At 49.7% G+C, this 70,360-nt stretch overlaps 2 protein-coding genes across 3 annotated transcripts; one reads left to right on the forward strand and one right to left on the reverse strand.

Annotated features, from left to right (window-relative positions):
* The first annotated feature begins 1,600 nt into the window (after window positions 1-1,600).
* On the forward strand, window positions 1,601-12,612 carry SMIM29 (small integral membrane protein 29). 2 transcript variants are annotated; one of them, XM_065403570.1, is made up of 6 exons: window positions 1,601-1,630; window positions 2,445-2,562; window positions 5,131-5,319; window positions 6,726-6,751; window positions 7,589-7,694; window positions 11,520-12,612. In XM_065403570.1, exons 3-6 carry the CDS (start codon window positions 5,209-5,211, stop codon window positions 11,580-11,582), a joined length of 306 nt encoding a protein of 101 aa, XP_065259642.1. In that variant the 5' UTR covers window positions 1,601-1,630; window positions 2,445-2,562; window positions 5,131-5,208; the 3' UTR covers window positions 11,583-12,612. The 2 variants fall into 2 exon arrangements, with proteins under 2 accessions (XP_065259642.1, XP_065259643.1); XM_065403571.1 differs by having other exon boundaries at window positions 1,629-1,670.
* A 2,555-nt stretch (window positions 12,613-15,167) lies between these two features.
* Window positions 15,168-26,317, reverse strand: HMGA1 (high mobility group AT-hook 1). Its single transcript, XM_065403168.1, has 4 exons — window positions 26,216-26,317; window positions 23,474-23,557; window positions 21,908-21,958; window positions 15,168-17,872 (listed from the first exon to the last, which is right to left on the reverse strand). Exons 1-4 carry the CDS (start codon window positions 26,315-26,317, stop codon window positions 17,816-17,818), a joined length of 294 nt encoding a protein of 97 aa, XP_065259240.1. The 3' UTR covers window positions 15,168-17,815.
* Window positions 26,318-70,360: the final 44,043 nt, after the last annotated feature.

Genomic DNA, 70,360 nt, shown 5'->3' on the forward strand with positions numbered 1-70,360 from the left:
AAGGTGCATAGAGCCCTCTACCTGCATTAACTTCAGCGAGAGTTATGGGCACTCAGCTTTTTGAAAAAATGAGCCCAAAATTGGCTCTGCCCCCAAGCTCTCAGGAGGAGGCGATGGCAGACTTAGCTCTGGGCCATTGAAGGCTCCTGGATCTGTGCTGTGAGCATCTCTCATGTTACAGGATCTGGTGATAACACGATAGTCACCTGATGTAGTTAAAGCAGGGTATAGAAGGGACCGAACAAGGTGTTCACAGGGTCCACGATTAAGGGACCATGGATGCTACACGGCCAAACCATGTGTTAATTGGGCTGGACACAACTGTGTTGCAGCTGGATCTGAGGATGCGGTACTAGTTTCTGTAGCGAGGAGGCTTAGAGGTGGGCACAGAGCACTGAGGTGATATGTGCTACGGGGCTTTGGAGACATGATATGGAACCTCATGGACTATTGGGCTGTATGTGGCACTGGGCCTTGGAGACCATTTTTTAGGACACAGGATGTGACCTCAGAGCCTGCTGGGGGTACCCTGCTGCCCTATGGCCTTTGCCAGTTGGCTGAGAACGGGGTGGAAGAGCTGCAGTTGAGGGACATTTAAAGCTTCTCCATTATGTCTGCCCTGAAGTCTTTGTTGGATTCTACCCATCCTTCCCCAAAATAGGAAAGTTCAGCTCCTCCCAGGAGATCCCTGGTTTTCTCCTCCTTGTGGCCATGGAGGTATCTCAGATGCCTTCCAGCTATTGTGGGGTGAGTTATCTCCCCTCATCCCTCCCATGGAGCAGTCTCAGGATGTTGACCCGAGCTGGGTGGTAGTGGGGCGCCAGTGGACCCGCAACAGTATCTGAGCCTGAGTGCAGAAGCAAGGGTGTGGGAGCAAGATCCATCGATGTCTGCAGTGCAGCCATCAGTGCCGGTGCCTACAGAATGCCCGTGGCCCTGGGACGCCTACCATGCCCTCATGGCACTGAGTTCATGAGGTGGTGGATGGGACCTTTAACCCGGGCTAGGCAGCAGCAGCCCCAGCGGAACGAGGGGCCCTGCCCCGGAGAAGCCTGCATGGCATGGTGCGCCGAATGGCACCCTCAATGCCCCCTGCCGCGGCGGCAGGGCCAGCTGGCTGCTGCCAGGGCCCTGGGCAGACAGTGCCTGTGCGGCTGCTATAGCCACATGCTGCCCCTTCTCCCCATGGCAAGACCCCCCCGCACCCCCAAAGATGCAGCTGGCCTGGGGGAGGGCAGCACCCTGGCAGATGGGGCGCTCCCAGCTGGTGTGAACCTGACAGCACCTCCAGGGGGGGCTGCCCCACTGCAAACCCTTCCCATCCCCTGCAGGGCTACTGGGGCAACAGCCCCTCACCCGGGCCTTCATCCCTTCCCTCCTCCTCCTCCTCCTCCCTGCCCCAGATCCCTCCGCCCTAGCTGGCCGGCTCGCCCCTGGCCGGGATGCGAGCAGCTGCTGCCCCCTGCCGCCTCTCCGCTGCACCAGCCGCCTCTGTCTGCCCGGCCCCGGCTCCGCCCCCTGCCCGGGCCCGGCTGAGGCCCCGCCCCGCCGCGGCCGGCTGTCAGTCACGCGCCTCTGGGCCCTTCCGGATGGGTGGGGCGAGGAGGGGGTGCGCGGGGCCGGGCGGCAGGTAAGGGGCTGGCGCTGCCCGGAGCTCGTGGCAAGCAAAGGTGGGGACGGGAGGGGAGTAGCAAAGGGAGGGGGGGCAACAAGCCGGGGAGATGTAGCAGGGCAAAGAGAGGGGGCTGAGGGGGAAGCAAACGGAGAGCCGGCAGGTTTGGGGAGGGGGGATGCAGCAGGGCAAAGGAAGGGTCTGGGGGTGGCGGCAAAGGGAGAGGGGTGGGGTGCAGCAGGGTAAAGGGGGGGGACAGTGGGGTAAAGGGAGAGGGGGTGGATGGTGCAGCGGGGTAAAGGGAGAGGGGTGGGGTGCCGTGGGGTAAAGGGAGAGGGGGTGCAGCGGGGTAAAGGGAGGGAGGTGGGGGTGCAGCAGGGTAAAGGGAAGGGGTGGAGTGGGGTAAAGGGAGAGGGGGTAGGGGGGATGCAGGAGGGCAAAGGGAGAGGGGTGGGGGATGGCAGCAAAGGGAGGGGAGGGGAGTGGGGGGGTGCAGCAGGGTAAAGCGAGGGTGGGTGCTGTGCAGCGGGGTAAAGGGAAAGGGGGCGGGGGTGCAGCAGGGTAAAGGGAGAGGGGCGGGGGGTGCAGCGGGGTAAAGGAAGAGGGGGCAGGGGTGCAGCGGGGTAAAGAAGAAGTGGAAGCTGGCAGGCGAGGTACTGGAAAGCGAAGGGTGGCCAGACTAGGGGAAGGCAGGAGTCTCTCTGGGGCCTGCAGCAGGATGGGTTAGGGGAAAGCGTAGCAAGCAAAGCACAGCAAGCTGCAGGGATTGTACACGAGCCCGCAGGGTTTTCTTGCAGGGCTTTAGTTTGAGCCTGTGCTTGTCCTTCCTCAGGACCTAGCTGTAGGGCTTCGAAGAGCCTCCCGAGAGGGTGATGAACACGTCTCGGGAGTGACGCCTCGCCAGCAGCAGCCGTTGCACACACTGCCCAAGCGCTGTGGAGTTTTTGGTGGTGAGCAGGGCCATGCACTAACGGGGGGAGACCTGGGAGGGGGCGTTATATGTACGGGGATGGAGAACACTGCGGGTAAAGGGGGACACTGCCACTAGGTTAAAAACGATAAAGCCCCCTAGCTTAGTACCAATAACCCTATAGATAACGAAGTGCTAATTTCTCACTATGCGTGCAGGCCCTGATCTTGCAATGGGCTCCCTGCCAGCAGATCCCTGCTATAGGGGGTCAATAGGCTGATACTTGTGCTGAGCCTGTTGCAGGATTTTAGAGCCTTATTCATTGCATTTCTTTTCTGCTTGGACAATGCAGGCTGACTCCTATGAGTCTGGTGTGTACATAAGATAGATGTTACAATTCTAAATTTTTTTTTTTGCTTGGAGACTCCATGCCTGTCTGCTATGGTGTCCGTTCCAGATAGGCTTTAAGGGCGAGTCTGAGTGCTGTCCCTCATGCAGACTTTACATTTGTTCTTTCTTTGTTGGGCTTTCCCCCCTGAATCTGAAATAAGCCTTCAAGGTTTGTAAGCCATCTGTGCTCTGTCTGGGGGATAGAGAGCCACAGAAATGTAGGGATGGAAAGGACCTCAAGAGGCCACCTGTTCCATCCCCCCAGGCTGGGGCAGGGATAAGTAAATCATGGATACCAGGATTAATGATGCCATGGCCTAGACTAGTACTGTGGGGTTTGGGCTGCCGGTGGGGAATGTTTGCATCCAAGCACAACGATATTTCTTAGGACCATTCTGCCTCCTTTCCCCCAAACCTGGCCCTCGACTGGCTGCCAGCATCCCTACAAAGGAGGAGAGATCTGATGGTGGATTGGAAGCTCTTTGGGGCGCGTACCATTTTTGTTGATGAATAACACCTAACACAATGGGCTCGTGGGCCATCATGAGGTGCGACAGTAATACAAACAATAAACAGTGGTGGGGCCTGGGATGAGTCCTGCACAGGACGCTATCAAGCTGCTCCCTGTGGCTGTGGGTCTTTGGGTAATTCCCTGTAGCGGATAAAGGCCCATTGTGCTCATCTGAGATGCAGCCTCATGGCTAAGGGCTTCCAGGGCGTTTCCTGACTCCAGAATGCTCGGGGGTCTGCTCCCAAGCCAAGATCTGGCCTTTGCTGTCGATTTCAATGTGTGTCTTTATCCATCTCAAGAGAGTTTTTGTATGTGCTGCGTATTGCAAACTCGTGCTCTGAGATACTTGTCTACGGCAGAGATTCTTTCATGGATTAAGCTGCTGGGGGAGGTCTCTGCACCAGCGTCACAGAGGAGAGATTTGAGACAGAGCTGGGCTGTTTTTTCTTACATCCCCAAATGGCGCATTGTTAATTATTATTTGTGTTACCGCTGCACCCAGGGCTCATTGTGCTAGGGGCTGTGAGCTGTCTCTGAAGCGACGTCCTCATCTGGGCGTTTCTGTGGGAGCAGTGAGGCCGTGAAGATGTGTTGGCATTTCCTTGAGCCTAGCGCTCTTATTGGTGTCAGGCTAATGCCTAGGGTTCCAGGTGAGATCAGGGCCCCGGTGTGCTAGGAGCTGTACGTGCATGTAGTGAGGAACGGTGCTTACGATCTAAATCAGTGAGACAAAGGGGAGGAGAAACAAAGCATTACCATCCCCATCTTATAGGTGGAGAACGGAGGCACAAAGAGGGTGACTTGCCCAAGGTCATACAGGAGTCAGTGGCATAACAGGGAACTGAATCCAGGTCCCGAAGGCCAGTGCCTAAACCACAGGCCCGTCCTCTCTCTCTAGTAGATGCAACAGCACGACAAGGCAGTGGTGAGGTGTGTGGGCTCCAATTCCTGCCCAGGTTGCAGGCAGGTATTACCTAGCACTGCAGGGGGCTGTGTCCTTCTCTGGCACCTTTTGTCTCAGCGCCTCACAAACATGACCAAGATGTCTGCCTCACGCCCGGGGACTTAGGAGGGTGAAGGGAGGCGCATCGTCCCTGTTTTAACAGATGGGGAAACTGAGAGAGGGGACTGGCCCACATTTGCACCAGGGCCGTGACTCTGTCTTGGGCAAATCGCTTCTCCCTTTTTTTGTGCCTCCATTTTTCCCCATCTGGCAAAAATGGGGGTGAAGTTATTGATGCAGGGTGCTTTGGGCTCTGTGGCTGGGCTGTGCTCTCTGAGCGCAGCGAAGCGTTGGAAAGCAGATGCTCAGCGAGTGCCCAATAGATGTGCGCAGGCTTGTTTTTAAATGTGCCATTTCCCTATGCAGCATGGGTAGCTTTTTAAAGCATCCCCCTCCTGAGTGCGTTTAAACGCTAAGGATCCGATCCCTTACCTGTTACGCCTTCCCTTGACCCTAATGGGCATTGGGTGGGGCCTGAAGCAGCCCGCTAGGCTACATACCAATGGCTTGAATATGTTTCCTCTGCTGGAATCGGATGTCACGGTCAGTCTCATGACTCGTTATACGCCGTGGTACCAATTTGGGGGCTTCACATCCTTCCCCCCCACCCCCAGCTGGAATTTGGCAGCTGAATGGGAGAAACTGATTTGAATCTTAAACTTAAATCTACGATCTTGTTCTGATTGTTTGTTTATGGACGAGAGGGTTAGCCAAGAGGTTGTCTTCCTGATGAAGATCGGAGCCACCCCTCTGTCTCCCCTCGAGCAGCTGCTTCCGATGCAATGAGTAACACGACCACTCCCACCTCCGCCGGCACCTCCAGCGACTCCTTGGTAGGGTACGTCCTGGTGCCCTTCTTCCTCATCACCGTCATCGGCATCGTTGTGGTGGTGGTAAGAGACTTGTTTTTGTTTGGGAGTCCCCATGGTGCGATCCTCTAGGTCGCTAGTTCAAATCCAGGCATTGACCAAAAGTTGTAACCGCCTCGGTGGCTGCTGGTCCCAGTGCGGATCACGTTGGGAGCTCTGGCAGAGACCAAGGGTTGAATGGGCCCCATGGAGACCGCACTCCTCTCTCACCCCTAGACGCAGTCTCTCCAGGTTGGGGCTGACCTATGCCGGTGTGTGGTGAGCTTGAGTGGCCGCTGCCTGGGCTGTCCCTGCTCTGTGGCTAGAGGATGTCAGTCCACCCGAGGGGTGGCCGTGTGAGGCCTTTCCCCAGCACTGATGTCCCCAAAGAGTTGGGGAGAGCGCGATCCAGGAGGGCGCGGTTCTCTGCTGGCCTGGCAGAATCTGCACTGTTGGTACAGTGCCGGGTGGCTTCTTGTCTCTGACCTTTGGCTGATTGCACTCCTGCTGGGAGGGCACTGGGCATTTAAATGCAAACACAGAAGTGCCTCGACTCTCTTTCTCGGTTGCTAGTGGCCTCCACAAATATCTGGCTCCTGAGAGCCGGGCTGGCCCAGGCAGTTCGCTCAGTCAAAGAGCTCAGATCTAAAACCAAAACCCGAGAGACCCTCGCGCCCCAAACAGTTTTGTTCGAATCGAGGAGGGGAGACCTGCGGAGGGGTTGCATGTAAAGGGAGGATTCATTGTAAGTGGGCAATGATGGGCCAAAGCCCATCCCCAGGGTGGTGTCTTGTAGACTATAAATGGGGTGAGGGGATTGGATGGCCTTTTTAAATTTTTTAAAGGGAGTGTGTTCTAGCTTGACCACAAGGCATGGACTCAATGCAGGACTCATTGGGTGAGGTTCTCTGTCCTGTCCTGTGCAGGAGGTCCTAGAGAGCAGATGGTTCTAATGGTCCTTCCTGGCCTATGGTGATGGGGTACAGAGCCTTTCGTCTCTGCCAGCTGGATGGGTACTGCTTGCAGGCCACCCAGCAGCTGTCTGTGAAATGAGCGGATTTATCCGCTTCCTGCTGAATGTGTGTCCGGATCACAAGTCCGATGACAACGCTGGCAGCTTGATGGCAGTGTCATGGATTGAGCTTCTTTGGAACAGTCTCTTCCTAGGTGGCCAACTCCTCGCTAACACCTAGGGCCAGCGTCTCCAAAGCGCTCAGCCTCCAGCGTGTGGAGCTGTCCTGAAAATCCGGCCTCAGGTGCCTGGAGATCTCTGGCCAGGCCCATTGACAGGGGATGCTATGGGGGGGAAGATAGTGCTGCCGCCATCCAAATGGAGGTCTCCAGGGCTGGCCAGCCCCTTTCATTAGCGCCAAACTCACTTTAAATATGTTAACGCCAACCTATGGGCTGTGTGGTTGCTCACTACATGCTTTCCCCCCCCCCCATTGCAGATGATGTACATTCAGAAGAAGAGGAGGTAAGTGGCTGAGTCTGGGGGCTGCTGGTATGTTAGGGAGGGGAAGACTGTTTTTGCTTTGGCTGGAGAAGGGGGTGGTCATACAGCATCTGCAGCACTGGCCTAGCTGGAGATGATAGAATAGATCCAGACTCACTCGGGGGAGCACGGGGGCCTTTGTGTGTCTGGGAGAGAACTCACTGGCTGTAGTCACTCGGTGCCTTTAGATTTAGGGCCTTCCCCCTAGATTAAGAATGGTGCTAAGGGAAGGGAGGGTGTGCAGTGAGAATTAACCTCTGTCCCCTTGGTCTGTCCATGTCCACCTTCTGGGGCAATGAATATCTTCCACCTGACTTGGATCCTGGGCTCTGTGATGCCAGATCCTTTGTGTGCGGCTATGACCTGTGGTGGCAATAGCTGTTGGCTCAAATGCTGCAGTCCTTGCACGGGCCAAACTCCCATTGACTCATCGTTGTGCTCGGTCCCAGTGTGCTAGGCGCTCCGCTGCCCCGAGGAGCTTAGACCCGAGCGTAAGAGGAGACAGCGGGTGGATTGAACAAAGAGATGGGGGAGGAGTGTGAGGTAACAGCGAGATGGTAGCTTTGAATGAGGAAGGAGTGCTGGCTTTGGCCCATGGGCTCAAGACCTGGGGTGAGATTTTCAAAGCTGTTTAGATGTTCAAATTAAGGCAAGGAACGTGTCTACATCCCCTAGGCGGCTCTGGAAATCTCAGCCCCCGTGACTGTCCCTTCCCCTCTGCTGGCCGTGTGATCCTATTGTCAGCGTCACCCTGGGGTCCATGGCGGGGCTGTGGGTTCACAGAGCAGCCTCGCAGTCCCCTGTCTCTGCGCGTGTCAGGTTTGACAGGTTACGTCACCACCTGTTACCGATGTACAGCTACGACCCCGCAGAGGACCTGCACGAGACTGAACAGGAGCTGCTGGGGGATCCAGACGACACCAAGGTGAGCTGCTCGGGTCCAGAGGCCACGCGCGAGAGCGGCTGTGGGCGGGTGGCATGAGTGGGTGTGATGCCACTTGGAGCTGGTCGTCCCCGGCGCCGGTCACGTTTGCTTTTGGGGTAACGTGCTTGTGAGTCAGGAGGGTTGCCGGAGGAGAACGTGAGGAGGCACTTTACCGAGCATCCAGACTGCTCCGGCCAATGTTCCTCATCCTAAATCATCTGTTGTAGAAGATCTGCCCAGGAGAGCACTGTGCATTCAGCAGTCTTGTACAAGAGACACGGGGGATGGGGTCTGAGCACAGGACCTGGATCAGTGCTTGAGTGGCTAGTTATGTGGGCAAGTAACAACCTTTTGGTGCCACTGTTGGCCTGTAATCACAGAGTGATTCAGGTTTCTGTGTAGTCTCCCAGGGAGTTTGCTCCTGGAGGTGAAGTCCTAAGGGCTGTTGTAAATGCTAACTTTAAAAGGGTCACTGTCAACTTGGCAAACCGCATTTTTGGTCTGGAAACTTTGTATCTAGTATTGTTAATGGTAACAGCGGAGATCACTATCACCAGCATGTTACAGCAAAAGTTCGGGGTTGAGGTGGAGAATCAGCTCGACATGAGTGACGCTGTGGCCAAAAGGGTGAATGCGATCTTGGGATGCAGAAATGGGAATTTTGAGTAGGAGCAGAGAAGTGGTTTCACCTCTGCATTTGGCACTGGTGCGACCGCCGCTGGAATCCTGTGTCCAGCTCCAGTGCCCACAATTCAAGAAGGATGTTGATCAATTGGAGAGGCTACAGACAGGAGCCATGAGAATGATCAAAGGATCAGAAAACCTGCCTTCTAGTCCTAGACTCAAGAAGCTCAGTCTATTTAGCTTAACAAAGAGAAGGTCAAGGAATCACTGACTTGATTACAGTCTATAAGTACCTACAGGAGGAACAAATATTTAACAATGAGCTCTTCACTCCAGCAGAGAAAGGTTTAACACAATCCAAGGGCTGGAAGCTGAAGCTAGACAAATTCAGACTGGAAATAAGGTGTAAATTTTTAACAGTGAGAGTAATTAACCATTGGAACAATTTCCCAAGGGTTGTGGGGGATTCTCCAGCACTGATCATTTTTCAGTGAAGACGGGATGTTTTTCTACAAGATCTGCTCTAGGAATTATTCTGGGGAAGTTCTCTGGTCTGTGTTACACAGGAGGTGATAATCACAATGGCCTTTTTTTGCATTGGAACCTATGAATATATGAAATGAATAGTCCTTTCTCTGGCAGCTCATTCTGTGTAGTCAGTTCAAAGGATTTCCTCAGTATTGTCAGGCCCCAACCTTGCAACCGTTTTACCATGTAACTCATTGGGTCTGTTCCTGGGTATAAAGTTACCTTTGTGTTTGCAGCATTCCTCTGCTGAAAAGAGCCCTAAACTCTAACAAGAGAGCAGAAAAACCTTGTCATTTGCTTTTCAAAGGATTTTAACAAGATACTCCTTTTAAAGGGGCTCTGTCAGAAACAGGATATTTTTTCCCACTTGGTCCATTTAAAAAAAAAAAAGAGAAATTCACGTTGACTGTGTTCCTTTAAATATCACTGCTGTTACTCAACGGGAACCAATGAATAGAAATGGAGGAATATTTAAAAAAAATCTGGCTTCAGAAAAAAATACTAAGAAATACCCACTTGCCTCTTAAAAACATGGTTTTGAAAATTCCTTCATCTGCTGTAACTAGAGCTTTGACCCGCAGTACTTCAGTTACCAGGATCAGTAAAAATCTGTACAAGATTTCCCCCTTCCTCATATTGATCATCCTGTCCTTTAAAATACACCTGTGGAGACAGTGACCCCTGGGTGAAAGGAGGCTGCACAGCCGAGGGAATAAGGCATTGAATTGTGGGTCAGGAAAGCTGAGTTCTGTTCTCAGCTCTGTAACTGACCTGTCCGGGTGTCCTTCGCTTCTCTCTGACTGTTTTCCCATCTGTGAAATGGGGATAATATCAGGCTTTGTAATGTGCTTTGAGATCTATAGTTTAAAAACCCTATACAAGAATCAAGCATTTATTATTATTATTATTATTTTATTATGCACTTGAAATATGTAGAACAAATCCATAACTATTTAATGTAAAGCTCTCCAGAATAAAGTGGGCATATACCATTAACAATCACATCTTTAAATAAATGAATTAATAATACTGTAGATTACTAAAACTGTACAAAAGTCCAGATCTGATTTTCCACCATTTATACTGCTTTGCATTTCATTCCACTTGGATGATGAAAACAGGTCAGTTTCCCATTGTAGTTCTCACGTGCTATCCCAAGGCTGCAGTGTTTGGGCTGCAAATACAGCAGGGGAATTTTTAACTTAATTATATTGAATTTTTAAAAAAAACCCGGCTTTCACAAAACCTAAATGTGGGGCCGCAAGCTCTAATTTAAAGGGTGTGATGGACAGGGAGTTGAGAAGAGGCCAAGTGCTGTAGATAAACAACATCGGCCGTGTGGAAATTAGGTCAGTGACTCAGGGTGTGTGGGGCATGGCTGATTGCTGGGGATGTGTTAGCACTGAGATGATCACCAACAAAGCTGCGTGATCTTGTTCAGGCCAGTTGTCCTAGGCATGAGCCTAATGCACTAGATCAGAACTAGAGGGAAATTTAGATCAAAAGGGTTTAATCCTTGCCTGTTTCTACTGTGCCTTCTTAGTAAGGCCAGGTCTACACTAAAACATTGTCAAGCCAGCTACGTCGCTAAGGGGTGTGGCAAATCCACACGCTGGGTGACATGGTTAAGCCTATCTATCTCCCGGTGTACGCAGCACTAGGTTGACTGAAGGATTCTACACTGGGGTTTAGGTTGGCTTAACTATGCTCACACCTCTGAGTGACGTAACTAGATTGACCTAACTTCATAATGTAAACCAGCCCATAGCACCTTTCTGAGCTAGATTGCTGATGCAAATCCTGCCTGGATCAGCAGCAAGCTGTGCATTTACTCTCTGGAAGCGCTATGGTGCCCCCCGGTGAAATGAAGTGGTTTAGACTAAGTTCCATTCCGAGTGGGCTAGTGTACACGCTGCACAAACTTGTGCTGCAAGTGGTGCTAATTTGGGGCCCCTTTTGCAGGCAGACTCCGCGGAGGCCATGATTTGACTGGCTCAGAGAGACTGAATCCTTTGGCCAGGGGAAGGTGCTGGGGACATTTCCCCTGTGCTTGCCCACGTTCTGCCTGTTCTGTGCACAAACCGAAGGCTTGGGTCTGCAGGATTGTGTAGATTTTACAGGGTGGTGGAAACGAATTCATGAAAATAACTGGTTTGGGCAGGCAATGGGGCCTGTGATATTGGGCTTCAACTGAACTTTAACGCATGTTCCATGAGAGAAACTGACCACTCCAGCTGATCTGGCTTCTCCAGCATCTCAAGAGCTGCCTCTTATTACATGCAGTTGAGGAATGTTGTTTGCCGCTATCTCCTTGCTAGCCAGACAGCATCCAGAGTTTCTCCTCTGTGGCTGTGGACTGATGTATGGGATTTCCAGTGCATCAGCTGATTTTTCAGGTCATGACACGTGGAGCGGGGAAGGAAAACCAGCCCCTCATGATGCAGACTGCGTTTGTTTCTTTTCACTGCCTCAGTGGACACTGGGAATTCCCGAGTTCTAATCCCGATGCCTTCCACGCCTCTGGCAAGTTGCTTAATCTCCGTGCCTTGGTTTCCTTATCTGACCGAGAGGTTAACCCTGACCTTGCTTTTGTGCCCACGGGAGCTTGGGGGGGGGGGGGGGGGGGGATGCCTGGCACTTTGAAGGCAAATAAGCATGTATTGTTTGTTGCAGGTGATGCGAGGCTGGGGTGGATATCAGCCCCATCGGACTCCGCTCCTGGACATGAAAGCGTAACGCAGCTCAGAGACCAGTGCCCAGGCGATGTACTAATCACCTCCACCCCTCTCCCTTCTTGTCGATTTCTGTGCTAACGTCAAGTCCTCCCACATGGAGTTAATTGTTTAAAGCTCCACCCTCCGTTTTGCTCGACTTCTGCCCCCCTCTCCCCGTTCTGCCCTTTACAAGGTACTGCGGGTGGGCGTAGTCCCTGCCGGCTTTAGCTTCCGAGTGCTGTCAGACGGTGCTGCCCCTGAGCGTTCCCGCCGGCGAAGCACTGGAGGCATGGGCTGAGTCTTGGGTTTGCACGTTTTGACCAGGAACAGCTCTTTCCTCCTCTTGGTTACGGATATAAAACCCTCTGAGCCTTTTCACACGGGCCCAGAAGAGAGGCTGTCGATCCTGAGAGTGTGTTGGTGAAACTCCATCGCTGGGTGGCTCAAAGACTCCGCCCCAATAAACCCAGTTATCGCAGCCTCCCCTTCAGTATAAGCCATTTAAAACCAACGCAGTTGTAGTATTGCAGATGCATCTGCTGACTGCACAGAGAACAAACCTCCTGCCATGCTGCCTATCTATCGATGCACATACTGGGCGTGTTACTTTGCATGGGGCAGTCCCATGCACAAATCTGATTATTGTATCTCTTGCTCGCTCTGTATGGGGACCTAGTTTAATGGAGCCTTTGCTGCGATCTTGAAATAGCTGACAGCAAGCATGTTTCCTTCAGCCCTGCAAAAGGCCATTCAGACGGGTGCATTTGAAACAGTCCTTTGATTCCAGTCACCCCAGGGCAGGGATGGGTACAGTTTGGCTATGCAGTAAAAACAGGGTGAGTTTAGCAGAGCAAAACTGTCTGTCTTTGCATTCAGCCAAGAGGCCTTATGTATTTGCCAAGGAGGAGAAGTCTTCCTGGCACAAAAGCTACTGGATAGTAAAACAACCGAACTTTGTAATAGTTCAACATGGTGGATCTTTCTATGTGGATGATTTTTGTATTCAATAGTAGCTCATCTCTATATTTTGTAAATAAAAAGGCACCGTGAATGTGAGCATCTCTGGCAAGATCTCATCTTTTTTTTTTTTTTTTTTTTTTTGTAATCTGCAGTTCCTGTCTTTCCGCTTAGAGCAGTCAAAACCCATGTGAAGTGCAGCTTGTGTTGTGTTAACCCTTTGTCAACTGCAGAGCTGGGCCTGGGACATCATGACTGAAAAGGTACTGTGTCCTCTGAGCAGAACAGAAACCTCACCACCACCTGCCCTGAAGTCAGGTCCACTGATCTCTCCAGACATGGCATGGAGTGTGTGTGTGTGTGGGGGGGGGGGAAGGCTGGTCCTTGGCTCAGTCCTGTCTGCTTGCTCTTTAGAGAATCCCTTATGTCCAGGACTCTCCTCACACTCCACTATCCCTGCACTGAATGCAGTAGAGACGGGTGCTGATGCTGAGTGCTTCATGCAAGCAGGTTGCATGTGGCTGTGACCCAGTGAGAAATCATCTTCTGCACCAGGAGCTCCTGGAGTAAAAAGGCTGTTTTTGTTTGCCTCCTTCAAACTGGGTGACGGGGAGCTTAGAAAAAAAAATAGATCTACATGGCATAGCTCTTGACAGCTAAAACCAATCGTGGTTACAAAGATGCTGAAGTTACAGGCGTACATTAGTAATTCAAATGCATGGTAACCATTCCAGAACATTAATTTAAAAAAATCCCTCAAATGTTAGAAACCCAGAAAATGCAGATTTAGGGCTGCACACTCAACTAAGGTGCCTATATCACCTTAACTCTGACCCTTTAGATGCCTCCTCACCATCTTCTTTTGTTTGAAAACAGGCCTTGCAGTTTGTTACATTAGATAGGTGCGTCTGAATATGCTGCCTCGTCCCTACAGTAGCCTTTGCTGTTTTCATGGGAGTTCTCTGTCGTGATTAGTGCCTGTGAGGCCTGTCTGGAGACATGATAGCAACAGGGGTGCCATATGGAATTGTAGTGCTCAATCCTGTGAAAGTCCTGAGCACCTGGGAGGAGCCTTCAGCCCCTGGCAGGATCAGGCTCTCATGGAGGAGTGGGGAATGATCACGTAGCAAAATCAGTTTAATAGGGAATGTGTAACACGAGTGTGTGCGCTTTGGGTGACCATAACAAAATGTGGACAGCAACCCATGAGCTACGCAGTTGAGATGAGCACACAGCATTTGTGGCCATTGACCAAATGAAACTTGTAATGGGCAGCAAGTTTCTAACCTTCTATGCAGCTCTGTGCGTGCAGACTTGCAGTTCTTTACTCACTGAGGTGCTTGCGCTGTGTTGATGGGCACAAGTGAAAATCTAGATGATGGGTGTGGTTTTGGGTGCCTTCTTGGAGAAGGGCAGCCTTTACTCGGCAGTGTCTGGGTTTCTAGCCTGGGAATTCAGTTGGCTGGGCTGGGTCGGCTTGTCTTTTCTTTTACCTTGGGATAAACTGCCTCCAAATCGACTTTGACTTGAAGGTCCCACTGCTTCCATCGGGTGTATTTCTGGAATCCCAAGGTCAGTGCACAGAACCTGCCCTGTGTGGAGCTGTACGTGCCCTGCAACCTTAGCCAAAAACTATACCGAGGATCCGTTTGCTGCCAGAAATCCTATTATGCTTGCACCATTGTTGCCTGAGCCAACAGACGAGGGGAAGTGTCAGAAGTTCTCCCTGCTCCCAGGAGAGGTCTGTAAGGAATATCCCTAGGTGCTGGGGATATAGCTAGGGGCGCTCTTTAGCTCAGGAGTGAACCATTATTGTAGAGTGCTGCTCTCACCTGTCGTATATGTTTACACTCCTGTCCCCCTTGTGGCTCCGGGTTAGAAGAGGGACCTTGTGTCCGGTGCTGTTCTCACCCAAGTTCTCTGAGGTTTCGGTGGAAGGTGAGTGACCACCAGCAGCCCTCTGTTGTGTGCTGTGTCTGTATGTAGATTGAAAGGCAGAGGTCTGCCTGCCAGGGAGAGAGTTGGTTGTTCTGTGGCAGGGGCTGGGTGCTGCTCTAAAACCAACCCACCAGGTGGGAGAGACAGGGAGGCTGGAAACATCCGTAAAATGTTTTATTCAAGTAACTGCAAATAGGAAACCAGAAGGTCTTTAACAATGGGCCAAAAAAACTCCACTTCTTACCAACTGTCAGCCACCTGCCTGCTTTCTCCAGCCGTGGCTTATGCTCACATGGTCCCTCCCGGCCCTGCTGGACAGGTGACTTGAACACCCAGTAAAAACTCTCAATGTAAAACCCAAAACTGCTTTCACCCCCTTGGCCTTCCCCATAGTAATAACCTCCAGCTCCGCTGCAGTTGGTCGTAGCTAAGGGATGGAGTGTGGTGTGGCGAAGGGATCTCCCGGCCTGTAGGTCATTGGAGGCAGATGCTCACGCTGTGTACTTTCCTGCTGAGTCTAATCCCCCAGCCTGAGGCATGGAGCATGAGAAGAGTACCTGGTGTGGATTAATGAGCAAACAATATCTCGCCCCTGCCCCTCCTTTGCCTGCCGCAAGCAGCGCTGTTGTGCTGAGGCGCCTTCCCGCGAGCTTGCTGCCTCACCTCACGGACATCGTCCCCTCCGGGAAACGGACGCCGGGGCTGACTCTGCTGTTGTTCAGGCCCAGTCCAGCGGCCGACCCGGGCTGCTTCTCTCTCTAGAGAGCAACATCTCCAGTTCAGTGACATCAAGCAGCCGGGGAATGTTTCCAGGCCACGGCCGTAGAGAGCTAATCCCAAGGGGGCAGAGGGACAGGGAGGGGTGTTGTCCCCACCTGTGAGCGCTAAGGGCTGGTGGGGAATAGGTCATGGGTTGCTGCTTTACCATTTTCTCTCATTTTACTAACATTGGCTGGAAAGCCTGGGGGAGAGGGTTGATGGGATGCCGTCACCACACCCCTTTGAAAGGCTCTGTCCCTTTCGATAGTAGAACAGCCTAATGCTTTAAAATACCCCCCACAATCCAACCGACTTTGGCTCTCTACCGTAAATGAATCGTTCCCAGAGGAGGGGGGAGGGAGGAATAAAAACCAGAAAGACCATGTTGGAATAATAAATGTTGTAACCAGTACAGCAGCAGTAACAGCAGCAGCATATCTATGGTTAAGAGAATGGAACTTAAATTATCCAGAGGTAGTTGTGAATGAAGGAGGAAAAAACAAACCAACAAAAATAAACCTTAAAAAAAAAAAAATCCACTCAAATCTGGCCTGGAAGTACAAGCGTCACTAAAAAGCCCACTCGGCTATTCCTGATGGAGAACTCCGCAGAGCTGATGGGAAAGAGAAAGAATCAGCAACGCTGCCTGTGAAAGGCGAATTCCCCTTTAAATGGCAGACACCCCTCTGGGGCTGATCCCACAGTCCTCCTACAATCAGAGGGCTGGGGTGGCCTTGTGAGCCTTACACACGGGGTGGGGGGAATCTGAAGCGAAAAGGCAGCTAATGGTGCAGTGTTATGTCTATTGTGCGTTGCGGGGGGGGTCTCGGTCTTCTGCCGAGAGGGAAGTCTGCTGTTGTAAGCTGGAAGGAGGGATGCAAAAAGCATTAGTGCTTCCTTAATAAGAGAGCAAGGGATGGCTGGACTTTGTAACTTAAAACAAAAGGGCAATTGTTCTTGAGCACTGAGTCTTAAAGGTTCTCTCAAGATGGCAGCAGGTCAGTTTTAATCTCTGCCCCAGAGTAATGCAGACAAATCTGGCTGTGCCCTGGTTCCAGGCTTGCGATTGTGCACTGGTCACCTGTGGGGGCGGGGGTGGATCTGATTGCCAGCTGGTCCCTGTACCTTGTGTCTGCTCTGTGCTCCAGCATCAAGCCCCAGCTATGCCACCCTTCTGACGGCAAGGAGGTGACTGCTCTATCACCAGTAGGATGCGCTGTAGGCATGTCTAAGGGTCCTTCAAAATGCATGTGATGGTAACACTTAGCTCTTGCCTACCACTTTTCATCTGTAGCTCTTCCAGCACTTTACAAAGGCAGTTGGTATCATTCTCCCCCTTTTACAGATGGGGAAAACTGAGGCACACAGGTGATGTGACTTGCCGTGGGTCAGCCAGCAGGCCAGCGGCAGAGTCCGGAATAGAACTCACGTCTCCTGAATCCCTGGCCATTGCTCTAGAGCCCTATCTCGTGGCATATTCTCACAGCGGGACTCTGCGTGCTGGGTGTGATCACACATCAGTCCCAACAGAACATGCCTTGGCTGAACTGAAACAAACCGTTAACATGTAGCTGCGGCTCAGAGTCCCTCGTGCAGCCAGCCATGGAAGCGGTACAGTTGGGCTACCCCCAAAGTGATTTTAATGCATAGTTCAGCTCTGCTGCTGGGCCCAAAGGGGAAAACGACAAGGGTGATGGTTCCCCTAGGCCAGCACGGGGCTTTGGGGAGCTCGGCCGGAGCTGGATCAGAACAGGAGAGGGAGCTCCCTTCAAGCTCTGTCAATTAGGGGATCTAAGAGCAGGAAGGGCAGCCTCGAGGCCTCCACCTTCAAATCTTCCCCGCAGGGCCAGCAGCTGAGGAGGGTGGGCCAGAACATCAGAGCTGAGGGAAATGGGAGGAAGCGTCAGGCAGTTCTGCGGCTGTGAGTGACGAGGGAGTTTGAGATGATCGGGGGGAGTGGTGCTCAGCCAGCTCTCTCAGACTAACCCCCCTCCTGGACCTTGGCTCCCCTCTCAGGGCTGCAGGAAGAGGCTCCTCTCAATTGCATGCTGGCGGCAGCTTCTGTGCAAAGTGGAGATGAGGGGTGCAGCAGGGAAAATGTGTGTGTGTGGGCTTTGACAGATCTGTCCCCAACTACTGTAGTTTAAAAAAGAAAACTAAAATATAGACAGCCATAAGCAGCCCCCTCCCCTCCTTTCCCTACCAAGAAGTGTGTTGGGGAAAAAAAAAAAATCACAAAACAATAAAGCAACTGTTCTACAGGAGCCTTCCCTCAGTGAATTTCACTAGGAACAAAAGAAACTACATAAACCAGTAGGCTAAATTTTAACCCTGTCCACTAAGAAAGAGAAACAACAGAGCCCGTTCTCCCCCTTCGAGTTAACAGCGTCCGTCAGCGAGCGTGACGGCCGCTCCGTCGGTTTGATCTGTACTCCGGTGCTGCTGCTGTTTGAGTGTGAGAAAGTTGTGCAGGGGGGCGGAGGAGAAAAAAAAAACCCACCAAGGATTTTTGTTTTGTTTTGTTTCGTTCCTTCCTCAGTCCAAGAGCTTGACGAGAAATTGGTAAGTTGAATGATGAGGTAGTGCCGGGTTCAAGCGTTTTCACTGCTCCTCTTCGGATGACTCCTGCGAAACGTTCACCTCCTCTTCGTCCTTCTGCTGTAAGAGAAGGGAGGAGTGAGGTAGCACCCGGCCAGCCTGGCTCCAGGTCAGCGTAGGAGCATACGCCATGTCTAGTGCACCATTAAAGATACAGCCCTCTTTAGATATGCCCCTTTGATGACTCTGTATGTTTAAAATACTCACACTCAAAGGTCTTTGAGTGGAGCCCTAACCAGATTTAACTTCAAATCAAGCTCCCAAGCGCTGCCAGGCCCAGCCAGGCACTTGGAACTGGCTCCACTCCAAGGCACAGATCCGAACTAGTCCCAGTATTGCCACGGTGACTTTGGGGAAGTCACTCCGCCTCTTCGCCCCGGTTTCTGGACCTGGGAAATGGGGATAAGGACACTTGCCCGTCTTTGGAAAGTGCTTTGAGAGCTACAGATTAAAAAGTGAGTGAGCGACAGAGTCACGTAACCAAGGTTGTGTCATACTTGGCGGTGGCTAGCAACTGAGCATGGAAGAATCCTGACGTTCGGCCCCTTGCTCTTAGCATTGGACCATAGCGCCTCTGCCAAGGAGACACCCCAACTTCTGTGCCTCCAACGGGCCCCTGTACTGGATTCTGGTGACCGTCCTCGGGGAGAAGCACCTGCACTGGCTGATGGGGGCAGGGCCAGTCTCAGGTATTAATGTGGTGGTGTGCACCCTGGGGCCCTGGTCCTGAATAGGTCTTTAGCCTCGGCCATAGCAGAAATACTCAACACCAGTAACTTTCATGGACGTGAATAGCCCAACAAAAAACATATCCAGCGGCTAGATGCAATGCTTCCCAGAGGCCACAAGAGGGGACCCCAGCAGCAGCTGGAATCTCAACATGCCTGTTAAGACCAACTGTGCTCGTCCTCCCCCCTTTTGCAATGGACCTCTGTTCGCCCACTCGGAGAGCAGCACCCTCCCTTGCTCACCCCACCTCCCAAACTTGCAAGGCAGGGGGCACGCATCAGCACTGCTGGCAGGAACCCCTGGGCTAAGTGCCACAGCGATGGCATGAACCGGAGCGAAGGCATTCCTTGAAACGCACTCCTCCGCCTGGCTCTCTTTAAAGAGACACGCACGCTCTCAAAACAGTCTGAGTCACCCTCACACTCAGCCGTGAGTCAGCAACCTCCACTTCCTCGCGTTTCATTCATAAAAAAAATAAACCATTGAAGCCGGCACGGAAAGCGGCTGCCAATTCCATACAAAGTGTTCCAGTGACACAGACCTTCTCACTTAGCGAAGGAAGGAAGTGAGGGATGGGCCCTGGTTAACCCTTCTCCGCTCCTGGGAAGCGGATCGTGGTTAACCAGCATGCCAGGGCAATCCAGAATAGAAAAAAGGGGTTTGGCAGCCCCACCTGGGGAGCGAGGAAGCCGGCTAGAAAATCCTGCAGCTGTATGAAGCCAAGGCCCTGCTCGCAGACTGAGCTGTTTTCAGTGTAGACATTGGTTTCGCTTGGAGAATTTCAGGTGTTTAGGTAACAGCTCCCCAGGGGAGCCTGCAAAGGAATTTGCAGATTTCAGAGCCAAAGACACTGTAAAAATAATTTGAGGTGAGCTTGGTGGATCACTTGATGATTACCTGTTCTGTTCCTTCCCTCTGAAGCACCTGGCAGTGGAAAACAGAATCCTGGACTAGACGGCCCTTGGGTCTGACCCAGTGTGGCCGTTCTTATGTTTGTTCTAGAACACTAGTGAGTCAGGGATTGGGCAAGTTCCAGTGATGCAGCTTTGCATTAGACTCCTGCAGTGCCAGCCCAGCCCCCAGCTGCTCTTGCTAGGGCAAAGCCCCCCAATCCCCTCCCTTCACCACACAGGAATGCTGGGGACGCTCGTGTAGTCTGCGTTGTGCAGGAGACCAGACTCTATCATAACAGTCCCCTGCGGTTTTATGAATGCACCTCAATCTAGATCTGAAGCCCACCCTTTGCTGTTCCCATCTCGGGCCTCATTCAGCCAGGGATGGTTCTAGAATTTGGCAAGACAGGCATTTTTCTACCAGACAGGCCTAGAACAAGTCTTCCCCTCTTGCTACCCAAGCTGGGATTTGAACCTATGTCTTGAAGAGCGAGCGGCCAAGTGCACTGGGCACCATGTATGTTGTTATCCCTTGTCTGAGTTTCCAGACAAACTCCCTTCAAAGCTGCATTTAGGAGACCCCTCCAAATCTGGTGGCAAGCGGCAGCATCTCGCAGCATTGGTGCAGGATATTGGAAACCAACTATCCAGGCTTCCTCCCCTTCTCTGGATGTGGGGGTCACTACAGCCAACCAGCAGCGGGTGAGCATGGCACGTTTAGCAAGGATGCTTCTGCCAAGGGCTGAGGTTGCAACTTGCTGAGCCTGAGGTGGGTGGGTAGGGATCTGCTATGCAATGTGACCTTGACAGCAGCCTAATGCTTTGCTTGAATGGAGTTACACCAGGGAGGAATTTACGGGGTGTACAAAGAAAGGGAAAACTCAAGGTGGTGGCTGGAGACAGCAAAGACCGAAATCCTCAGGGGGCTGGTGGGATGCAGGGGAACCCGTAGGGCAGTTAGGGGAAGGTGGGAGGAATCCAAGTACTGTTTACAGGGTGCCCCAAATTGCCAGGCTATCCAAGCTGGCTGTACAAGGGGATCCAGCGGAAGAGGCAGGCAGTGCCGCCTTAACCTGGAGAGAAGCAAGAAAACCATGGTTCTGCAGAGCTCCTGAAACCAGCAGAGTGCTCCCTAGGGCAGCAGATAGCAGTTTACAGCAGGGGAAGGGTGGGGCTGCTGCAGTAGCTTATCGCTGCTGGGGTGGGGCGGGGTGCTGCTGGGGGAAGCTCAGACTGCCAGGCACTGCAGGAGCGTCTGTGACAGCCAGAGAACCTCGGTGGCTGGGAAAGGGAAGAAAGAGGAGCAACATATGGGGGCAGAGGGAATTTGCTGCACACTCACTCTGCAGGAATGCCACCCTGGTAACACACCACAAAGCCTTGGGCAGGCCTGTGCCAGCTAGCTGAAGAGAACAAGCCACTTCCTGTTAGTCACTCTGGGGAGCAGGGAAAGAACACTGAGCTAATTACAGCCATTTAGAGTTGTCATGGACCACGGAGAGGTGGATTACCACCTACTGTATTACAGTTTACCTCCCAGGAACCCTGTGGCACGGAGACACTCATCCCCTCGCTGTACTCCCCCGGGCGTCATCCGGCACCAGGATGTGACTGTCCCCTCGACTACAGTACATTGCATCACACCCCTAAGGTGTATCACAGCGCGGCTTCCAAGGACATCTGGCACGGACGCAGGACTGCGACCCTTCTGCTAATTCAATGCTGCAGCCCTAGGAACTTCCAGCCCCGAGATTCGGTTGTATCCCCCCTGCTATATTTTAGCACAGGTCCTGAGCAGCTTCCAGTATCAAGACACAACCACATGCCCTCTGCTCGGTTAGAGCACGGCCTGTGCTGCCAATGTCCAGCACAGAGATGCAGCTCCTTGCATCTCAGCCCCTTCCACTCTCTGTGGTGCTGCTGTGGTTGCAAAGTAGTCGAATGAGCGTGGGACCACGTCGAACCGCATGGTTCTCATGGAAATTCACAACGACAGAAGAGACAGATCTCAGGCCCAGCTTTCGGTGCAAAAGGAGAATTCCTATCAGCAGTACAACGGCTATGGCATGGAGTGCAGCAGTTTGCGAGCACTGATATCCATGCAGACTAGCCAGGGTCAGTACATGCATTAGCCCACCACCACCTGGAAAGCCCCAACAATAGAGACCAGCTCTTCTTACAGCGCAGAGGTGAAGCCATCCAGCTGCAGTGTGGAATACCCAGACTGCAGTCGCTGTGATTCCTCCAGAGTACAAGAGGCTCAGCTGAGTTTCCTGCTACTCCTCTTGATCCCACCCCCCTCGAGACTGGCTTCCTCCCTGCAAGAAGCAGGCCTCTTTCCCCACCTTGCATCTGTGCAAGGGCCTGATCCTGTGGGGCGCTGCATGCTCTCCATTCACTGGGAGCAGAGAGGGCTCAGCACCTGGCAGAATCGGGCCTCGGAGAACTATTAGGATAGGAAGGTTCCACTTACCGATTTTTTGGGCCGGCCTCGAGGTTTCCTCCCAGGTGTTACTGCAGCTTTCTAAACACAGAGAGAACTTTTAAATCCACAGAGGGGACCGAACAAACACCCCCTCGTCGCCTCCTTCCCTGGAAATCTTTGATTTCTATTGTCTTCTAGGTCAGGTGTCTTCTAGCTCACCTTGTCAAACTCACACGAGTGGCAGTTCCCAGACTGCCCTTTGGCTGCTGGACACAAAGATGGCCCCACGGGGCTAGATTCCCCCCCCCCCCCCCATCAGAGTTATTTTCCAGCATGCAATGGCCAGGCCAGCCCCATGACTCAGAGAAATTTGCAGGATATGAGTCGCGTGTTTTCAAAACAGCTTTAAAACACAAACACACACACATATCACACAAACCTTCTGTATATCTCTACCCCTCCCTTCCCAGCGATGTCTCATACTCTGTCATTTATACAGTCTGTCCTCAAAGACTTCCTGGGGGGCCGGGTGGGGGCCTGAAGGGAGCTGGTAACCTCATCCCCCTCCCTAACACACACGCGACCCTGGGAGAACCAGCACGCTGCTGCTAGGTCACTGCTGCCACAGATTCCTCCCTAAGTATCATCTTAGCTATAAGACTTTGTCCTTCTATGAAGCAAGGATCTCAAAACCTTCCACCCACCTCCTGCCAGTCCTTTCTGATGGGTATCCTTATTCCCATCTTACAGGTGGGCAAATTGAGGCACAGGAGAAAGTGACTTGTCCAAGGTCCTACACAGCAGAGTCTGGGTCTGGATGGATGTGCTCAGAAAGGAGCCTCCTCCTATCCTCTGCCCCACACAATTCCTTTGGGGCCTGTCCACCGTTTGCAGCTGGCTAGAATAATGGTGGGATGCTCAAGGCTGCCGTTAAACAGAAGATGGGGTGTGACGTGAGCCCTCGCCTCGTTCAACTGATCGCAGCCCAGAGTCTATAGTAAGATTTCCCTGCTCCACCCCCACTTTCCTCCCTGCAGAAGGTCCTGATCTTTCCCTGCCCAGCCTTGGCCATGCAAACCCCAGCTGCCTCGATGCTGCTCCTGCCGACACTGAGAAACAAAATGTCACCAGCTGTCCCACTTGGATGCAAACGGCTTCACGTGACGAGTCCAAGGGACCCTCGTGTTCCTCCACCCGCCATCTCTCCACACAAGCATCAGTGATCATTAACTTCCTTGAATGAGGAGTTCACGGGGTCTGTATTGGTGATGGCAGGGGCGGGGGGGGGGGGGGGGGTAGGGAGCACCTAGGTTCCTCCCTGCAAAAATCTGGGTGCCCATCTGTCTGGTCCAAACCCTGTCTGTCTGCACAGCTGGGCTAGAAATCTCACCACTGAGCCCAGTGCGTGTGTGTGGGAAGTTCCGTCACCTCCAGCTTCCCAGAACAGAAATCCTGTGGATGCCAAGAAATCCAAGGGAGAGGGACATCTTGTGACCAGACACCCCCAGGCTCCCAGTGCCCAAATGCCAAGGAGTCACTTCAATCTTAAATGGCCATTAAGAAGCAGTGGATGGGGAAGGTCATGTGGTTTTCCCCCTCCCACCCCATACCTACCCTGCCTTTAGAAGTGGCCTTATTTTTGCTCCCCTTTGGTCTGCCACGTGGTCTCTTGGGGGTTGGTGCCTCGCTGGGTTCCTGCTGGAGACAAAGGACAGGACTTGTCAGCAGATACCCAGATCTGCAGTGATCAGTGCTGAGAGGCAGGGCTGGGACAAGCACAGCCCGTTCACAGCCCACTTGCCCATCCAAGTGGGATCTCACTGCACCCAAGAGCAGGAAGGAATCCCAGCAAAACAAAATAAATCGGAGTCCTGGCATGCATGCCATAGGGCCTGTGTTATGGAAATGCCCACAGCACAGCACTGCACCCACCCCCCTCAATCTTAATACACAGATGCCAACCAAAACACCTGGCTAGTGTTTGCATTGCAGCAGAGGCAGATCAAGAAGGAACAATGCATGCTGGGACCTGTAGTTTCCAAGGGCTGTGGGAATTCAAAGCGAACAGATGGCGACAGAGGGCCTGCACTTAGACTAGCTCTGCTTTCAGTGACGCACTCTGCTGTGGACAGAATGCACCTGTCACGCTGCGCCCAGGAGGGATGTGGGACAAAGCATACGGGGGCTACCTGGACTTCTGATGGAACGGGCCATTGGTGAAGGGGGGAGGAAAGGCATGAACCTTCTGAGAAGAGGCTGCTTTTCCTCCCAGATTTGGAGACGCAAGAGAGAACGCCATGGGACTGATTTTTGGAGCGGGCACTGGGATGTCTCCCTTTAACAATAAAACAGTTAACCCAAGAGCCCATAGCCCAGGAAAGAGCACCCTGAAATTTCAACACCTGGAGACTCATACAAAAAACAATCGTGTGAATTATGCATTATTCTGGTGTCACCGCTACAGTTTCTAATACCCAGGCACTTTCCGTTTATAGCTGCAGCTATTAGCAAACCAGTAATCCAACACCCGCAGCCCTGCCCCCACCTCCACCGAGTGACTGCCTCCCCTCACCAATCCGAGCCCTGCTAGGCAGATATTCCACCAGCCGGAAGAGGAAGGAGGTGGGATCAGCTGGCTCAGGGCAGTTAAAAGATTGATACCAAGGGCCAGTTGCTGATCTTGGTTAGGCTGGTGTCAATGTGGAGAAACTGCAATGGCTGAGAGCAGAGTTAAGCTCCCAAATGAGATGTGCTCACGATTTCTTGTGCCTCCCCAGCTCCCTGGGTTTATGCTTAAGGTAATAATACAACAATAAAGGGAACAGAGGAATGACACTCTCCAGTGGTTAGAACACTAAGTGGGAATTGGGACACCTGGATTCCCTTCCTAGCTTTGCCACTGACTTGCTGTATGCCCTGTGGTTGCCACTGTAACATGCCTGCTTAGCAAAATGCTTTGAGAGCCTCATCTGTGCAGGCACTAGACCATCCTCAGCTGAACCCAATTGGTCCTAAAGTTTGAGGGGATTATTAGTTGCTAGTTAACTGCTGCAGTTCCAGGTGATGGGTAGGGGAATTCTCCCTTCCCTGCAGGTTTAGCCAGTCATGTTTCAGGTTCTGCTATAAGAGTTATAAATAGTTGGCTAACTAATTGTGTTGGCTGCATGACAGTGAGCAGAGAAATCAGAGTTAGTGCCTGGGCCTTACGTGAGAGAAACTTACACAAACAAAATTCCCACTGGTTCAGCAGGACTGACTAGCGCAGACAAGGCAGCTCAGGTGTTTTTTAATCAGTGTTAGTTAATGAAACCTGCTTTTCAGCAGGTTTAACTACCATGATCATAAAACTTGGTTCAGCTGCAGAAGTCTTGTCTCTATTATGACTCCCCTCAGTTCAACTAAACCAGAGGTAGAACTGGTGGGATTCTCTTTGTAAGTTTCCCTACTGTAGCTAAAGCCTTTAAGGTCATCTTGTTACCATAGCCTTTACTTAGCTGGAGTTTCCTGAGGTCCTTTGGGCATAGCAAGGAGAAGAACATGATGTTTATATAACTCCAAGTGACTCAAAAACTATACACCTACAGAAATGCAGCCACCACTGGGGCAGAGGAGAGCAGCTGAGAGGGAGGATATTTTGGCAGAGAACATATCCTACCAAACTCACACTCTGTAAGAAGTTCCAGGGGGTCCCTGCTGTCCACATGTAGCAAAGAGTCAGGGTTTATAAGTTTGTATCAGGAGACAAGCTATGCATGTGTTTGCTTCCATGGTGGTGAGCCCAATGTCTAGAAACTGGATGTATGGCATGATTCCCAATGCCAGGAAGTACCTTATGTGGAACCCCATTTGTTTTGTTCTGTTCATCCCTAGGGTAAATGTTACTCTTCAATGAAAGTTCCTTCTGTTTATGCCTTCCTGCTGCCTTTTCGCCTTGCCTTCTAAGTCCTTCTGGAGAGGGCCATTTGGCCCCAGCTTGGAAGCCAGAATTTAATCTTACCCGGCAATAGAGGCTATTGCTTTGCCCCATGCTAGATCTTGGGATGAAATCTCAATAAGCATCGATTCAGCCCTCTCCGATGTCGGGAGTAGCCTCATTTTGCAGATCACAAGTTAAGAAACTTGCCCAAGGCTACCACACGTTGTAAGGCAGTGGCGGAGCTGAGGAGAGAACCCAGGATCCCTGACTCCCAGTCCTTTGCTGTAACCACCAGAGGGTGCTAGATGGGTGATGCCTCCCAGGTGGCAAGTCAGTCATGGAGATGCCTCATTTTTTTCCCTTTCCTCCCCACAGACCTCCTGTCTGCATGCCTCATAGAACCCCTCTCTAGAAACATTGAAGAAAGCAATTCTCCATACCTGAGGCTTCTTCCTGGGTCGTCCCCGTCCTCTCTTCTCAGACACGTCCTCCTCCTGTTTGGAAGCCAAGGGCTGGCTGGATTTTGCACTAGATTCACTCATCGTCTTTCTTCCAGAGGACAAAAGAAGAAGAAAAAAGGGTAAGTACAGAACACTTGTGTAGATGACCCCTGTTCTATAGGTCACAATCATCCCCATAATACTGATGGGGAAATGGGGGCACAAAGAAGGGAAGGGTCATGTGCATGGTTGATTTAGTTGGTGTTGGTCCTGCTTTGAGCAGGGGATTGGACTAGATGACCTCCTGAAGTCTCTTCCAACCCTAATATTCTATGGTGTCCTAGGGAAAGTCACCCAGGTCCTGGCATTCAGAATTACAAACTGGGGGGGGGGGTGTGGTGTGTCACTGGCCAGTGCATCTGCTGTGTCCCATCAGAATCTTGCACTCCCCTCCCACTCTCCGCCAGTTCTGACCCTTCTTTCCCCACAATGACCTGTGTTGGATCTGTCAGCAATAAGTTTCTTGGGGAGCAGCAGTGCAAGGAGTCTTGGTGTTTCCTTCAGAACATGAAGGTTTTTGTGCCTCGCTCTTTGCCCACCTCTCTGCAAGTACCCAAAATCGGAGGCCCCCTTTGAAAGTCTGGGCCCTGCCATTGCACGTAGTTGTCCACACACCCCACAGCTTAGGTCAGGGTGGGGCGGAACGGCAGGGGTGTCAGGAGTTCAGTGAAGGAGGGAGTGAATTATATAGTCACCTCCTGCTATGCCTGGTGCTAACCAGCAACCCTTCACTGCATGCACCCTCTAGTTATTTACACAGATAGAGGAGTGTAAATGCACACTTGGACAGAACTACCAGGAAAAGAGCAAGATGCATGAAGGCTATGGAATAGTCTCCCCATGGAAAGTGGCAGGAGCCCCATTGCTTAGGGAACTTTTAAGTAGGCTGCACAGAGTACCCCACCAGGGAATAATCCTACCTTGATAGGGAGATGGTCAAGGTAGGACCTCAAAGGGCTTTTCCAGCTACCAATTCTGTCTTTCAGGCTGATCCTCTGCCTATCGGGTTTTTAATCCATGTTCCGTACAGTGCTTCCCTTTCTTGTCTTGGGAACACTTCCCTAAGGCTCCTGGAGAAGATACTCCAGTGGGCATTTATGCTTCTGTTGTTTGTATTGCTGAGCTCAGGGTCCCCACTGTCCTAGGTGTTGTACATGTGCAATAGTAAGAGGGAGTCCCTGCCCTGAATTGCGTACAGCCTAAGACAAGATGGAGAAAAGGAGGATTATTTGCCCCTACTCTGCAGATGGGCAATTGAGGTGTAGAGAGATGAAGAAACTTGCCCTGGATTGCACACTGAGTAGTCAAGGATCAAATCTTCTAAATCCCAGCCCAGTGCCTTTGCTATAAGACCCACCTTTAGCTCCGCTGTATCTCATGCTGATCCCAAGAATACCCCACCCCAAATGTGGACAGGATCCACACCTTGACCCAGTCAGAGTGCCTGGCTCTTCTGATGCTATCCCGCAGCTCTGTACTGTCCCTCTCAAAGTCACAGGCAGATCTTAAGGCATACAGAGCAAAATGCATCCTGCACTAGCCGTTGTCATCCTGCCAGGCTGAGAAATGGATGGAAGGGGGAGTAAGTTCCAACCTGACATGGTGCTAGGTGCTGTACAGAGACCGTCCCTACTCCAAAATATTTAGTCTGAATCAATTCCCTGCAGCATTGGAGCCAAATTGTACCCTCTGTGGCGGAGCTGTGGGTGGGAGAAGTGGTGCAAAGGTCACCTTGGGGCAGTTGTTAAAGCCAGTCAGAAGGAAGTGCCCCTGGGCAGCCCCAGCTGGCTCCCCTGCGGAGTTCTCATGCTCCTTGTCTCCAGCTGCGGCTCCCAGCGGTGGGGGTGGAGCTGGGATTCCCCCGCCCTCCACAGCCGCTGCTCCCCTGCTATCCCTTCCCCCAGCCGTGCAGTGTCCTTCACACTTATTGCATGCACCAGGGACTCCCTGCAACTCCAAATTCTCTGTGTGCCCCCAACCACACTCAACAAAAGAAGTCCATTTTTCTAGCAGTTAAGCCACTAGCTACCAGTGCTCAGAATAACGTCGCCTCCAAGTCAGCAGCGACTAGAATGGGTCCAATTCCAAAAGGATCAGCAGCGTTCAGGAAACAAAACCCATGCCCAACAAAATGACTTTGGGTTCACTAAAACAAGTGACACCAACATCTAAATTAGTTTGTCTGAATAAATCTGTGGCAGAGCAGTCGGCAAACTCATCCCCAACTGATCACAAGGGAAGCCTTAACGTAGTCCATGCGAGACCATCTAGAGTTAATGGACTCCCATCCAGCTCCAGGTAGCTAACACCTTGGTAAAGGTTAATCCGGATACTTTAGAGTAGTAAACAAGTTTCAAGGACCCTCCTCCCATCTATAAAGAAGGGGTGTTTGCAACCCCCTGAAACCTGTTCACAATCCTCCAATGGAGAACCCATGTCCCAGGAAAACAGGTGCTTAATGATATTAGTTGTCAGCAACTGGATCCCATTCAAATGATGCTGAAAGTTGTGTTCGGAGTGGACAAAGCTCTTTTCAACACCGTTGCATGCCTAAGACAAGCAATGGTCAGTCCCCTCTACCCTCCCAGCTGTAGCAACCGAACAGGGTCCCCTTTGCAGACAATTGCCCTCAGCAACAGGCGGTTTGCTCAAATTCACACCAACAGTTATCGTCCCACGGTGATGGGCACGTAGCCGTCCTCAGCAGGGCTTCACTGCTATAGTCTGAAAGGGCCAAGCTGGGAAGGTCAGATTTCTAAAAAGTTGCATAGTGGGATGAAAGCCCAAGGAAACCACACACACATTCTGAATGCACAAACCTTCTAGGTTTTTAAAACCGTACATATGGGCTCATGTTCAGTTGTGGAAGTGACTCACAAGTAAGTAAACCTCAGAAGCCACAGCCTCATGTAAACACCCCTATGTATTACTCACTCCAGCCAAAAGCCCTTCAAGGATTCTCTCCCTCAGAAATATGGTCCCAATGTTTTGAGTTGGGTTTGTTTTTAAGTAAAATTCTTGGCCACTTGGGTATCCAGTTAAGAAGTCAGGACGCTTGTCAAATGTGATACATCCTCTGAGCACTCCCTTCCATCTCTAACAACCTGGGCATGCAGGCGTGGGGAGCGCTGGACCCACAACATAGTTCCCTCTGCCCTATGGAAAAGCCCCTCATCCGGGGCTGCATGGGGCAGGGCTCAGCCCTGTAGCAAACAGCCCACTGTGCTAACTCAGGGTTCCTGGTCCCCATTCTGACCCTGTAGCGAGGTTTTTGGCAGAGCTGTGTTTCCATGGAGGGAAGAGAGCCAGGAAGTAGCCTAGAGAGACAAACCTCTCAGTAGATGGCCCTACCCTCCAATGGACCCCTTCAAGAGCTGCACGGACCCGTGAGGAAGAGATTTGCAGGTTCTCTGGGCTGAATCCCCTGCCAATTTTTGCAGGGGCCCTAACAGGCAACCTCACTGCAGGATTATGCTGCATTGGGAAATGGCCCTATATCTATGCAGGGATGTGATAGGTCTCTTCCCTGTCTAAGGCAGAGTCTACACTACAGCCATGTCACTGTAGTGACGTAGCATAGCTGTTGCCTGTGTCGACGGAAGAGTTTTCCCCATCAGCATAGTTCATCCACCTCCCCAAGAGGCAGTAGCTGGTTGAGGGATGAATCCTTCTGTCTACATCTGCATCCCCACCAGGGGTTAGGTTAACCTAACGACATACAGTGCTCTGGGCACACAGTTTTTCACAGCCCCAAGTGAAATAGGTCCACCTAAGTTTTAGGTGCAGACCAGGCCTTAAGCTTATGAAGAGAAGACTTCAGGGGTGTGGGAGGATCTAGTCAGATCACATGGTTGTCTCCCTGCTCTCTGGCCTAACCCTCTGCAGCCAGGGGAGCAGGAAATTAAAGCACAGCAGACAGACACAACTGGCTGGCACCTGAGGAAGGGACATGGCATTTGTAAGAACAGCCATACTGGGTCAGACCAAAGGTCCATTTAGCCCAGTATCCTGTCTTCTGACAGTGGCCAGTGCCAGGTGCTCTAGAGGGAAGGAACAGAACAGGTGATCATCAAGTGATCCATCCCGTTGCCCATTCCCAGCTTCTGGCAAACAGAGGCTAGGGACACCATCTCTGCCCATCCTGGCTAATAGCCATGGATGGACCTATCCTCCATGAACTTATCTATTTTTTTGAACCCTGTTGTAGTCTTGGCCTTCACAACATCCTCTGGCAAGGAGTTCCACAGGTTGACTGTGCATTGTGTGGAAAAAATACTTCCTTGTTTGTTTTAAACCTGCTGCCTATTAATTTTATTTGATGGCCCCTAGTTCCTGTGTTATGAAAAGGAGTAAATAACACTTCCTTATTTACTTTCTCCACACCAGTCATGATTTTATAGACTTCTATCATATCCCCCCTTAGGCATCTCTTTTCCAAGCTGAAAAGTCCCAGTCTTATTAATGTCTCCTCATTTGGAAGCTGTTCATATTCTTAATCTTTGCTTCTCCCCCCAATCTCCACATCTGGGACGGACTTCACAGTTCCTTTGCATCAGCCACTAGCCACCAATCCAAGCCCAATCACCACCTCACAGATTAACAACAAAAGAAAAGCAATATCCACAGGGGAAAATCTCTTGCTTAAATCTCAGTCTCCACACGCCCAAGAAGTCCTGTCAGAGCAGTGTCACAGGGACACCACCCAGAAGACACAGCAGGGCAGTCCCAACAGCAAGGGGATAAAATAAATAAAAACCGGTTTTATTTATGAGCACAGGAGGGGCACAGGACAAGAGGCGCATGCAATTCCCTCCCTATGAACTTTACTAACATTCTAAGGGGCTGCTTTGAAGACCCCCCCACTCTAGTAGAGCAGCCATCCTTTAAAACCAGCATGATAAAAAGCGGGGGACCCCCGGAAGGGACAACACCATAAGCCCTTTGAAGATCTCTGTGTCTTAGAGGTTATAATCAAAACCACCCACAGCGAGAATGGCTTGATTTCAGGAGTAGGGTCTAGACCCCTCCTCAGGGGGAAGGAGTGGGAGTGGAAAGAAACCTTGTAAAGTTTACAGTGGGGAAAGCCATCGTATATCTCCCCCATCACCACACCTTTGGATTGCAACTGAGTCTAGCCTCAGCCTAAACAAGACAGAAGGAAAGACCAACAGAACTCTTCCTGTCTGGACCTGTAATGAAACCAAGCCCTGGCCCCCAGCTGGATGGGAAGTCTGGGAGCCAGGGAGAGCCCACAGCTGCTGGAACTGGGGGTGCTGTTGCACCCCCGGACTTGAAGTGGATTCCATCACATACAGGGTTTACAGTTTGGTTCAATAGCTCTCAGCACCCCTACTGTACAAACTGTTCCTGGTAGAGACTCTCACACCTCCAACAACAGCACCTATGGAGAGAGAGACACCTTAGCTTCTCCCTGCCCGCTCTCTATTGCCACCCCCCCCCCCCCCCCGATGGGCAAATCAAAGAGCCCCAGCCCTGCAGAAATAAAAATTACCCCCTTGCCGTACGATCAGCCCACCACAGCATGTCGGGAACATTGCATCCAAAGAAGACAAGCAACCCCTTTACATAATGAACAGCACAGAGCCACAGGAAAGCCCCCGCCCCCCCAAAACACAGCAGTGGATTTACCACAGTCTCTTCTTGGTTGGAGAGGGGGAGACATGGCTCTGGGATCTGCCCCTTTAAAGGGCCAGGAGGAGGCGGGGTTTCTTGCGAGCCCAATGCACTACCTGCTCTTTGCAAAAGAAATGAAGGAGAAAAAAAAAAAAAAAAACACCACCCCAGCTCTGCCTGGCTATTGGCAGAAATGCAGTGCAAAAAAAATGAATAAGTGGAGGACAGTGCTGTCGCGCGATTTGAAAATGAAACCGGCTCGGAGTGTGCGTATTTGCAAAGATCGCAAAGGCGAGGGGGGGGGGGGGGGGGGGGGAAACAGGGCAACCAGGAGCAGCACCATCACCCAAGCCAGCCACCATCACCCGAGCCCTGCAGGAGCGAACTCCGCCAGCAACCCGGAGCCGATTGCAAGCGGAGCTCTTTGGCAGGGCACCCCCCCGTCGCTGCTGCTCCTCCTCCTCCTCCTCCCCAGCGCTCAGCTGTTGTCTCCGGAGGGGCTTCCATCCATCAGCTCGGAGACCTGCTGAAGAAATAGCAGTCCCCTCCCCCTCCCAAATCAGGTGCTTTAATAATAATAATAATAATAATAAAAAAAATAAAGAAGGGGGAGGGAAGGTAGCATTGCAAATTCTGCCTACCCCAAGCCCAGCAAAAGCCCTCCCCACTTCCATTCTGCAATGCATGATGAGAAGGAAAGCAAAGGGCATATTTATTCCGCATGCCTTGCTTGCTTCTCTCTGCAAATTCTAAAAACCAGGCTTCATTATTATTATTTGCAATTTGAAAATGATTTTTGCCCCCCCCCAAGGTGCCCATTCGACTACAAAATAATCATCAAAATAAACAAAACACCAACTTACTAACCCCCCACCACCACCACCCCCCAAAACAAAACGGAAAAAAAAAAAAAAAAAAAAAAGGCTAGACACTCACAATTGCTCCCGATCTCGGATCTGTGTGGTGTGTGTTTTTTTTTTTCCTTGTGTGTCTGTGTTGTGATCAAATTAAACCCAAACCCCCCTTCTGGTTGCTGCTGATTGCAAATGCGGATCTGAAACAAGAAGGCAGGCAAAGAGAGACTCACTCACATACATATACAGACCAGCCAGGGCTCTCTTATTTATATAAATAAAAAAAAATTGTTCCAAGAGGAAGGAAGCTGGGTCAAAATCATTTGCACGGGGAGGGGGGGCGGGGAGGGGGAAATAGGAAAGGGACCAAAAAAAAAAAACACCCCTCCAAGCCTTACTGGAGGGAATCCAACTGCTAAAAATAGCAAAATCACACTCCAAATTAAATAAGGGCAGGCAGGCTAAGCTAAAGGGAGCTTTAAGCCCTTCCAGTTGAGGGGTGGAGCCCAGCAGAGGCTACGCTACGCCATCACCAGTGGGTGGGGAAGATGCAAAGAAGGGGAAGGGAAGGGTGATTTAAAAGGGCTGCTGTGGTTAAAGCCAATGTTGGAAGGTGGGTGGAAAGTGGGTAAGAGAGAAAAACCAGCAGTAGCAAAAAAGCGGCAAGAGCCGCCTCCTCCTCTTCCCCCCCCCCAACAAAACAAACCTGGTCAGATGGAGGAGACAAGAAGAGAACTATTTTTCAGAGCTGTCATGTATACATATAAATATTAAAAGAGGGTAGAACCCCCCCATTGTTCTTTTGTTTAAAGGAGAAACGATTCCTGTGTAGTTGGGCATCCTGCTGGGGGAAAGGTAGCGTGGGAACCTTGTAGTTCTGAGACCGTTGTGCTGTTTGTTATTTTTTAGAGAGATGCTCGCAAGTAGCTTTGAGCCCCCAGTTTTTAAAACACATTTCCTGTTTTTTTAAATATACAAAATCACTTGGATCGTGAGCTGGGGCAGGACCTGGTTTTGTTACCTGCTTGTGCACCACAGTTGGGACTGATCCTTGATTGGTGCTCCTAGGCTCTGCTGTAATAGAAATAAATAATTATGAAAGGGATACAGTCAACTTCAACCTGATGGAGATGTGAATATGTTCCCCTACTGCAGTTACTCCTGATTTGCACCAGTGTACGTGAACGAAGAATCAGGGCACTATAGTGTAATGTAGGGAACTTTTTCACAGCATGGGCTGCATATTAATAGATGGTCTTGTGGCCATCTTCCCTTCTATTTGTGATTGTTCAGGCCCACCTCTGACCCATGTTCGCCACTCCATGACATTCTTGTAGTAGTTGCGGCAATTGCTTATGTGGAAAAGTAACAGTAGGAGTGTATTTAATGTATTTTTAGCTTATTTTAATGTGATTTAACAGCTGGAAATAATGAAAAGCCAGCGCCGTGTGACCAGCCCTGACCACCAGCCCCCCACTTTTTCCCCCAGAACCATTGTTGTAAACCACACCCATTTCTTCACCTAGGTTATTATAGCATTAGTCTATTAAAAGTGAAAGAATTTTTAAAATCCAATTCACTTGTCCCCTCTTTATGGTCTGTTTGATTTGCATTTCTCCCAGCTTGGATAATGAAAATGAATTGAATCAGTTTCTCTTTTTCTGAGGGTCATTTTCCCATCCAGGCTCTTACTCCGTCTTTGGGTTTCAAACTCTGCAGTTAGTTTAAAGTTGTTTCATAGATTCATAGATTCTAGGGCTGGAAGGGACCTCGAGAGGTCATCGAGTCCAGTCTCCTGCCCTCATGGCAGGACCAAATACTGTCTAGAACATCCCTGATAGACATTTATCTAACCTACTCTTAAAAATCTCCAGAGATGGAGATTCCACAACCTCCCTAGGCAATTTATTCCAGTATTTAACCACCCTGACAGTTAGGAACTTTTTCCTAATGTTCAACCTAAACCTCCCTTGCTGCAGTTTAAGCCCATTGCTTCTTGTTCTATCCTTAGAGGCTAAGATGAACAAGTTTTCTCCCTCCTCCTTATGACACCCTTTTAGATACCTGAAAACTGGTATCATGTCCCCTCTCAGTCTTCTCTTTTCCAAACTAAACAAACCCAATTCTTTCAGCCTTCCTTCATAGGTCATGTTCTCTAGACCTTTAATCATTCTTGTTGCTCTTCTCTGGACCCTCTCCAGTTTCTCCACATCTTTCTTGAAATGCGGTGCCCAGAACTGGACACAATATTCCAGTTGAGGCCTAATCAGCGCAGAGTAGAGCGGAAGAATGACTTCTCATGTCTTGCTCACAATACACCTGTTAATGCATCCCAGAATCACATTTGCTTTTTTTTGCAACAGCATCACACTGTTGACTCATATTTAGCTTGTGGTCCACTATAACCCCTAGATCCCTTTCTGCTGTACTCCTTCCTAGACAGTCTCTTCCCATTCTGTATGTGTGAAACTGATTGTTCCTTCCTAAGTGGAGCACTTTGCATTTGTCTTTATTAAACTTCATCCTGTTTACCTCAGACCATTTCTCCAATTTGTCCAGATCATTTTGATTTATGACCCTATCCTCCAAAGCAGTAGCAATCCCTCCCAGTTTGGTATCATCCGCAAACTTAATAAGCGTACTTTCTATGCCAATATCTAAGTCGTCGATGAAGATATTGAACAGAGCCGATCCCAAAACAGACCCCTGCGGAACCCCATTTGTTATACCTTTCCAGCAGGATTGGGAACCATTAATAACAACTCTCTGAGTACGGTTATCCAGCCAGTTATGCACCCACCTTATAGTAGCCCCATCTAAGTTGTATTTGCCTAGTTTATTGATAAGAATATCATATTTCGTTGTCCTGTTATTTTGAAATGGCAGAGCTATTTCTGAGAGCCAAAGTTTTCAAATCTGCATGCCTACAGTTCAGTTCCTAAATAAAGATTTAGGAACCTAAATTGAAGTAGCTGGATTTTCAGACACGCTGAGTAGCTGCAGCTCTCACCAGGTCTGAGCCTGCAATGAGCTCAGCGTGGCCACAAAGGTTCACCTATGCAAAATTCAGTGCAGGATTAGGGCTATGGATCTGGATGGGAGCTGAGATTCTCAGTATCTCTGGAAATCAGGCCACTCTTATAGGAGGGATAGGATTTTTGGCCAGCGCCTAGCACAGTGGAATCATGGTCCCTGACTAGGGCTTCTAGGAACTAATGCAATACAACTATTACTAGTAGTAGTACTTTTCAAAAGCGCATAAACCGTTAAGGAACACAGAGCAGGTTTATTTTAAAGAAACCTAAAGGAGTTAGGTACTGAGATCCCATTGTAATTAAATGGGAGTTGGGTGCTTAACTCTCTCAGACTCCTTTGAAAATTCCAATCACAAGTCAGACTGCACGTCAGTAACGTTCGTTTATCAGTTTGTCACCCTTAGAACCCTGAATGTAGATTTAGGTGCCTAACTTTAGGCACGGACGTCTGACATTTTTAAATTTGGGTAGTATGTTTTTAATAAAAGCTTTTTTTTCCCAATACAAAATTAACATGTTATGCCAAATTGTAAATTGCTCTTATCTTTTGAATAGGATATTTTTCATGACCTTAAGAAAACAAATACATATATGTAATGAAAACAAGCATATCCTGGCTTTTCTGTTTTGATTTAAAAAATCCCCTGCAAATTCCTCTGTATGTTCCTAATTTAAACACACAATATTGTTCCTGGCCGCTGGAAAGTGAAACAGACTAAAAATGAAAGGGAAACTGATTAGTCTATTTTTAATGTTTAGAAAAATGCAGGAAAAAATTAAACAAATGGGACAAATGGAAAAAAGTAAATATTGGGGGTGATTCTCCTCTCAGACCAGTTTGACACTCGGTGATTCCACTGAATTCAGTGGGGTTATTCCTGATTTACACTGATTTGAGAGAAGAATCAAGCCCACATAATGGTGTTTAATCTCAATTTACACCAATGCAGATGAGACGAGAAGCAAGCCCGCTCTGATGTGCTTTTTGTTTTAAATCTGCTTTTTAATAATATAAAGCTTTAGTAACACAGGTAAGGAACTTAAAAAAAAATACACCTGGTGCTATGCAACAGTAAATAATAAAATCACAATAGAAGTACCAGATCTGATTGCTTTGCAATTTGTGTTATCCTTTACACCTGTGCAAAGTGAGTTTAAAATGCTGCCATTCCGACTGGAGATTTTTTTAAAAAAATGTGTCCTTTCAGGCACTCTCTTTAGATCCAGGAATGTGATTATGGTGTGTGAGTGTGTGTGATGATTTTTTACTCACTTCTATAGTCCATCAATTAATTCATCAAATGGAGACTGCTCAGTAATGCATCATGCAGTGTTTTTCTATATATGTTTTTAATTATAGTGATGTCCTGTGGAAAATACAGGATCGTGGAGGAATTCATAGGGTGCTCGTTAAGAGACCTGTAGATTATACGTGACAATGTCAACTACTTAACATAATGTTACAAAATTCTCTATATTGACAACACCCACATGGAAGACTGAAAATTAAAAAGCCATATCTTACTGTCTGGTTTTAAGCAGAACTCCCTGCTAGAACCAATGCTTAAAAGCCAAAGCATTGTATAGCCCAAAATATATTTTTCACTATTATTTTTGCCATCTGATTTTCCTCTTTCCTGAGCTAAAACCAAAAAGACACTGCATTGATAGGCTGTAGGTGTAAGATTTATAAGGAATAATAGAAGGGCTTACAAAACCTGATTATAACAAAAATGAGCTCTTTGGAGAACCTGGCTCCATAAAGCAACATTTACAAATATGGATTTAAAACATTTACTTCAAGAGTTTCCAGTCCTTAAATTGCAGCCCTGGGCTACTGCAAAACCAGGAAGTGAAGCTGCCTAGAAACAAAAATGAAAGTGACCCACTTTTCCATAGTCCCAGCTGAGTGAAAGGCAGAAAGTAACTGAGCAGCGTACATTATTAAAGGTATTTTTTAAAAAACCTCCTTTGTTTTAATAATTTCTAGGTACTCCTACTAATGCAGGTAAGGAACTGTTTGTTAGGCAATATTTTTAACCTGATTGTGTCCCTGACTATGTAGCAGAGGTGAAATTATAATGGGATTCTTTCATAAATAGCTTCAGATGACACACAGTGACTCACCATGCCAAAGCACTCTGGTTCATGTGCCTCATCAGTCACCACGACTGTGGGAGGAGTTTCTATCAGAGAGTATGATTTATTAATTATTTGTATTGCAGCATCCAGAGGCCCTAACTGAGATCAGGCCCCCATTGTGCTGAGCACTGTGTGCTGCCATGGTAGAAGACGGTCGCTGCTCTACAGAGTTTACCATCTAAATAGGCAAGACTGACAAAGGAAGGATTAGTATCCTCATTTTACAGATGCGGAACAGAGGCTCAGAGAGATTGGCTCAGGGTCGCACGGGAAGGAATTTCTACTGCACAGCCAATAGGGGGAAGCACAGCATTTTGTTTTTCAGTGGGTCCTACAAAATAGTAGCTCTGTTTTGAAAGTGACGATTTAAAAGATATATATATATATTCAAGGGGAAATTCTATTCTTGGATAAACTGGTGCCACTCTGGAGTCATTCTGATGGAGCTACTTTGGTGTGAATGAGCAGAACTTGGCTTTAAGAATCTAGCAATTCCCCTCCCCCCCCCGCCCCGTTGGTTTATTAAAGTAGGTGAAGTTTTGAGTCACTCTTTAAAGCTGGCAATGTCATGTAGCCTTACGTAATGGAACGGAAACTGGAGGTGATGCATTTTATGTGAATGTTCCATACTTTGATCCAACTTTAGTATCAAACACAGTAGCTAATGAGTGGATGTGGGCACAGACACAGAGCAATCCTGATCATTGTCCTATTCCGTTTATCCCCAACAGAAGAGGGGGAAAAGGCTGGTGCTCCAAGATAGGCGAAAGTGAGAGTTAGACCTGGGAGGCTGAGGAGGCTTCAGGGGCCCTGTTTAAATGGACAGTTTTAAGGAGGCTTTCCACCGCTGCACTAACAGTGTAACTCAACTGGTTCTAATGCCAGTGGAAGCGTTAGACCGAATGCTGGCAGTTTTATACGACTGTATTGTCTAGATCTACTCTGAGCAGACAGGGCATGGTCGTAAAAATGACTTAGCCCTGTGCATACGAGCACCTCACACTGTTGATCCCGCTAGTGGAATGGCACCGACACTCGTGCAACAGTGGGAGATTGCTCTAAAATTGTTGGGTAGATGCAACATAGGAGGGTTTGTGGGGTATGCTGCTGTCAAGATGACAGGGCTGTCTCCTTCCTGGTCTCTCTGAGTGCATACCTTCGGGTATCAGGCCTAGTGCCATTACCTCTCCTGGGGTGGAACATCATAGTTCTCCCACTCGTAGACCGGGCCTTGGGCTACAGCACCCAGTGTATCGACCGGGCTTACCCAGCAGGTCCAACTGCGTTTGGCGCCTTCGGGAGCCTGTGACCAGTGGTGACCAACGTATTGTTGAATTTCAACAGTAGGAACGCAGCATTTAGAGAAACAGGATTTTAAAACAACACACCGTCTACACGCACGTCTATCTCACTTAAAGCCCTGCCATCCTGTGATGCTGACCTAAGCAAGCCTAGCTTCTTCGGACACCCAACAGGTGTCTGTGAGTCAGAACAGCTTCCCAACAACTGCCTCCCCCGGGAAAGAGAGTTCTTTCTTATCCAGCGACAGTCCCATCATCTGGTTATCACCCCTGGCTCCGCGCGGCAAAACAAGTTTTGCAACTTGGCTAGAAGCAGGAGATAGAATTTTCATAGCTAATATCTTGGGTATCGTCTCTTAACAACACCAAAGTGTTTACCAGGAGTGGAGGTGGCTTCCCTGGAATCATTGTTTTCCTTTCTACACTAAACTTCCCAATAACCTGGCCAGCTCCCAGTATTCCTAAACTTTTATGGAGCAGCTCCTCGTCCATTGCAACTGACAAAGCTATTGTTCATTTATTACTAGTAATATTGTATTTTTATATAGCGCTAATGGGGATTTGTGTGTGTGTGTTTATAGACCTAGGTTAGCTAGCTGGCTATCATTTATGAAAAATTTTCCAAACTAACTAGTGATTTGGGGTGCCCAGCCTGAGACATTAAAGGAGCCTAGTTTTCAGAGGGGCGGGTGCTCTGCAGTTTCTAAAAACTAGTTGGTTTTAAAAATCGTAGCCATGTATATTCCAGTGGATATACTGTGTCGATATAGAGTGGCTCCTTCATCCATCATTAAAACGCAGCCGCCTCTGGGTTGGAATGTGGCAGCTGCTCTGGGTCTGCAACATGAAACAAAAATGAAGAATGTACCATATTCAGTTGAGATGACGGAGAGAATTTAGGGAGGCAGAATTGTTGCGATCCTGTTGAGGATCACTTGGAAGACTACAACTGCACTCTCCCCTTCTTGGTAATTAAGGCAGATATTTGCAAAGCTACATAGGGGATTTTGCACTGTTGAGGGGCTTATTGATACATTATGATTGATATCGATTGATAGCTATTAATATTACACCCCCAAAAAGCTACATAGATGACTTGGCAACAACTGTAGGCCACACAGGGCTCAAATTTTGTTAAGCCAAAACACACATCCTTGAAATTCACACATCAAGCCATAACATCATATTAGAAGGCAAAAGTATCAATAAAGTAGAACAGTGTTTACCTGGGCAGCACCATACTAGCCAGCAGAGATCTCAAAAAGAAGTGACGCCAAGGCTAGGAAAGTATTCACTAAACTCTAAAATGCATGAAAACCATAGATCTATAGCACCCAGAGATAAAACAGAGAATTTTCGGTGTAGATGTAACTTCAGTGCCAACACATGGCTGTGACCACTGGAGAGCTATTAAAATGTTAGATAGAAAGTTAGACATGTGTGAAAATAAGTGCCCGTGAAAGATTCTGGGCATTGGATGGAGATACTTTGCCACCACCGAAGAGATCTGAGGAATCACCAACCGGCAGCTCATCTCCATCACAATTAGAAGGATACAGTTGGGGCATATACTCCTGAGGCCAACACACAAACTCCCACATGAAGCTGTCAAGGGGAAACCAACTGGTGTGAAGAAACAAGGGTGCCCAAGAGAAACCTTACGAAGTACCCTTAGCAGGGAGGGCAGAACAGTCGATCTCAGCACAGAGAGCAGGTGGAAGCAGCAGCTAGTGATCGAGAGGGATGGAAGAGACTGGTTTCTGCCCTGTGCACCGACACTAGAGTGAGGATGTAATAATACAGGACATGAACATAAGTATAGTGTTTGTCATCTTCAAAGTCTTATGGAACAATAGTTAATTAATCCTCACAACTGCATTGTGAAATAGAGTCTGATTATACCCATTTTACAGGTGGATAACCTGGGGCACACAGATGAAGTAACTTGTTCAAAGTCACATAATAAATCAGTAGCAGAGTGTGAATTACAGTTCCTGGCTCCCAGTCTAGTGCTCAGCCCACACCTCTCTCCAGTAGGAGGCTTTGACTCTCTGTTCAGCCAGACCCTCTGGGAACACAGTCTCCATCCTCTTTCTTCATGTGATCACATGGGTGAAAGTACTGTCTGCTGCCCTTTGAAAGGGGGTGCTCAAGCGTTTCAGAAACAATTTGGGCAGGGCGCTCCTGGCTGAACTGGTTAGCCAGTGGATGGTTCATTCTCAAGGCCAATAAACCAGATTAATAACAACACTTGGTTCTGATTTGGTGCCTTTTATTGGAGGAGTTTCCAAACACTAATGAAACCAAACAGCCCTGGGAATTAGCCATGTATATTCCAGTGGATATACTGTGTAGATATACAGTGGATCATTCATCCATCATTAAAACGCAGCCGCTTCTGGGTTGGAATTAGGTGAGCAATGATGTTCCCATGTTATAGATGGACAAACTGAGGCACACAGAGGTGATGAGACGAGCCCCCAGGGGTAGAACCCAGGAGTCCTAACTCAGAGTCCTGTCATCCTCCTTTTTCTCTTGTTTTTTACTAGCATGCCCCTACTTTTAATAACCGCAAAGGAGTTCAGACCCCACCTTGGCTCATGCTGGAGACCATATTCACATAGATCAACTACGAGACGTAGCGTTAGAAAAGCCTTATGGTGATCTGTCTCAATTAACTATAGAAACTTAGAGCAGCCGGGGGAGTACGGGGGAGTAGGAACTGGAGGAGGGAGCCAGCCTGATGGTGAGGGGTGGTTTGTGGGGAGTGGGAGCCTAAAAACTTGGAGATTGTGTGTGTGTGGGATTCTGGTGAAATTTACCTATTGTATCCCTGCCTCCCATTACCCCCCTGTAGCTACCTATCCCACCCTCCGCCATGCTGAGCCCCTTTCCCCCATTGTACATCCCACTATAAGCCTCTTGCCCCCCATCAAGACCGCCCCCCCATTGTGCACCCCCTCTAAGCCTCTTGTCCCCAATGAGCCCATCCCCCTGATTCTGTTCACCCTCCACAGAGACTTTGTCTCTCCCCTCCACTGAGCCCCTTGGACACCTGAGCCACTCTCCTTACCCACCTCCCTGCTGACAGGGCCCGGAAGCAGACACTGGCTGCTGGGGCATTCTTCAGCCCCAGGTGCTGCACACTGTCTGGGCATCCCCAGGGGGAGAACTGAGAACAGAGAGGAGAGCGGCTCGCTGCTCCTCAGTGCTAGTGCTGCAGTGGTGGGGAGTGGCCAGGGCAACCCTGGACAGCAGCTGTGCAGTGCCTGCAGCCCTGCTGGATGTATGTCAGAGCCTTCAGCCGGAGCTGGGACAGAGACACAGTTAGTCGTAGTGATATTATGTGTACTGAGTGAGGTCCGGGTCCCACTGTGCTTGGTGCTGCACGTACGCGTGCCGTGGTGAGAGACCGTGCCAATCGAAAATACACGCAAGACTGTAAGTAATAACAAAAAAATAAAATGAGACCCCATCTGGATGCAGACCCCATCTGGATTTCACCAGTGGAGCTGGCCCCATAGTTTGAGAGAGCCTGCAATTGTCTAACCGCTAGATAGCGATGCTCTTGGGGACTGAAAAGTGAGACTGCCATTCGGGAATCCCGCTCAGTAGATCAGCTCCCATCCTGGCTGTGGCTCCTGGGGAAAAAAATATGCAAGGCCTAAATTGTCAGAAGTGACTAGTGATTTTGGAGGCCCAACTTGAGAGACCTTTAAAAGGGCCTGATTTTCAGAAAGTGCCGAGCGCCCAACCCCGCTGGAAAATCCGCTATCTCAGGGTGGACACCCAGAATCACTGGTCATTTTTGGAACATTTAGGCCAAAGCTCTTTCCAAAATGCCCAGGAACATTTCTTTCTGTTGGGTGAAATCCCAACACTTGTGCAATGCAAGAGGCCAGACTAGATGACTACCAACCTGCAATGGAGGAGGTCCTGGCTCTACTGATGTCAATGGCAAAATTCCAATTGAGTTCACTGGGGCCAGGATTTCACCCTATGAATCTATGAACGTAATTATTCGACCACTACAATTATTGCTGAGGCTTTCAAAAGCCTAAGAAGGACCAAACCTCATATTGATTTAGATCAGGGGTCGGCAACCTTTCAGAAGTGGTGTGCTGAGACTTCATTTGTTCACTCTAATTTCAGGTTTCGTGTGCCAGTAATACATTTTAACGTTTTTAGAAGGTCTCTTTCTCTAAGTCTATAATATATAACTAAACTATTGTTGTATGTAAAGTAAATAAGGTTTTTAAAATGTTTAAAAAGCTTCATTTAAAATTAAATTAAAATGCAGAGCCCCCCGGACCCGGGCAGTGTGAGTGCCACTGAAAATCAGCTTGCGTGCTGTAGGTTGCCTACCCCTGATTTAGATGGAGAGGTGGTAAGAATCATAGAATATCAGGGTTGGAAGGGACCTCAGGAGGTCATCTAGTCCAAACCCTTGCTCAAAGCCAGACCAATCCCCAGACAGATTTTTGCCCCAGATCCCTAAATGGCCCCCTCAAGGTTTGAGCTCACAACCCTGGGTTTAGCAGGCCAATGCTCAAACCACTGAGCTATCCGTCCCCCAGATTGGCCTGATGAAGAAACATGTTGGTCCTAGATAAGGATTCTTGAGTTTGAGACTCATTCCACGCTGGTTGTTGTCTTGCATTTTCAAAGCTGGATTAACTGAAGGCACTCAAGCCATCCGGGCTCTCTTGATGGATGATGTGACACATCTGGATCTGTTTCTCTGACTGTTTTGGAAGTGCTTTTCAGAGCCTGTGTATTTTACTCCAAAGAGCTGATCTATTAGTTTTTCAGTTGTGTGAAACTGGTGAAATTTTTTTGGCTCTGGATTTTGATAGTCATTCTCCCTGGGTCTGCAGTAGCTCAGAAAACCCTTCCCATATGTGACGGTTCAGGATATAACTGTCATAACCAACCTTGCAGATGGATTTTATAAGGCCGTGCTTCTGAAGAAGTAGCCCATGGGTCACCAGTGACCTGGCCCACCCTTTGTGGGGCTCCGCAGAATGAGTGGTCTTGAGAACCAAGCAGTGGTTGATTGGGTGGCAGTCCATGAGAAGGTTTTTCTCCTGTGAAGTGGTTTGCAGAATGAAAAGCTCAAACCCCCCAGTAAAGACGGTGTTTATTTTGATGGTGAGTCTGCTTGTCAATTGCAGCGGGATGCTGGGAGTCTGTTGTTGTTTGTATCCAAGTGAAGGCAGCATTTATTGAGATTATACTTCCTGTGGTGAGCCTGTCTAGCTAGGTTCTTATGTGGCCCCTCATCCCTGTACTATCTGAGAACCTCAGAAACGTTAATGATTGTATGCTCACAACACCTCTGTGCGGTAGGGAAGTGTTACTGCTAACAAGGACAGTTAAGGATGGGAGCCGGTTACCTAGGGCAGTTGTGGAATTCCTGTCATTGGAGGTTTCTAAGAACAAACACCTGTCCAGGATGGCGTAAGTATACTTAATCCTACCTTAGTGGGGGGGGGATGGACTAGATGACCTCTTGAGGTCCCTTCCAGCCCCGCATTTCTACGATTCGCATCTCCATTTAACAGATGGGCAAACTGAGGCACGGAAGGTGTCTATGTACAGCACCTAGCGCAAAGGGGCCCTGAGCTACATGCCTCCATTTCCCTATTCGTAAAATGGGGATAACAATGCTTCCTTTGTCAGCCTTGTCTATTTACATTGTAAGCTCTTGGGAGCCGGGACTATCTCTATGTGTTTGCAAAGCTCCTAGCACAACTGGGTCCTGAGCTCTGTTAGGGTTTGCTGCCAGTGTGACCAAAAAACCATAATAATGACCCCAGGTATGTCCCTTCCCTTCCCTGTGCCTCAGTTTGCCCATCATCAAATAGAGAGAGTAATAATATTTATCCGCGTCACCAGAGGGCCGAGAGGCTGAATTAATGTTTGCACCTTGAGTTTGTCAGCTGAGCAGCTCTGGAGAAAAGCAAATTATTATTGTGTCAAGCTATAGCTTTCTGCTGCGCCCGTTAACGACCGTTGTGTGCCGTAAGCACAACAGTGTTGCATTGCCTCTGATAACTGGCCGGCTGCGCCTTCGCCCATCACGTCAGCACGCCGCGGAGGAGGCGTCTCATCACAAGAGTTTTTTTCTCCCAGCTTGGACATTTAATTGTTCTAACCACTCAGGCAAGCCTCCTCCGCATGGGACGTGTAAGAGCCAATCGGATCTCGGTGCTGGTGCAATAGGCAACAGCCAAACAGGGGCTGAGTTTTAGCATGGACGAGGAGTTTAGTCTCTGAACTACAGCGGATCTTGCCTTAGGAGAGGAATACTGTGCACAGCTCATGTGGCACCTGGCCTTTTAAACTGCGTTAGAATGAAGGACAAATGTAATTAATTATTCTGTACTTGCTCCAGAATAATCAAGTCCCCGGTGAGGGAAGAGAGACCTTTTGCTCGGCTTCCAGAGAAAGGATGGGCTTGTGGTTACGGCGTTGGACTGGTGCCTGAGAGAGAAGTTCGAATCATGGCTCTGTCAGAGATTTCCCGCACAACCTCTGGCTCATCTGTCCTTGTTCTAGTACCAGGGATCAGGACCCCATTGTGCTCGGCTCTATACGCACATATAATGAAAAGAGGAGCCCTGCCTCAAAGAGCTGGGTAGCCTCACAATCCAATCTCTCTATATCCCAGTTGTACAATGAGGATACCACCCCCTGCCACTGATTTCCTGGGTGACCGTGGGCAAGTCACTTAGTTGTTCCGTGCCTCAGTTTGCCCATCTGTTAAATGGAGATGCGAATCGTAGAAATGCGGGGCTGGAAGGGACCTCAAGAGGTCATCTAGTCCATCCCCCCCCCCACTAAGGTAGGATTAAGTATACTTACGCCATCCCGGACAGGTGTTTGTTCTTAGAAACCTCCAATGACAGGAATTCCACAACTGCCCTAGGTAAGACAGTGAGAGACAGTCCCTACTCCGGAGAGCTTACTGTCTACATAGACAAGACTGACAAATGGTGGGAGGGGGAAACGACTTGCTCAAGGTCACCCAGCAGGCCAGTGGCAGAGCCACAATCACACCTAGCTCTTATCTTGCACTTTCCATCAATAGATCTCAAAGTGCTTTACAAAGGAGGTCACTATCGTTATCCCCATTGTATAGAAGGGGAAACGGAGGCATCAGGCAGTCGAGTGACTTGCCCAAGGCCATCCAGTAGCTGAGTCAGGAATAGAACCCAAGTGTCCTGAGTTCCAGCTCAGTGCCCTTACTACTTGAGTATCCTTCTGCTAGAATAAAGGTATCAGAATCTGTCCCTCAGTGACTTGCCCAATGTCACTCAGAATTGTGTGTATGTGTGTGTGTGTGGGGGGGGGGTTTGAAGCCAAATTTCTTGACTCCTGATCCACTGCCTTAACCACACATCAGTGACAGAGCCAGGAAAAGAACCCAGGTCTCTGGACTCATTTTTCACTGCGCTACCCATTAGACAGACTTGTTCCCCTAAGGGATAATTCCTGAATATTCATGATGGAAGACGTGGTATTTGTGGGTTTCTTTCAGAAAAGCCTGCCATTGACTTTGATGAAGCTGCTCTGGATTTACCCTGGTGCAACTGCTTAGACTTTGGTTCAGCGGGCCTGATTCTGCTCTCACTCACACTGGTTTTACAGCAGGACAATTTTGCTGGCTTTAGCAGATGTGCTGCATATTTACAGCAGGGGATGTGAGAGGGGATGGTCATGAGGTAATGGCTTGGGAATTACATAAAATGACGGGATGGATCAAAAGGGAAGCTCTTGAAGAGTGACACGTAATGCAGCGTAACTACCCAGCTTCTGCGCACGCCAACCTGTGCTAAATGCAGCTACGGAAATGCTTAGAGTTTTGCTATCAGGAGGAATTCATTATTGATAAAAATGAAGGAAACCGCCAACAAAAGTGGATGCTATGTTTGAAAGCGAACAGCTGGAACCCTTGCCTCCTGTGTGCTGTCATGCCACCTGCCACTGGGAAAGTGTGGGGTGGAGGATGCAGATACCCAGACTGAACGCGTTCAGCGAAGAGCTAACACGTGTGCTTGTGAGTTGGAGAGATGTCATGGCCAAGGGGTGGGAACACTGCATGGAACCCACCACCGCGTTCTTTCAGGAATGGCAAAATCCGTAGAATTCCATTTCTGCTTGGTTTGGAGATGCAATCTGGAAGGATGCCGAGCCAATGAAGCAATAAGAGGAGAGTCAAGCTGACTATGGCAGACAGAGAGCCACGCTAATGTAGGCTTCAGTCCTGGTAGGGCTTCCAAACTCAGCAGGGTTTGGCTAGGTCCCTTCTTGGATATTCCCTCTGAGTCAGTGCCTCGCGAGGGATCTAGGAGCTGTTACGCTGCTGCTTGGCTGTAGCTGTTAAAACGCAGAATTGGCTGGGAAACAAAAATTCCGAAACATTTTCACCAAATTCCCTTTGTTTTTCATCCAAATTTGGGTGAAATTTTCCATCCAGCTCTAGCCAATACAGAGCCCTTGGCACTTTCTGCAGGCGTTAGGCGTGATAACCTGGTTAAATCTCCCCTGCAGTTTCTGGATACAGTATTCTCCTTTGCTCTCTCTCCCCACTAAGCTGTTGTAGCTTTGTGCTGTTAGAGAGCTGCTGTGTTTCACTCCAGAGGACGTGGCGTTTAGATAGTGAGGTGATCTATATATACAATGGCCAAAACCGTTGAATGTGGGCGCCTTAAGTTCTGCATCTAAATCTGTTATTCGGTGCTTAAATAGGTGCCTAACTTTAGGCCCCCGAGTTTGGCAATTTTGGATTTTGAAGAATCTTGGTTTTAAATTCTTTGCGGAGCAAGGTGCTGTTATTATGTATATTACAGTAACACCTAGAGCAGTGCTCCTCAGACCTCAGTGGTTCAGAGCCAAATTAGCAGCCAAAATTGTCCAGAAGAGCCACAGTTGTGTGAATTCATTGTTTACTGTTTATATATATATTCATTCATTGTTTACTATCTATCTATCTATCTATCTATCTATCTATCTATCTATCTATCTATCTATCTATCTATCTATCTATCTATCTATCTATCTATCTATCTATCTATCTATCCTATTGTCACAGCACAATGACTGACCAAATATTCTACATCGAGCCAAGCGAGCATCCCATTCAGGTGCACCTGTGGAGCATGCTGCAGCTGGAGAAGACGAGCTTAAAAGGGTGAAGCAGGCCACAGATTATTAGGGGGGAAATTTGCCCAAGAAGAGAGGCTGGTAGGGAACCTTCTAGCCAGATCAAGGCAGTGACTAGCCTCTTCTCCACCGCTCCGTTTTAGGGCAGACAGACTCTGCAGCCCTGAGAGGGGATCTGGATGTTGGCTGTCTGTTAGTCCAAGGAGCAGCACCGGGGACTGGATGTAATTAGACTCAGAAAGGATCCCAGGAGTGAGCTCAACTCCTGCAGGGAACAGTGAGCTTGTCCAGGAATGGAGGCAATGGAGGGGACCCGGGGCAAGAGACTTAGAGAGGACGGCCGAGCCCAGAAGGACTGTACTGAGCCAGAGAGATGAAATGATTCTCCCCAGGTTGTACAGGGAGTATTCAGTAGAGATGGGAATTGGACGCAGGTTTCCTGAGTGCTAGGCCAGTGACTTAACCCCAAGGCCGGCCTTCCTTAAAGGAATGCAATAATAATAACAATAATAATTAATGCTACCTAGTTCTCATGCACTTATTTTCATCCCTAGATCTCCCAATGCTTTACAAGGGAGGTCAGTAGTAGCATTATCCCCAGTGTGTCTGTTAATAATAAGTTGCACTTACAATCGTGATTAATAATCCTTCATGGTATAGTGGCTTTTAGCCATAAATCACAAAGGTGGGGCAGCATCATTGTCTCCATTTTAGAGGCATGGGGAAACTGAGGCACAGGGAGCAATTTTCCAGGTCAGTGTCATGATTAGAACCCAGCTTTCCTGATTTCCCAGGGTAGCAATCATTCCACAAGGTCACTAACTAACTGAGAAATGACATTCATTACACATTCATCGGCAGGGGGGAGGGATAGCTCAGTGGTTTGAGCATTGGCCTGCTAAACCCAGGGTTGTGGGTTCAATCCTTGAGGGGGCCATTTAGGGATCTGGGGCAAAAATCTGTCTGGGGATTGGTCCTGCTTTGAGCAGGGGGTTGGACTAGATGACCTCCTGAGGTCCCTTCCAACCCTGATAATCTATGATTCTATGATTACCTCCTCTGCTGTTGCAGTTCAGGTATGTGCTTTCTCAGCTATAATAAATAATTAGCTCCTCGGGTGGTAATGTTCTCCAGGCCAGATGCTCAGCTGGTGTCAGTCAGCATAGCTACAAAGCAGATGTGAACTAATGAATCACTTTATCCAGGACTTGCTTAAGGCCTTTGATGTGTTTTCAGAATGTCCATCCCTGGAAGAGAAAACATGATTGAAATGTACGTGCTGGTTTGCTGTCCCAGTGTTCATGGAAAAGCTTGGCTGACCAATATTGGTCACACAGGATGTGTTCAATGTTTGTTAATGTTTATGTGGAGGGTCCACCCAACCAAAGTGAATCTGGTGTTTATGATGGAGACACATATAATGTTGTTCTTTGTCTACATAGAACAACCTTATTATGCACCTTGAATTAGACCGGATCTCAGCCATGCTACCATGTACAAGGCACGCCTGCTGTAACAGTGTCATTGATTGAACCAGTTGCTGCCAGGTTGATTCAGAAAGCTAGCACCGGTGGAAAAACAGAGTCACTTGTCAATATCATTTTGGAGGCTGGACAAGTGCCACCCTATGAAAACCCCAGAGGCACAGTCAGAACTATTACAGGTACCTGAATCAACCTCTCCTATGCCGCTTCCGGGAAATGACCACCTCGTCCAGGCTTCACGGACACTACAACTTCAATCCAGCAAAACACATCAGCACCTGCTTAACTGTTAAATGCCTGCACGATGCAGCCCTGATCCTGGCCGAGGTCTATGGGCGCTGCTGCAGAATAAACGATAGTAAGATAATAAATGGAACCTTTCATCGAAGGATCTCAAAGCACTGTAGAAAGGAGCCCTTCCAGACGCTAGGGATTTCGGGGGTGCAGGGATGCCTGCTGATGTGCCCTTCCCCAGGGGGGGAGTGAGCTGGCGTTGTGCCAGCAAAGCAGCGTGCAACTCCCTTAACATAGGGGCAGGATCAGGCTCACCGCCTCTCTCAGCATGTATGTTCATTGGGGCAAGGATTGTTTTTATCGTTGTCTTGTACGGCTCCAAGTGCGTTGTCAGGGCTACTCAGGTAAATAACAGTAACGCCGTACTCCCTGCATTGTTGTCAGGCTCTTTGCTGCCCTATGTTGCGTCGCTTGAATCGTTGTTTTGTCCTGCTTATAGATCTTAAGGACAGAAGGGACCACTGTGATCTGACCTGCTGCACAACATAGGGCAGAGAACCTCTCCCAGTGATTCCTGTGCCGAGCCAGCTAGCGAGCAGTGGTACACATACCCCTGGGGGTATGCCAAGGTCTTCCAGGGGGGACATCAACTCATCTAGATATTTGCCTAGTTTTACAACAGGCTACATAAAAAGCACTAGCGAAGTCGGTACAAACGAAACTTTCATACAGACAATGAGTTTATACTGCCCTATATACTGTAAACTGAAATGTAAGTACAATATTTATAATCCAAATGATTTGTTTTATAATTATATGGTAAAAATGAGAAAGTCAGCAATTTTTCAGTGATTGTGTCCTGTGACTGTGTGACACCAGGGCCGGCTTTATGAACTGCGGGGCCCGATTCGAATACCCGGTGGCAGTCCGGGGCTTCGGCGGTGGGGGGTCCGCTCCGGGTCTTCCACGGCACTGAAGGACCTCCCGCTGCTGAAGTGCCGCCAAAGACCCGGAGCAGACCCCCGCCACCGAAGTGCCGCCGAAGCCCTGGAGCGGACCCCCCGCCACCGAAGTGCCGCTGCCGGGCGAGTAAAAAAAATTAAAAAGGCGCCTAAGACGCGGGGCCCTCTTAGGCGCGGGGCCCGATTCCGGGGAATTGGGGGAATCGGCCTAAAGCCGGCCCTGTATGACACTTTTGTATTTTGATGTTGGAGTTTGTAAGCAAGTCGTTTTTAAGTGAGATGAAACTTGGGGGGTATGCAAGACAAATCAGACTCCTGAAAGGGGTACAGTAATCTGGAAAGGTTGAGAGCCACTGAACTAGAGTACAGCTCTCTAATGTATCCTTGCTGATGGAGCCTAGATATCCCGACAGGCAGGTGAGTCGTGTGTTTCTCTGTGAGCTTTTGTGTGCTGACTACGGGGGATGTATCAGAGGAGCATGTGGGAGTCTCACCTTGGACTGGTGTTAAGATAGAGGTGGGAGGAAGGGTTCTTCAGCAGCTGGGGTTAGGCCTCAAATGCAGAAAGAGCTGTTTGCAAATAAGTAGGAATATTTGAATGAGAGCATGCCAAGTCATGCACCTCTCTGCTACAGTGTACCCACCCGGCCTATAGCGCACACTAGCTCACCTCCCACAGCCAGTGGTACCTATAATAGTTGTGACTGGCTCATTAGCTCTTCCCTTACTAAGCTCGCCCCAGTGAGACTAGCTTGGGTTTTCTGTAGTGTCCTGGGGAACATCCCTTCAAAATCTGTGGCCAGGATTTGGAACAATCAGAGGCCTCGTCTACACTCTAAATGCTTTGCCCGTAGAGCTACGTGGCAGAGCCCACCAGCCCCCTCCCTGAATGACTCTTCTGTTGGCACTGCTGGGGGTTTTACCGGAAATAGCTGTGTCACTGGGGGACTCACGAGAGACAGACAGACATGTCTGAGGGGCTGCCTGTCACCTGGGCCATCCCTCCCTCTGCATACATTGAGGTTGCTTCTACAGAGGTAGAAATGGGACCCACAATCCCTCGGCGGTGCAACTCTATCGGTGGTGGAGGCTGTAGTGTAGACAGGCTCTGTCTTTTAACAACCGAGCTAGCTGACTCCCCTGTGCCCTGTCTACACTAGCACTCCCATAGGTGGAGCTGCTCTGGTGAGGAATTATGAGTCCCATTTTGCCAGTATAGACATAGTCTTATTCGTTCATATCTATTCTCTTTCCACCAGCTAAAGCTGCTCCTGGGTCCTGCTGATGCGCCTTGATGATGACACAGCTATCCCTGGTTGCTTGTTTCTTGGTTGCAACTAAGCCCCGTGTGGTGGCATTGCAGGTGGGAATTTGATTCAAGAGGAATGTGGGAACTTTATACTTACAGACGTACTGTCTGCTTACAGAATACTTCTGTGTCACTTCCCTAGCCATCTCCCGGCCCTCAGCTGTTCTGCAGCAGGGATGCATTGGGCGTGAGCTCTGGGAAAAGCTGAGCCTGGTGGGACTGTTACCCCGTTTCTGCTTTGTAACCCATAGTTTGCCTTGCTCAGGAAGTATTTATATTGTTGTCTGAGCTTCCCCAGGTTGGCCAGAATTTTCCCACCTGGGAGACCCGACTGTGAAAAAGAGCCCAGCATGTGGGTCTTCAGAAAATCTGACCCCAACTCTGGGTGCTCCTCAGCCTTTGAAAATCCTTCCTTGAGCTCTGTTGGAACTCTAGCTTGGTAGCGCTGGGCCAGGTTCTCTGCTGGCATGACTCCATCAGTGTCCGTTACAATATTGCCAACACTAAGCATTCAAAAATAGCTAGTCAGGCCCCCCTAAAAATCATCCGATTGGCTTCAAAATCAAGAGTGTTTTTGATTTATTTTAAAAGTTGGTTCTTTTTATGTGTCTGCTGGTTTCTGAACCTTTAGAATTCATGTTTTCAGGCTTTGCCCCCAAAATACAAGGGTGAGGAATGTACCTTTAAAAAAAACCCTACTTAATCACATGACTCCAGGAGCTGGGGTCTTTAAGAGAATCACCGAATAGCACAAGAGTTACGATAGAATGCCAAGAGGTGGCAACACTGCGTTACGCTGTGGGAGAATTTGGCTCACTGAGGCTGTCCAATGGATTTGCCTCCTTGGGAAATAGAATTGCATTTAGGCCCAGAAGATGTAGCATCCCAGCTTCACCCCTCTTCGGGGCAGAGACTGTCTACTACTCTGTGTCTACACAGCACCTGGCACAATGGGACCCCAAAGAGTTGTAAAAAGGCCAGAGAGGAAAATGATTAACTTGGGGAATGGCTGCTAAGGAGAAATACAAAGGGACAATTAATTGAGGACTCAGTGCTTGGCTCAGAGGTCTTCTCTTGCAAATGGAGCATCAAAGCTAAGCTGCAGGAAAAATATTGTAGCAATTCCATGAGTGCCTATGACATCATGTCTCTCAGAGTGCTGCTTGCCACAGCCACAGGGAACTTCGCAGCCGCAGGGATACTGCACAGATGGTCCAGTTCTGAGAGCACTGGCCTCTACCCTTTGTGCTGACGGAGAATCTCCATTAGCTAATAGCAGTATAAGGCCTATGATACATAGCTGAGCAGTTCTGACTCCATCCAGTAGAGAGCAAGAGAGACACACGTGCATACGCTAGCCAGCTCATGATCTGTCATCACATTCAAGTATGCAATTAAATTTTACAGTTTCCAACAAGCCGTGCAACATTTTTATTTATCCAGCACCTAACATTTGTTAGTGCTGGAGAGGTAAACAAAGAAACAAGGCTCCTGCTTTAAGGAGCTTGCAATGAAAATATCAGCTGATGGCACTTCCGGGTCTGATTCTCCCCTGCCATGCGTTATGGGCAGTCATTTTTACCTGGGCAAAGTAGGTGTAAAAAGCATTCTCCACTCATGGTGGTGGGACGGTTTTGCACCCCTTGCCCAGGTGTAAATTACGCCAGGGTGCAAAGCAGTGGAGAATCAGGCCCACTGGCAATAGCACTAGAAAAAGCTTGTGGAATATTTGAGCGTCTGCTTGTGTTTCTGTGAAGCATTTTCAGCTTCTAGCTGGATTCCTGCAGCTGCTCTGTTTTGGGTCAATGCCCCCCCTCCCCCGGGGCTTTTGGTCTCTGCTAGTCGCACAAGTTCACTGTGGCAAAGGGGAATAACTCAGGCAAACAGCGAGCTTGTCCCAGTGCCAAGAAAACATTCTTCCAGGCCAAATTCCTTGACACTTTCCCTTTTACTCAGCTCCGGTTTGAAAAGTACCCTGTTGGAGGGACTTCCCTTCTGTGAGTCACCCCTTGGTCATGAGGGGTGACTCAGCACTCAGACACGAGGCCAGCCACTGGCCTGGGACTCCTGCAGGAAACTGGAAGGAAGGCAACTGGAGAACAAATGCTAAGGGGAGGCGAGGCGGGAATGGAGGTGGCGGGTGTGTGTGTGTGTGGGGCGGGGGGAGAGAATTACAGGTGATAGGCAGGAAGCGGGTGGACTGAGAGATGGCGCTAATGCCAGGGTAAGAGAATGAACAAGGGGGATTAAAAGAGACAGAAGGAGCCAAATTCTCTGCGGGTGTAAATGGATAAACTCCACTGATGTCAGTGGAGCTGCTGTGCCCGTTTACACCCGCAGAGAATTTGCCTCTCCCCCTGGCTACTACAGCACAGAGAAGGGAAAAGAACAAAGAAAAGGAGACGGACGACGGGGCCAGATCCTCAGCTCGTGCCCAGCCCACAGGGTGACACTGATTTACACCAGTGAGCGAGCGAGGAGAGATGGAAGCGAGAGACAGGTGGGAACAAAGGGAAAAGTGAGACAGGCGAAAAGACGAGGAAGAGGCAGGGATGGAGAACCAGGAAGTAAAAACAAGCACCCAACTAAATTAGTTTATTATGGCTTGTCTAGACTGGAGAAATATGTACTGATGTAGTTACACTGGTAATACACTAGCAGACATCTTCTGCACCAGTGCGACCCCCTTTTGCCCCCCCAGCATAGGGGCCCTGCGCCAGCTGATTCTGTGTCTTTATGTAAACCACACTCTCTTGAGGCGCTGCACACCTGCTCGGAAACAAACTATCAAGGACTCAGCTGGCCAGCGCCGGCCCTGACTGAAGTCAAAGGAAGTCAAGTTGGGCCCAGCATTTCAAAGCCCGTGGTCTGACCCAGGAGCCCATCTCCTTTTGCACATTGTACAAAGCACCATTGATCAGCTGGGAATCACTGATGCTCTATGGCATAAACTAACCTGCTGCAGACACTGCTCAGAGTTACAACTCTTCCAAAGCTCCTCCCGCCTCCGAAAGGATTAATCATTATTTCTGCCCCGGGACCAAAGAAAAGGCTAAGAGCAGGGACCCAGCATCTCATCATCTGGGTGATGGCTTGCAGAACCACTTGCTTCTAGGCTGCTGCCCTGAGTCCAGCCCACATCAGTAGTGAGGGGCTATTCTCACTGTGTGAAATGAGCTGGGGTGGAGGAAGTGAAGGTTTCAGTCCAATTTGCTACTGGGACAAATTTCTACATCAAAAAAACCTGCAATTGGTGCTATATAGGGTGACCACGTAGAAAGTGTGAAAAATTGGGACGGGGTGGGTGGCAATAGGTGCCTATATAAGAAAGAGTCCCGAGTCTCAGGACTTTCCCTATAAAATCGGGACATCTGGTCACCCTGGTGCTATGTGGTCTCTTTTTCAGCAGCTGCAGCAGAGCGGCCAAAGAGACTGAACTCCCCTGTAATTGCTAACTCTGCTGCTGTACTTCAAATAAAAGACTTAAGGGCCCGATTTTGGTTTACACCAAGACCCCTTTACATCGCTCTGCCCTTAAGGAGGTGTAAACTTGGCACCTGATGTATTATTATTTGTATTCCAGGAGTACCCAGAAGCCCCTTGGGAGATCAAGGCCCCACGGTGCTAGGTGCTGTACGTACAGCTTTCAGCGCTTTTCACCCAATTCACTAAAATTTATTTTAAAGAGAAAAGAAAAGAAAGACAGGCCCATGCTTAGCATACTGGAGTTCTGATCCCTGACTGGGGCCCCTAGGTGCTACCGCACTGCAAATAATTAATAAGGCTTAAGCTGCAGCTATATGTCTAAAATGTTCATCACCCCCCCCCCCATATTTACTGTGTTGTTACTTCTCCTTCATACAGTACCTCCGTTTGAGATGATTGAAAACTCAGGAATCATATGATAAAAAACATAGCTTCCACCACACATTTGAATTAGTTTGGGTTGCTTTCAGCAGGTTTCATCCGATCACTGGTGATAGAGATTTGACCTTTAATTAATAATATAAAGGCCAAAACTGAGACAGAAGGGAGAAAAAAAAATAGACATGTGGGATAATTTAAAAAATATTCCCACTCCATGTGGCATTATTCAAACATTGCAACTAGAGCTGTTCGAAACTTGGAATTTCCGTGCCATGGGAAATACTAGCATGTTTTTTGGGGGGGAAAAAGTTCTGGATCAGAATGAAAAGTTGAACTTTCAAAAGTTTCTGCTACATAAAATTTCCAATAAAATTCATTTTGGATCAGTTGAAATGTTTCAATTTTTACCTTTTAATATATTATTTTTATTATTTTTCCATTTGATTTGATTTTTTATTTGATTGCATGATTTGGCAATTGGTTTGGTATTTGGTATTCTAATTGGTTTGGTAATTTTCATTGTCACTGGTCATTTGTAATTTGTTCTCTAATTGGTAATTGGTATTGTGATTGATATAATATAAACATAATATTAAAAAATATACAATAAACTTGGAAACAAAAAGGCATTTTGAAATGAAAATTCGAAACAATCCATTCTGACAAGGTCAAATTGGAACATTTTGGGTTGATTGAAATGCTCCATTTGGATTTTTGTTCTAAATGAAATTACCTTGAAATTGACATGTTGCCGTGGAATGTTCCGAGTTTGATGAATCGGCATTTTCCGACAGAAAAACATTCCATTGGAAAAATTTCAGCCTGCTCTAATTGCTACTGATATTATGGCATTGCTTTGTGCCAGTTGCAGCACGCCCCGGTGGGTAAGTGCATGACAAGATCAGGGCTGCTTTCAGGCTGTGTAAATCAGTGTAGCACCATTGATTTCTAGGGAAATGTGCTGATTTACGCCAGCTGGGGCTCTGGCCTTTGGACTTCAATAGAGCAACTAGGGTGACCAGACAGCAAGTGTGAAAAATCGGGATGGGGGTGTGGGGTAATAGGAGCCTATATAAGAAAAAGCCCCCAAAATCGCGGCTGTCCCTATAAAATTGGGACATCTGGTCACCCTAAGAGCAACACCAATTTATACCAGCTGAGAGTCTGGCCCAATATATTTAAGCAAGTGCTTGACTTGCCATCCTTGCTATATCCCAAATATTGTGTGCATGAGCGTGTGTGTGTGTGTGTGTGTGTGTGTGTGTGTGTGTGTGTAAATTTGTCAAGAGCCTTCGAGCAGAGGACTAAGGACAGTGTGGTCTGCAGGAATGTGAATCAGAAGAAGAGCCCTTAAGTTCCGTGCCGGATCTGTGACTGACTCACTCTGTTTCCCTGGGCAAGTCACTTCATCCCCCTGTGTCTGTCCCTCCCCACGCCCAGCAAAAGGGGAATACCAATATTGACCTAACTCATGTGCAGATTGAACTTCCACTAGCACTGGCAGCGCAGGCACTGACACAAAAGCAAAGAGCCTAAGGGATGCACAGGCTTTTAAAGAGATGATTCTAATTTTCTGTGCTGCTCATTCTTCTTCTGACCATGCCTTTCTCTACTTTTTACATGCAGCACAGTTAGCCTGTGGAACTCATTGCCACATGAGATCACTGACAGCAAGAATTTAACTCTAGAAGGACCCCTGGGCTGATCCAGTCTGGCAACCCCTGTGTTCCTATCCTCTGTACGGCACTGTGCATGCTACCAGCATGCAGCAAATCATCAACAATAATCAGGTTGAGTTTGGACTCCGAGGTTTCTGAGCTTTGTGTTTTTAACTTTACCTGCATCCAGCTGTGCCACTGACTTGCTGCGTGATGAGACCTTCAGAAAGTTATTGCCCTTCTCCAGGCCTCAGTTTCCCCATCTGAAAAATGGGGGTAATGACCCTGAGCTGCCTCCAGAGGGGCTGTGAGGCTTAACTTGTTAATGAGAGTCTCAGATGAAATACACTCTATAAAAAGGCAAAATTAAATCTTTATTCTTTAAAAAATAGAGAGGCAGTGTGGTCCAGTGGATAGCGCACTGGACTGGGACTCAGAAGACCTGGGTTCTGTTCCTAGCTTGACCTGGGGCAAGCACATCCCCTCTTTCTGTCTGTTTCCCCTCCCACTTGTTGTCTTCCCTGTAAGCGATTTTGGGACACGGATTGTCTCTCACTATTTGTCTATACAGTTCCTAGCACGATGGGACACTGATCTTGGCTGGGACCTGTAGCTGCTACTGTAATACAAACAATCAGACACAGGAAAGATGAGCCATACGGGTCCATCGGCCAGACTGTGGTTTCCTGCTGCCATCTAATGTGGAAATGGAGCACCGCAGCCCTAGCTGTCTGGGAGGATCACACAGGCAGGATGTACAGCGATTTGGCTTGTGGAATGCAATGAATGCAGGGGGATAAGGTTACATTCCCCTGTGGGATCTGTGCTCTCTGTTCCCTTGGGAAGATTTTTGCTTTGCAGCGTAGGAGTCATCTGGCCTCAGAGCTGCTCTCCTGGGCAGGGACCGCCACTGGCTCGTGCCAATCCATTTTATGTGCTCATGACATTTGCAGCATTCACTGTAAGCGCTGCAGGAGCTGGCCCCTCTGGGCTCTGGTTCTCCCCTGCCTGGCCCCTTGTGGAGTCATTTGCACCTGTGCACAATGAATGCAGAGCGAATTCTGATAATATAATAATATATGGAGATATACCGAGCTCATAGAAGTGGAAGGGACCCTGAAAGGTCATCAAGTCCAGCCCCCTGCCTTCACTAGCAGGACCAAGTACTGATTTTGCCCCAGATCCCTAAGTGGCCCCCTCAAGGATTAAACTCACAACGCTGGGTTTAGCAGGCCAATGCTCAAAACACTGAGCTATCCTTCCCCCAGTAGCCTGCTTTACACACCCACTTTGTGGAGATGGCACAAGGCAGGCACCAGCAGGGAATTGGGTACATGGAGGGTCAGCGTGTCTCAAGAGCTCAGCTCCCATTTAGGCCCCAAGGGTCGGCGTTTGGGCCAAAGCTGAGTGCTCTTGAAACATCCACCCCAGAAGAGCTGTGCATGCTGGTTGCTAATTTAGGTGTTGCACAATGGGGGCTGAGCTCTTGTGAAAACCTGGCCCCAGCTGCGGGGGGGGCTGAGCCCTTGAAAATCTAGCCCTATGTCTCTCTTCCTCTAGGGTGAGAAGTTAGCACTTCCTTATTTGCTACCCTACCCGGTCGGATATGAGTATCTCCCATTGGAGTCAGAGCTCACAGGGGAAGAATGGAGCCCTTGCACGAGAGAGCATGGCTGCTTTTCATCATGTTCCCCTAGTGGATCGCGCAGTGGACGGGGACTCAGGAGACCTGAGTTCTAATCCTAGCTTCACCACTAGCCCAGGCAAGTTGTTTCCTGAGCCTCAGTTTCCCTATCTGTAAAATAGCGATACTGATGTTCTTTATAAAGTGCTTTGAGACCTACTGGTGAAAAGTCCCCCACAGGCGCTAGCTATTATGATGAGTGAGATTGTATGGTAATGTGGCATAACAACACTGGCGAATCATGGTGACACTGTGCTACCCTGTGAGCTCAATGCAAAGGCCACGTCCTTGAAGAATGGGGCGACCTCACGGATTCTGCAGTGGAGGGGTGTGCACATAGTGACAATCTGGGCTTGAAAATGCAAAGTGCTTCCAAATCCTCCTGCCAGCCTCGGGAAGAAACCGGGAACCAGGAGGAAGGAGGGGCAAGCTGGCAATGCCAGCAGCCAGGAGAAACAGCAGTGCCAGGGGCCAGAAAAGCAGTCAACATCACTTAGGAGTGGAAGCAGTGCCAGCTAAGAGAAGCAGGAGTGCCAACAGAGCAGGTAATGCCAGCCCAAAGGAGGTATTAGTGGCAAGGGGAAGTTGCATTGTTATTCCCAATATACAGGCTCCTGGATAATTTCCCCACATGTAATTTGCCATGTTGAGTCTTGCACTCAAACGCAGGCCAAGAGCACAGCTTGGCATATGGAGTGTCTAGATATCTTAGTACTTATATGGCCCCGTCACTGGAGTATTTGAGCATCTCACAATCTTTCATGTATTTATCCTTACAACACCCCTGTGAGGCAGGGCAGCCCCATGGTACAGAGGGGAAACTGAGGCACGGGGCGACTCAGATTCTCAAAGGTATTTCGGCTTCTAAGGCCCATTGATTTCAAGGAGCTTAAATATCTTTCAGGATCTGGGCCTCAGTGAGTTGCCCAGGATGTTTGTGGTGGAGTACAAATTGAACCCAGAAGCTCCTATGGTCTAGGCTAGTGTGCTAACCACGGGACCCTCCTCAGTATAGCTTGTTCATCTACAGGAAGGAGAGGCAGCTATACCAGTATAGTGGCGTCCGTCCTAGGTGTTGAACTAATATCTCACTAGAAAATCACATCCCTGACCAATACAGTCATGCCAAGCCACAAGCTGTGCTTAGGCCAGGTCTAACCCATTGTGTTAACACCAGCCAGCTGCTAGTTCACACGCAAATGAAGCATTCCAGCCACAGCTGGCCTTAGAACTGAATCATTTAGCCCAGAAGGCTTCGCTTCTTGAGACGCACAGTTATATACACCCCCAATTTGCAGGGCCTACTTTCTGTACACAGTAAGGTAGCTGTGGCCTGGAGCTGGTGGGCTTGGCTGTTCTCTGTGGGCCAGAAAGTCAACAGGAGAGATGAGCAGAGAGGTTTTCCCTTTGTGCAAGGTAAGCAGTGTTGTGTTTGAGATTCTGCCTATACAGTTAAAAGCAAACTCCCATAAGAGATGGGTTCCTGATCAGCCTTTCCTGTTTGTAGCATCCTAGCCAGCCCCAGAGAAGAAACTAAGAGAGAAAAGGGAGTGCTTGATATCCACCCCCCAGAGCTCTGCTTTCAGGGTCCCTCAAACAAGGGAGCAGCCCCTCTTGCTGTGAGTTTGCTGCTACACAGACCCCAGCTGTTCCTGAAAATTAGCTCTTCTCCTTCCCTCCGAACTATGGAAGGTGCTCCTTTGCGTTCATCTCAGTGTGATGATAATCCTTGAGCCTAATGAAGATCAGGGAAATGGGCAGGGTTGGCAATGACAGAATCCCTTAGTCTGCAGAGAAATTAGCTGAACATGAGGCAACTGGTAACTTTCTACACGGGAGGCTTAATTTGAAGTCAAATGGATGAACACTGTTGTAGTTGGTTGGTGTCCTGGGCAGCATATTTTGCATGGTGGAGAAACTGAAGCAATATGTGTTTTAATGGTCCTGTGGTGGAAAGCTAGTCTGACACATTGGCATCCTAGTAAGAGAGTGATCTTTAGTATCTGATCGAAGCCGTTTTCTGGGTAACAGAAGGTTAATACAGCAGGAGAATACTGCAGCAGCTACTGTTGTGTGGTACAGCCATAGAATCTGGTGTCACTAGGACAGAGCATGGGACGGTTCATTTCCCAAATGATATGGGAGCATTATTTGTGCTGTGGTAGCACCTCAGAGCCCCTATCATGGGTCAGGGTCCCGTTGTGCTAGGTGCTGTACAAAGACGGCCCCTGCCTTGAAGATCTTACACTCTAAGTATAAGAAAAGGGATCACAGGTGGCTGCAGGCAGACAGACTGGGAGCACAAGGAAACAGGGAGGTAGTATTGGAAGTGTCATGTGATGACTCCACAGGAAAGCAGTTATTAAGCTAAAGATGGGCCCATAGCCTTGGTTCTGAACAACCCCAGCATGGCTTGGGGCAAGCATCCTGACCCAAGTTTAGCTACTTGGGTCTATCTCTTGATGCTCAAAGATGCATCCGATACTCTTTAGCTATGTCTTTGAGGGGTGCGGTGGTGGTGAAGGAGAGTTGGTACTTTAAATATAACAAAGCCCTGTAGAAAGGGAATAGGCAAATGGCCAGTGGTTTGGGGAAGATGCTTCATTGATCAAAATAGGGATGCATGTCGAATTTTAGCACAGGGGATGGGTTTCCATGAGATTTGAGTGCGGAAACTGTAGTCATATGTACCTGTAGTTATACGATTCAGCTGCTAGATGTCTCTGTGTGCTGCATAAACTTCTAGACAGCATATAGTGCCTGATTTAGAAAAAATAAAAAAGCCACCAGCTGCAAAGCTGGAGCTCAAGCTGTGTGGAAGGCAAGCCTGTTTCTCTGTAGTTGACGTTGTTTTGGATAACTGGCACTTGCTGTTTAAGCAGGACGGTGATTCCTTGTATCCTGATGGGAACCTTTCCTGTAGATTTCCATTGAGCCTGGGTGTGCAGTGCTCTGAATTAACGATGTGCTTGGAGACTCTAGTGAGCCCCAGTGTCCGTTTGATGCTTTGGTGTTTACTGCCGTCTTGGCAACATGGAGCCTGCCCTGGGCTAGGGCTCCTGCTAGCTTTTTAGGGCCCTTTGTGAAGTCAAGTTGTGGGCTCTCCTCCAGCCGCATCCTGTCACTGAGAGAGGTCCCTCTGCATACTCCCCTCCTTCCCCCCCATACCCATCACCATAGGCTGTTCGCTTGCAACCCAGCCCATTGGGATGGGGAGAGCATCTCTGCCCCAGTGTATGAGCCTCAGTGTCCTCTAGAGTGATTCTTTATATGGGCAGGAGAGCAGGAAGGGGAACCCAGATTCGTGTCCTTATGGTGGGCAGTTAGGGAGTTTGCCATCTGCTGTGATAAAGCTGATGCAGGGGTCGGATGAAGCCAGAAATGGGTCGGGGTGTGTGTGCTATACACATGATCGGGGACAGATCCTGTTCACTATGGAGATCTCCTTCCGTTCGAGTGATAGGGGCTGGTGTCAGAAAGGAAGGACCAGGTTCTTGTCTGGGCGGTGCAGGTGTTTGTGGGTGATGCAGCTAATAACTGTGTCTGATGCGGATCTGTTACACCGGTGTCAGGTGCAGGCATGTTGTATGGGCCATGGGAAGAAGGGACTCCTGTGTGGACTGTGTAGGCCAATCGGCCACCCTGGCTCTGTTCTCCCAAGCTTATTGCATACTCCAGTCTCCCACCATCCATCATGCAAGCAGCTCAGTGGGCGTTTACAAGGCTGTAATTTACCTTCCTGAATGGCTCTCGGCCTGATTAATTACTTGCTTAGCAACTGCTCATTTGTATGTTCCTGGTGAAGCCAGGAGAGGAACAGAAGGGAAATGTGTATATCTTACCCTAGAACGGGACACTCACCATGGAGCAGGATGTCTCTGCACGGCTGAGCAGGGGTGGGAAGGGCAGATAAGGGGTTTTAAAAACAAACCTGGGCATTTCTTGCTGATGAATGAGCCTAAGAACCCAACAGTGCTTCCTCCACAGGAGAGGAAGTGTTAAACCTCCCTTGATACAGGGAATGTATACCAGCCCTAAATGAAACCATCTGCTTTCAAGCATCATCATTCATGAGTGAGATGAGTAGTTAAGTCTCAGCTCGGCAGTGTCACGCGGAACTGTCCCGCCTTGTGGGTGATGAGGGGAGGGTATTTATTGTATTGATTTATTTTTATTGGGCAAAATGTTTGATTTTTTCAAGTACCTCCTTCCAACACCTCTGCCCCCCCGGATTGATCATCTGTGCTATGGTAGCCTGGAGAGGTCCCATTGTGTTAGGCACTGTACAGGTAGCCCCTGAAAACTGAAGGGTACTCCAGGTGGGGAGCTGAATGAGGAAGTGACTTGCCAAAGGTCAAGTGGGGAGTCAGTGGCAGAGGTGGGAATTGAGCTCAGCTCTCCTGAGTTCTAGTCCAGTGCCTTCACCATGGGGTGGTCCTTCTTCTCAGGGCTTTTTGGAAGTTAAGCCCTGTTCCTCTCTGCAAAGGTTCTGATCTGTAGACTTCAGAGCTGGTTGTTTTTATGTGCAAGCTCATTGGCTGTAGTGTGGTAGCTGCCTCTCTCGTTCAGTCCTGGGCCATCTTGCAGTCTGTGCTGCACCTGGGAGCTGCCGCCGCCCCTGGAATAAGTCAGGTTTTGCTGTGGTTGGGAGCAGCTAGTGCAGGGACTGGAAGGAGTGGCTGATCTTTCCTAGGCATCGCAGATGCATAAGCAGTTTCTATGCGGAGGTTCCCCTTTCATGTCAGCTTTGGACTGCGCGGAAACTGAAGGTGAAGCTGGGACTTGAGGGCTGGAGTCAAGGACGGGGGGTGATTGAAAGAGGGTTTTTTTTTTTTTTTTTTTTAAAGCAACTCTTGCTCTGTTTCAAAGGAGCCCGATCAGGACAGCGCTTGCAGTGCGGAGGGAAAAGGCTGCTGGGAGTATAGTGGGACCACAGGGGCTGATGCGACGATTGGAATGAACCACTACGAACTGTAGACACAAAAAGATCCAAAGGGGTCAATGAGTTCTACCTATCTGTTGCAAGGCTCCATCGCTGTAACATCTGGGCACCTCGTAATGCTTATCTTCACAACGCCCCTGGGACGTAGGGCAGTGCTATTAGTCCCATCGTACACCTGAGGAGATGAAGGCACATGCCAAAGATCACCCAGGAAGTCTGTGGCAGAGCTGGGACTTGCGCCTGGTGTCCCCAGTCCCAGGGCAGTATCCTAACCACTGGATCAGCCTTTCTGCTTCCACTGATTTCAATGGAGGAAGATCAATCCTGTGGCAAGGAGAGATGGGCCTGAACTGGAATCCCCAATCCAAACAGCCTCAGACTTTGTTTTTGCAGTCGGAACCCAGTTTGGAATTCTGCCGCTGGTTCGAATGGATTGGAGCAGAGAGAGCCCCAGATCGGAGCACTTCTGAATTTTGGGGGAGTTTGAAATCTGGAGCCAAACACTGCTCGTCGGCTCTTCTTTCTTAGGAATAAATCACCGAGGCCCTTCTCAAACTCTGTGATCATCTCCGGAATCCTGCGAGAAGGCGAAACCCCAGACCCAAGCAGCCCTGAGTCGTGGGAAAGTCGGGTCTGGAACTTAACATTGCGGGCTCACTCCCAGCTCTCGTCCTTACTGACGTGCACCTTTGCTGGCTTTCAGCCCAGCAGTGTGGACCCATCTCACCTGCCAGGATTCCAGCTCCTGCCTGCAGCACGAAGCACAAACCTCTTTGTGCCGTTCACCTTTGCCCGAAGCGCAGCGAGCGGGCTGCGGCAGGAGAGAGCCTCTCAAAGTGAGGGAGTGAGAGCTACGGGCACAGACTGAGGGCGGCCTGCGGCTTCTCAGTGTCAAATGATCCTTAAAATAGATCTAAGCGCTGGCTTCAAGGAACAGTCTTGTGTGCAGCTTCAGAGACCTGTTCCGTGAATCTTTAGTGCCGCCTCCCCTTCGAGAGCCATCCTGTCCTAAATTGTTCGAGATGGGCACTAAACTCTAGGCCCAAACACCCCCTGCCCCAATTTTCTGCAGGTTGGAGCTCCTTAGTAGCAGGTTCCTGGCTTTACAACAGGTTGAACCAAAACCCAGGACTTAAATGCCCCAGGTATAAATCTTCATATCACAACAGCCCCTAGAGTACTAGATGGTTTGCATTATCCCAGTCCCACCCTGCTCGGCGCAGTACATGCACATCGTGAGAGACAGTTGCTGCCTCCTAGAACTTGGTCTAAGTAGACAATACAGCGAAAACACCCATTATCTGAGGTGCAGAGAGATTGAGTGACTTCCCCAAGGTCATACAGGCAGTCTGTGGCAGAGCTGGGAATTGAAACCCAGTTTCCTGGAGAATCCCAACCACAAGACCATCCTTCCTTTTGTCCTAGGCTCAGGATTGTCTTTTATTCTGAGCTCCTGTGTACGATTTGTTTAGACCAGGCTACGTATAGTGATAGTTTACATTTGCAAAGTGCCTTTCAGTGACTAAGGAATGCTTCAGTGACTGTGGGTAATGCCACATTGCTGAAATGCAGCCACCTCTGGGGTGGGGTGCAGCCCCTGTAAAACAGTGCACAGCAACACCATGCTACAGCTTCAGACAGCAAGTGAGAACTTTGCTCCATTCCCCCTGCGGTTTCAAATGGATGCAAGTGCCCAAGTTGGAATTTGGCCAGGAGCAAGGTTAATACCCTTAACTGTTGCCGTGAGCGCCACGGGATCCATTATAACCAAGTGGTTGGGATTTTGCATTTTCTGAACAGCTGCACCTCCAGCAGCGCAGGGTGGATCCCTCGCCAGGATGGGGCATGGAGGCTTTTGTGACTCCAGGGGAGAGAACCACCTGCTCAAGAGCCTGCACTGCTGCTTGTAGCAGCCTGTTGGATTTTTCTTGCAGGTCTCCCATCCAGGTAATAAATCTGGCCTGACCCTGTCCAGCGGGTGAGATGGTGGCTCACTAGAGCCAGGCTGTAAGTGGCTTCCTGTTAATTAACCAGCCTAGGAAGCGCATGGTCCCTACTGACTCCGAGTCCCTGGAGTGCCATGTGGCTGACACCTCAGTGCCATGGCTGGATCGTGTGTGGAGCAGCCTCACAGCTGTAGCTCATCCCTCCTGGTACCCGTGCCTCTCCTGTTCTCTCTCCCATTGCGCTCTCTGGCTGTCCACCTGGCTCCTGCCAGCCCCCATCCTCTCTGGCATCTGCCTCTGCCGTCAGACTTGCTAGCACATTGGTCTCCCCGTATCTTATTTCAGTCTCCGGTCCGCTTCCAAAAAAAGGTGTCCCGGCTCCTATTGAACGAACTGGAGTGTTTCTAGCTAGTGGATTCCACTGTTTGCTCGCACACCTGGCTACTGCTACATCCTTCGTCTAACTTCCCTATCGGTCCCCATGGCATGGCTTGGGCCGTATTGCTAGGGACAGGTGCAGCCTCCCCGGGCAGACTCTGACCACTGGGGGTCCTGCAACTACAGGCCCCTAATGTGACTGTGTCCTAGCCTGGTTCTGGGAGGCAGCAGGCCCTGGCCTGTTCCTCAGTGGCCTGCACTAGGATGAGACCAGACCCAATGGGACCCACCCTAGAGGAAACCATGACCCTGTTGTTTGGCTCATTCTCGGGCTTCACCAGCGCCAACCTCAGCTGCCCTGCAGCCTCCTCCCACCATGAAACCTGTCTGACCTGCCTAGTCCGCTCCTAGCCTCTTAAGCTCATCTGGCTGTGGAGGCTATTGTCAAATGCAGGGCTCTTCTTCCTGGCTCCTTCCCAGCTGCTCTCTCTCACGAGGACTGATGGCCACTGAGCTCAGCAGGGCTGGAAACTTCTCTGCCCTTGGGGCCCTTCCTTGGAAAGTTGCTTAGAGCCCCTCTCCTTCAGCTCCCCACTTCGCCCAGGCGCCAATGAAAAGAGCCTCCTGAGCATTTTTTCTTTGCATTTGTTCTTAAGTGGAATCTGTTCCCAGTGGAACTGCCAGGGGTCGGCATCTTGTTTTTCATGTTGCAGTTTGTAACGGGAGTCTCGGCTGGATGGGCGTGAATGAAAATGCATTGGGTGGATGGGAGGGTGGAGAGCTCCATTTACTCACGGCAAGCAACACGGCACCGCCCCGGCAATCTCTTCCACACCTAGGATGGAGCTTCTAGGATGGAGCTTCTAAAGGAACTCGCCCTCCAGGCCTCCAACTGCTGGGAAAAGCAGTGCCATGCCAGATTGTAGCTTAGAGATGTGGGCACCTGTCTGCGGGAAACTAGGCTGGGACCCGACAATGGCATCTACATGGGCCAGCGACACCAAAGCTTTTCAGTCATTACCAGCGTGGCCAAATTTGGAGGTGAAAGGCTCTATACCTCTCTTTCCACCTTCTGAGCCTCCTGCATGGTGGGGCAGCCCTTGGCTGCTAAAGCCAACAGGCTGGCCACAGCGGGTACATCTATGCCTCAATAAGACCCATGGCACGGCCACGGCTGGCACGGGTTAGCTGATATGGGCTCATGGGGCTCTGGCCGCAGGGCTAAAAGTTGTAATGTGGGCGTGAAACTCTGCGATGGGGCAGGGTGCCACAAGTCTGAGTCAATTGACCTGGGCTCTGAGACTCGGTGGTGCAGGTTTTCTATTGCAGTGTACTGTGTAGACACCTCCCCCCCCCCCAAGCTGCCTTGCTCTGAACATGGCTCAGGGCTTTTGCCTCTAAGGCAGCAGCCTCTGGTACCAGTGTCTGGGGCTGAAAGAGGGATCACGTCAGTGCAATTCACCGAGTGCGGCAGACTCTTGAGTGAGATGCTCTCTTTTACAGAAGAGCCTAGAGACGCCTAACCAAGATCAGGGCCCCACTGTGTAGGGCACCGTACAGACCCATGGGAAGAGACCCTCCCTGCCCCGCTGACCTTGCACACAAGAGGTGGGAGAGCAGACAAGGAACCAGGGCCCAGAGAAACGGCAGCAGTGCTGGGAATTGAATGCAGATCTCCTAAGCCCCCAGTCCATCCCGGCCTTCCCTTCTGTGCCTTGCTGTTGTACGTTCTGCCTTTCCCTGCGCCGTAACACCGGCTGCGTGGACTGCAGGTGGGCGGGGGGGAGAGCTTGAGTTCTGTTCTCTCCACTCCCGCTCACCTGCCAAGCAAATAAAATGAAGCTAATGAAGCGCAGCGCACCTCCCGGCACGCGCCGTCATGCTCAAGTGACTGCAGGGTGAGTCATGCGTGCTGCCGGGGGCTGTGCGTGGACCAGAACTGCCGCCGATTATGCTGCTCGGTGGGTACCTGAGTGCAGGGGCAGGGCGAGTCAAATCTGATGGGGAGCCCTACCTGCAGCTTGCTTAATTTTTAAAACACAATGAGCTGCCCTCCCCCGCCCAGCCTCGTTGAGTTCCTGGAGCGATCCTAGCTAATGCCTGGTGCCCCTCGGCTCGCACGCTGCCACCCCCTGTGCAATGCCAGCCTGCTAGGACGCTGACTTGTGCCTCTATTGCTTTTACTTCAGTTCACTTCTCCCTGCTTTTACTCCATTCCCGTCTCTGCACATCACTGCCCCTTTCTGCCTGTAAACTGTTGCACCCCTTACTCCTCCTGCATGAGGTGCCCCCCAAAGGGGAGCAGCAGGTAGAGACTACGGGGTGCACGAGGGGTTGCTGCACTCCGAGCAGCCCACCCACCACTCCCTTTTGTGGGGGTTCTGGAGGTGCTGGCCTATTGTACATTGACCCCTGGCTTCAGCAGCAGCCGCTTTGCTGAAATTGATGAGACTGACCATACTTCTAGGGCAGGGGTCGGCAACCTTTCAGAAGTGCTGGGCCGAGTCTTCATTTATTCACTTTAATTTAAGGTTTTGCGTGCCGGTAATACATTTTAATGTTTTTTAGAAGGTCTCTCTTTATAAGTCTGGCCCATTCTCTTCCTCTCTCTGCACTGAGTTGAGGGTGGGAGTGCACTGAGCACAGGGCTGGGGATGAAGGAGCAGGCTGGGGGTTGGGGTATAGGGTCTGGCCAGGAGCTAGAATGAGGGAGGGGGCTTTGGGTGTGGGGCACTTACCTGGGCAGCTCCCATTTGGTGCTCAGGGTGGGGGTGGGTATGTGGGGGGTGCATGGAGCATGGGGGGGCTGGGTATGTGGGGGGTGCAACAGTCAGGGCAGAGGGTTGGGGGCAAGTGAGGGGGTACAGGTGTCAGGGCATGGGGAGGGGCTGGGTATGTGTGGGGGTGCCAGAGTCAGCGCTGGGGTCGTGGGTGTGTGTGTGTGAAGGAGTCAAGCAGAGGGCTGGGTGTGTGTGTGGGGGGGGGCAGGGCTCAGGGCAGGGGTCTGGGGCGCTGCAGGGCTCAGGGCAGAGGGCTGGGTCTGGGGGGGGGGGGGGGGCGAGGGGAGGGCGGAGAAGAGTGGGCCGGGCCGGGCTGGGCAGGATTTTTAATGGCACACTGCTGCCTGCCGGCACTCCGGCAGGCAGCAGTGTGCCATAAAAAATCTGCTTGCATGCCGTCTTTGGCAGGTGTGCCATAGGTTGCCGACCCCTGTTCTAGGGCCTGATCCAAAGCCCCGTTGCTCCATTGGCTCCAACGAGCTTCGGATTTGGTCCATAATGCCAGAGTTGGCTCTGACCCAGGAGCAAAAAAATGCCTGTCTGCTCCCCTGTGTGTGTTTCAGGTGAATCGACACATTTGTCATATTGGTGAGCAGGGGGGAAATGTGCTGTAACAAGATCATCTTACGACTGCTGTATAACGTGGTCTGGTCCGGCTTGCGGCATGGCATAACATGGTGTGTTGGCAGCTCAGTTCCTATGTGATC

Source organism: Emys orbicularis, chromosome 4, assembly GCF_028017835.1.
Source record: "Emys orbicularis isolate rEmyOrb1 chromosome 4, rEmyOrb1.hap1, whole genome shotgun sequence".
Lineage (NCBI taxonomy): Eukaryota > Metazoa > Chordata > Testudines > Emydidae > Emys > Emys orbicularis.

Excerpts from the sequence above, each read along its gene's own strand:
- HMGA1 (XM_065403168.1), bottom strand. The coding sequence starts at position 26,317 with ATGAGTGAATCTAGTGCAAAATCCAGCCAGCCCTTGGCTTCCAAACAG. Across the intron at positions 23,558-26,215 it reads GACCCAGGAAGAAGCCTCAG|CAGGAACCCAGCGAGGCACC; the intron begins GTATGGAGAATT and ends CTTTGTCTCCAG. Across the intron at positions 21,959-23,473 it reads AGGCCACTTCTAAAGGCAGG|AAAGCTGCAGTAACACCTGG; the intron begins GTAGGTATGGGG and ends CTCTGTGTTTAG.
- SMIM29 (XM_065403570.1), top strand. The coding sequence starts at position 5,209 with ATGAGTAACACGACCACTCCCACCTCCGCCGGCACCTCCAGCGACTCC. Across the intron at positions 5,320-6,725 it reads TCGGCATCGTTGTGGTGGTG|ATGATGTACATTCAGAAGAA; the intron begins GTAAGAGACTTG and ends CCCCCATTGCAG. Across the intron at positions 7,695-11,519 it reads GGGATCCAGACGACACCAAG|GTGATGCGAGGCTGGGGTGG; the intron begins GTGAGCTGCTCG and ends TGTTTGTTGCAG.